Source organism: Diadema setosum, chromosome 13 (genome assembly GCF_964275005.1).
Source record: "Diadema setosum chromosome 13, eeDiaSeto1, whole genome shotgun sequence".
Lineage (NCBI taxonomy): Eukaryota > Metazoa > Echinodermata > Echinoidea > Diadematoida > Diadematidae > Diadema > Diadema setosum.
This window is the reverse complement of record NC_092697.1, coordinates 2,726,089-2,798,177: the sequence shown is the minus strand read 5'-3', so window position 1 is coordinate 2,798,177 and position 72,089 is coordinate 2,726,089. Positions and strand designations below refer to the sequence as shown.

At 39.0% G+C, this 72,089-nt stretch overlaps 3 protein-coding genes across 3 annotated transcripts; all 3 read right to left on the bottom strand.

Annotated features, from left to right (window-relative positions):
• Positions 1-17,224: 17,224 nt before the first annotated feature.
• Positions 17,225-18,184, bottom strand: LOC140237077 (uncharacterized). Its single transcript, XM_072317017.1, has one exon. The coding sequence runs from the start codon at positions 18,182-18,184 to the stop codon at positions 17,225-17,227; it is 960 nt and encodes a 319-aa protein (XP_072173118.1).
• A 27,468-nt stretch (positions 18,185-45,652) lies between these two features.
• LOC140237076 (adhesion G-protein coupled receptor G7-like) lies at positions 45,653-60,290 on the bottom strand. The gene is made up of 12 exons (XM_072317016.1): positions 60,065-60,290; positions 58,580-58,693; positions 57,471-57,592; positions 56,773-56,919; positions 55,294-55,479; positions 54,658-54,798; positions 53,903-54,169; positions 52,877-53,056; positions 51,865-51,974; positions 51,028-51,305; positions 49,230-49,296; positions 45,653-48,025 (listed from the first exon to the last, which is right to left on the bottom strand). The coding sequence occupies exons 1-12, from the start codon at positions 60,288-60,290 to the stop codon at positions 47,524-47,526; spliced, it is 2,340 nt and encodes a 779-aa protein (XP_072173117.1). The 3' UTR covers positions 45,653-47,523.
• A 2,858-nt stretch (positions 60,291-63,148) lies between these two features.
• On the bottom strand, positions 63,149-66,906 carry LOC140237075 (uncharacterized). Its single transcript, XM_072317015.1, has 4 exons — positions 66,846-66,906; positions 65,326-66,413; positions 64,183-64,465; positions 63,149-63,429 (listed from the first exon to the last, which is right to left on the bottom strand). Exons 1-4 carry the CDS (start codon positions 66,904-66,906, stop codon positions 63,149-63,151), a joined length of 1,713 nt encoding a protein of 570 aa, XP_072173116.1.
• Between the last annotated feature and the right edge of the window lie 5,183 nt (positions 66,907-72,089).

Sequence of the window (72,089 nt, the reverse complement as noted above, 5' to 3'; positions counted from 1 at the left end):
ACGGGCAGCGCTGGGCTTAGACGTGTCCCAGTCGTTAGTTGTAAAACTGAAAATTATCGACAAGTGTTTGATTTCGCCGCAAAACGCGTTTGCCTGTGTTTGAGTACGGTGTGTCTGTGTGGGTGTATCGCCGCGAAAATGCCCATCAAAGTCCAATCTGAACTAATGATACACACTTGCATACCCATGGTCACGAAGGGTTAAATTGAGCAATTCACGCAACAACAAAGAAAGTATTGTGGAGGGTGGGGTTGAGTTGCAGTTTAGAAAACAAGCCACATTCTTTTAAGATAACGATCACGAGCGTTCTGCAGCTACACAGCAGAAGGCCAGATCGCTACTGACAGACTGAAATCTCATCATAAACATGACCAGCACCAGTGACCAGCATTGTTGTCAAGAGATACTACACTGTAATCCAAGAGAGAGTAAACATCCAAAGGCGAGTACGAGAATTCAAAAACAGTTTTTATATAATGTAGGTTATTCCAGTCAATTAAACTGCCAGTATTATGGTCGTTGATCATGTGAGCGTTTTACACAAGTTGATAACTTTCTCAATTATGGCAAGCTCATGCACAAATCAAGCTTTGGCACGATGCGATGACGGCTATATGCCTGCATGTATGCATTTGCTGGCACAAACCCTTGTTGGTCATAGAGAAGTCTGTGCCAAGACTACTACATGCAACACTCCCGCGCTGTTCCATAGGCCCTGTGTTGTTGCGGTGCCGTGGTGCCTGTATTAGTCTTGGCGTATGCGGACTCCGTTACGACCAACATGGGTTTGTGCCTGTAAACTATGGATGCGTCCTGTGCAAACCCAACAGTCGTGCAACGATCGTAATGCCAAAGAGCAATAGCTCTTTTGCAATGTATCGTCTCTATTTTGTGCATGATGTACCGAGTATATTAGGGCACATTTCTATTACTATTTTGTCGCTGTTTGCAATACTTCGTAAAGTCGAAAGTATGAAGGATTATTAAAACCGCAGTAGGAAGCGTTTGCACGAAACGAATGCATCGCACTCGTACGTATTATACATGTACGACAGTGTATACGCAACGTACGTACGTACACACACACACACTCACACACACACACACACACACACACACACACACACACACACACACACAAACAATGAAGTATGCATTATGCATTTACAACGGCGAAGTGCCTGTCGTCACAAGTCTAATAACTGCCAATTTCAAAATGTCATGCCTAATTATGTATTCATATGAGTATTTCTCAGAATGACAAGAATGAATTTCTTTTATTTTTCATGTGTGTACACAAAGGATATTCGTCTATACATCAGCCAATTATCTAAGAAATTGAACCTTGTCATTTTCCGTAATATTTTTATACTAACGACTACTACCACATTCATCTTCGTGCTCCATATGTTTAACACGCAAAGCATCGTAATGCATGATGGGACATAAGGTCATGAATAATGCATTTTGGTCAAAATAGGCCTTATTGTGCTATCACAAAAATAGCAGTATATCAATATTTGTCTTCACTGATATACCTTTCGGTGACACCAGATAAAGGCTGGGACAGTAAATCACAGTTTATATCTCCTACCAGGACTGTATCACAACCTAAACTGTCTACATAACTAAGGAAATTTTCATATAAATCAAAGACACCGATATTACAAGAGGGGGGTCGGTACCAAGTAGTGAACACCATTGCCTTTGAACGCTTCAAATAAACCTTTACTGCAAGCACTTCTAACTCATTCAAACTTTCATGTATGAGGTTCTCAAAATGAATCGACTTATGAACATATATCGCTACTCCTCCACCTTGACGAGTTCTATCTTTTCGCACCAGTGAGTAATTTTCTATATTGAGTTCATGATCGAAAATAAATAAATCAATTTTAGTTTCATTTAGAGCGAGTAAATGTATGTCATTTGACGTCACAAACGCTCTAACTTCATCTATATGTCTCAAGAGACTATTGACATTTAAATGTGCAATCCTTAGACCGTTACCTCGTACATCTTGATGCAGTTCCCCTGAAGTAGGCAAATTTCTTTGTGTCATATTGACCTCATGTAAGTCAACATCTGCAGCAGTTTCACAATCAATATAAAAAGGCATCTGCTTAAATAAACAAATATTACACTGCCAGTCGTTAAAAGTTTCTGTCAAATCATCATAAACTCCTTCAGAAATACCAGAACAAGCAATATGAAGCCACTGCTGGCAGTTAGTACATCTCAATCCTTTTTGATTTTTTTTCACCGGTTTCTTACAACAAACACATGGGAATTTATAAATACTAGACTTCATTTAGAAGGGAAAAAGAAACAAAAATGAAACATTGACTGTGCAGAACACAAAAGCATGAGAAAAAAAAATACACAAACAAGTATAATCGCATGTATATCGCGAGTATAGGAACACAGTGTTCCGCAGACAGAATATAAAAGTATTCAGAGTATTCAAAGACTCCTCAAAATAACCATGTCATATTCCAACTGGATGTCAATGTATAGACTTCAATATGCATGAGTGTTCTAAAATTATGGATTTAAAACACAAATCATTCAAAATCTTACATAAATTTTAAAAACACGTGTACTAAGCATGCTAAGTGATCTCTGGTGATCACTATGCATTCATCAGATACGTTGTACGATCTCACAAAAATAGTTTAATTTTTAAATTGTTTAAACTTTAAATATGATTGAAATGGTTACCAACAGTAACCAGCCGACCGCATTACGGAGAACAAAAATCTGATCTGTAAAACAACTGTTCAGCTAGTAGGAAAATACGCGTCCGGGGAGCGATTTTTTTTTCCGTAACCCTAACGCGTCGAAATTGCCAATTGTGGCACTTGAGCAAAGACTATCAGTGTACTACATGTACTGTACAGTAGTTGGTTGCGATACTTGTGTTGCTTTCTTGTATACAGTACCATGGTCGTCTGCTAACCACAGAATCAGATTAGAATGTGAGAATGGCACGCCGCCTTGTGAACTGTCATAACAACGGCTTTGTGTGTGTGTGTGTGTGTGTGTGTGTGTGTGTGTGTGTGTGTGTTGTGTGTGTGTGCGTGTTTCCACTTCGCCATCGGCATTGCGTTCTGCTTTGCCGTCTGCTTACACTACTGGTATTCCTGTGGTTTTGTTCGCCGTCTGCTGACACTTTTCCTTTGTCTCGCAAGACTTAATTGCGCTGTTAATGATAATAATAAATATCATTTATAAAGCGCTTATTACAATGTTTCTAATCGCTGAGTGTCTCGATGAAAACATTAGAAAAGAGAAATTCAGTCATGGAGTACAAATTGTTGTTAAGATGCAAACTCGAAGTTTTCATCAATATCTTGCAAAAGTAAATTGGAAATCTAATCTTGGAATGAATTATGATATAAGTATTATATAGGCCTATATAGGCGTACAACTGCAGCAATTGCTATCAACATTGATCATGTTTATTAAGCCACGCAGAATCAGATTCGAAGTGGGTATTAAGTCTAATTGGGTAACATGAATACACTACCTGATCCTTGGTTAATTTGGGTTTATACTTCTCCAACCTCACGATGATTGTGCTTTAAAAAAATGATTCAGAAAGGCGTAGTAGGCTCCTTTTTAGTTCAGGTTCATGTAGATCAAGATATAATTATGATTAAATTCTCATGCACTAACATCCACGATGAAGATGGGGAGGGAAGAGAAGCTGGGGGAGAGTAATCATCGATTTCGATCCATAAAATCTCTATATTAATATATTAATTCAATCAGCTTTATAAAGGCATTTTGAAACAGCGTTTATAAAGCAAACAGCAACAATTTACTCATTTTCATTCTAATATCACGTACGGTTTGAATTGATCTATCAATATAGATATATAGGTCTATATTTTTTGATGTTCACTTTATCATTGCCAAACCTATAGTTCTCATCAAGTGCCTCGTTACCTCTACCAAAACGACCATCAGTCAAGGAAACCCAAACCCAAAGAGAAATGTGGATTGAGTGAAAGCAGCAACATTAGTAAAACACATCAGTGACAGTTAAAGGAAAATCGCACAATTTTTTGTAAAAGATGCAAAAGTTATGCATTTTTAACGTTTTGATGTTGGTACAACTGGATAAGGGGATACTATAAAAACCGCTTTCAGAAAGTAGGGGGAATGATTACTTCCTTTAACATAACTTATGTCAGTATCAATTAAGTTGATGGAATGTGTAATTTTCATGAAAAATGATTTCTTTGTGGAATTCTCTTCATGTTTTCTTTACATTGTTGTCCACACATGACGTCATAGACTCTAGTAGTCTCCTTATCCAGTGATTACAACACCAAAACTATAAAAATGAATAATTTTTGCATCGATTGTCGGATTTTCCTCAAACTTTCACTAATGTTGCTGCGTTCACTCAATCCATATTGCTCATTTGGGTTCTGGTTTCCGTTAATATCAAGCAATCATCACTACCATCATTGCTTCAATTAGATTATAAAACTGAGGGATCGATCACAGAAAAGAGTTCTGTGGGATCGACCATAAACATCATTACTATCATTTCACAACTGGATATCATCTTATCATCATCATCATCACCATGATTGCTACTCGTATTACCATCGTATACAAATTACCACAAGCAATCTTCCTCCACCATATTGCACTTATCAATACTTTTTTTTTCATGTCACCAATCCATCAACAACTTCACGAAATCTCTTGCATATTTTCACCTTCATCATTTTCATCAGTCTAAATAAGCATTGCGACTATCAATATATTCCTACTCTATCCCTCCCTTCAATGCCCACATGGCCTAGCACCCTTATTGTTAGTCGATTCAATGGATGATGAAGATAAATGATTGAATATTAATACACTGATTTGTTTGTTTGTTTGTTTATAAGAACACTAGCCGCATTCACACGTGTTAGCTGGTTACCGAGCGCGCTCCAAAACTCGAGTTCATGTTATACTCGTAACTTTTTATGAAACTTCATGATCGATACATTAGATATAGAAACAATCACCTGGCATTAACTGGTATCAGATTCCCAGGTGTGTTCATGAGTATATGAGTAATACACATTTGTGGAAGCGACTTGAAACGATCGTTTTATAATGTGTTGTTATTTGGCACAAATTAATTTCATTTATTCTAATGGTGAAGGATAACCAAAAGAAAATTAATCTACCCGATATTAGCCAAATTTAAGGTCTTTTCATTAAGTTGGAACATCAAGCATCTGTTCAGAGTCACAGACGCTTCTTACGCGTTTTTATGATATGCATTTATAGGAAACTGATATACGTTTAAACGATGTTAGCCATCATATTATGGTGTCCTATATAGCTCCATACCAAGCCTGGACAAAAGTACGGAATCTATCAGCAATGTTGCAATGTGTGTGTGTGTGTGCGTGTGTGTGTGTGTGTTTTCTTTGCACCGAAAACTCGAGGGCGGGCGCCTGAAAGTGCAATGATTGCACCTTCCATACACTTTGTGTGTGTGTCTTTGTGTGTATGTGCGAGTGCGTGCAATGTGTGTTGTGTGTTTGTGTGTTTATGTGTTTGTGTGGGTGTGGTAGGTGTGCAGTATATCGTTACTTGCAAAGTTTTGTGTATGCTAACGTAAAAATCGTAATCAAGAGTTATTCTGAAAGAAAATGAAAGCGAGGTCACAGCTGGTCGTTGTTCACGTCTGAAAAAGTAAACATTCTGGTTATAATCATAAAAGTGTCAGAAATTGTGCACTCTATTGTTAAAAAAATGTTTGTTATTCAAACTTCAGCGTGTTTTATGAACACATATGTATATATTTCAAGATTGAGCCTGCTGTGACCTATTTTAGTAACCATGTCATAAAGCATTACAAATTTTTCTGATACAACAATGCTAGCAACTATATATGAATAGGTGGTAGACATAGATATAAGGCTTAGGACATTTGCAGGAGTAGGGTAGGTTAGATTTTTATCATGATTTGTACCTTGAGGTGCTCACAAGCGCTTTATTAGATCTTAAACTGAAATACTGATAAACCAACTGGCCACGACTTCAAAATGACGTCAAAATCACGTCCATTTCCCTTGTTCTTGAAGAAAAGGCGTCTTTCAGATGTATTCCTTGTTAGTTTTCCAATATACGTTAAAAAGTCATGAATTGACGTGTAAACGACGTGCTCATGACGTTCTGACGTACATCTTGTCTTTAGAATTGTGATTTACATGTCATTAAGACGACTCTTGTATGACGTCTTTTGGACAACTTCCTTTTGAGCAAAAATACGACATATTGACGTCAGTTTGAAACGTTAATATGGCGTCCAGTATCTCTGTTTATTTTCGTCTAAAAGATTTTTTTTTGACGTCAGTCTCGTCTTTAAATTAGTAATTTACACGTCTTTATGACGTCTTTGTATAACAACCCAGACGTCAGAAAGACGTCACAAATATGTCGTCTTTTAGACGTCATCCATTTGAGCAGAAATACGACTTTCTGGCGTCAGTTTAAGACGTCTAAATGATGTCTGCTTTCTTTGCTTATTTATGTTAAACAAACGACAATTATTGCGCCTTTCTGAAGTCTAAATAATGACGTCATTTTTATATCTTCCATTTGAACAAAAATTCCTCTTATTGTTGATAGTTTCGACGTCTTTCTGAAGACAGTAATGACGTGATAATGTCGTCATTCTGACGACAGTATGTCGCAAAGCAAACTGATATAACTCTATAATTAGTAGGCCTAATTATATGACGTTATAAAGACGTCGAAAAACTTACGTAAACGTAACGTTAATATGTCGCTAATATAACGTCATAAATACGTCGCAAAACAACGTAAATTTAACGTCATAATACGTCATTGATATGACGTGATAAATACGTTGCAAAGCAAACTGATATAACTCTACAAAACTATAATTCGTAGGCCTAATTATATGACCTCATGAAGACGTCGCAAAACTGACGTGAACATAACGTTCATATGTTGTTAATATAACGTTATAAATAAGTCGCAAAACAACATAAATTTAACGTTATAATGCGTCATTAATATGACGTGATAAATACGTTGCAAAGCAAACCAATATAACTCTATAAAACTATCGTAGGCCTAATAAAATGACGTCATAAAGACGTCGCAAAACTGACGTGAACATAACGTTCATATTTCGCTAATATAACATCATAAACACGTCCCAAAACAATGTAGCCTAAATTTCACGTTATAATACGTCATAAATACGTTGCAAAACAAGCTGCTATAACTCTACAAAACTATAATTCGTAGGCCTAATTATATGACGTCATAAAGACGTCACAAAACTGACGTGAACATAACGTTCACATGTCGTTAATATAACGTCATAAATACGTCGCAAATCAACGTAAATTTAACGTTATGATACGTCATTAATATGACGTGATAAACACGTCGCAAAAAAAAACTGATACAACTATAAAACTCTATAATTCGTAGGCCTAATTATATGACGTCACAAAGACGTCGCAAAACTGACGGGAACATAACGTTCACATGTCGCTAATATAACGTCATAAATACGTCCCAAAACAATGTAGCCTAAATTTCACGTTATAATACGTCATTAATATGACGTGATAAATGCATTGCAAAGCAACAGTAATTTAACTTCACTTATGCGTCGTAAATACGACGTAAATAATACGTCACAAAATTGACTTGAATTTTACGTCTTTAGTTCGTCGCTAATATGACGTCATAAATACGTCGCAAAACTGAAGAAAATTTCACGTTAATACGTCGCTCATATGACGTCATAAATGCGTTGTAAAACAAAGTATATATTACGGTATTAAGACGTCATTTAAATAACGCTATGAATACGTTGCAAACCAACGTAGATTGCGTCATTAATACGTGTTTATGACGTAAAAATTACGTCGCAAAATTGACGTAAATTTTACGTCATCAATATGTCACCAATATTAGGTAATAAACACGTCGCAAAACTGACGTAACACATCAGGAGGTCCATAACATGACGTGATAAATTCGTTTCAAAGAGACGTTGAAATCACGTCATTTTCTGATCATTTTCAGACTTGCGACAACTTTGACCATGTAATTGCGACCAAATTGAGACGTCTTTTTGACCTCCGTCTGCTAGCTAGGATGTTCATAAAGTTTGTTCCATCCCTTTCTGCCAATTCAACCGCTCATATGACTACTTTAGTACTAGTGATATATGTTTTTCCTAACCAATTTCTGTGCATTTTCTGCATGCATCCTAGTGCATCCAGGCTGTAGAAATCGACAACTTTTGCTGATCTGAGATACGTCAAACGTTGAAATAGATGAATTTACAGGTCTGAAACCTAAAGTAAGGGGAAGTCCAAACTAAAGATAACTTCTTTAAAAAAAAAAAAAAAAAAAAAAAAAAAAAAAAAAAAAAAACCTTGGCAAATAGGAAAATATTGTTGGTTAAAGATTGAGGAAAACTTTCTTAAGAAAGGTATCATTCTAATTTTCAACAAATTATAATCGATCAAGAAAATCAGGCAATCTATGACGTCTCCAGCGACTTCCTATACAAGAGAATAGAAAAGAAAGTACATGTATGCAAAATTTCATATTCTAACGTAAAGGCATCATTTACCTTTTGCATATGAAACAAAAACCCAGCATCGGTGCTTCAAAGTAGTTCTTAAATGTGCGTTAGGGATAGAAACAACCAATGTAAATATTTGAACCATTATCATCGATGTTATGTATTTTTAGACATACAAAATGCGTACAATAGTTATAATAAAAATGTTTCCAGATTAAACCGTGTACAGTTATGGTTTAGTGAGAAAAATAGTGATATCTCCTTATATTTCATGCTTTATTGAAAACGTTTTATATGGTGGGATGTGGAATGACCTACACATGCATCAAAAGTGATATCTTGAACATTTTTTAAATCACTGTTCTCAACGGTAAACAGGACCTTTAAAATACATGTTTGTATTCCATTTTAAATTCATCCTCTTTAGTAATCACTCCAAATATTTTACAAATAACCTCTGTGACATCAGTTCTATTACTTCATCAAAACATCATGGAAAATACATTTCAAATAAATTTCTCAATTATATCTTTACAAATGCCTACGAAGGAGAAAATTATCAAAATACTCTTCATAAATTAAGTGACGAGCACATCAAAACACCACTTTTCTGCGGGGGAGGGGGGCAGAATGAATTTTTGAACACTGTGTAGGTGATTAATTCCTAGTGGAGCACATCTTGGTTTCGAACCAATGTTGGCTCAACCTTATACATGCACGTAGTTATGTCGTGCCACGCTGGACTAACCATTCATGTAAACGTCACATGGATGTTGGCACAATGTTTCATTGAATACTGTCATTTCTTTTAACATCTTTAAACCGTAGATTTTTTATGTTATAATATGCGATCCTATACAATAACCCTTCACAGACAGCTGTTAACGCCATCCTAACAGTTGACTAGCAAATTACTATATCATACACTATCTCAGCTGTTGTAAAACAAAAACAAAAGAACAATCGTATGGATGTAATTTATACGGTTTTGTCAAAAAACATAGACTTACATTTTTGTACGTTCACACACGTATACACATATACACGCACACACACGCAAGTAAATAGCCTTCGAGATTTTTATATATACAATCACTTATTTAGACGTAAATATGTATTAATTAATATTGTTTAAAAGTTTTATATAGTTATTAAAAATCTGATACATATTTACACACTTGTGTATGTTAATGCACACCACACCCAACACAACGTTGATTTATACAGATTAATATTCCTTTAATGTTATATATTTCTCACAATGACATTGACATATTGCTGTATATCTCTTGTGTGTTTATCATGTCCATGTATCCATGTTAAATGTGTGCTCTGTATATTGTATGTATTTTATCGATGTAAACTGTATGCATGCTAACAAAACAAATTTCCAGAAACGGACAATAAAATCGAATTGAATTGAATTGAAATGAAATTTCTTTTACCTCACGGCCTATGTATACATCATTATATCAATCAGCACTATTATCCTACCCCCCCCCCCCAAAAAAAAAAAAAAAATCATTCGTGGCTTGTCAACGGACACCACCTGACGCTCACTCCACTTTTGAGGCTGCCGCGTAAGGCAGCCCATAAATAATCTGAACACAAGTGATCGCTGTCAGTGAAAGTGACCAGTGATTTGTAACTTAGCTTGAAAAAGGCACCCTCCCGTGTACCAGGGAGGTGAGAGAATTTTAGTCTCACCTCCCTGCTAATATACCAGGAAGGTGAGTCACCTCCCTGCTTATGTTGTACACGATATACCGAGTGCCGAGTTTTGTAAAATGATATACTGTACTTGCTAAATGGCTTGCTCATGTGAAACGTCTTCGAATAAAGCTCCAATTTACCAGGGAGGTGGAAGACCCCACCTCCCTGAATTTACCATGTACGACTTGTGTCCTCACTTCTCATTTTCCTCTGGAACTTCGATTAATGGGAACGTGTTACTGTTGAGTGTGTACTTGCAGTGCGAACAGAATGATACACACACAAAAAAAAAAAACTTAAAAAAATGATATTCTTCATTAGAATTTCATCGATATCAGGCCCATGTTTACAATGAAATTAATTTGAACAAAAATAAGCAGCTGAATTCTTATCTCTTGTGCTTCTAAATCGTATTTTTCTTACACACAGTACAATATAGGCCTACAGTGTATATAACCATGCGTACTGTAGCGTATTACTTGACATAGAATTCTGCATGAATATCTCAGAAAAGGCTTTCTGATTACTTAGTAACTTCAAGCCAATCCATATCTGCCTTACGCACACACTTGTGCTGCTGAATCACCTTCTTTTTTAAACACACACACATATACACACACACACACACACACACATACGCACACACACACACACACACACCTTCACACAAACCCGTTGTTATGTTTGAAGGGCGTGCCATTCACATTCGAATCTGATTCTGTGTTAGCAGACGACCATACCACTTGTGTACATACTGTACAGCAGTACAGTAAGAAGTCCAAACGCATGCGTACAAAACCAGCCAAGTAGTCTTTGCTCAAGTGACACAATTGGCAATTTCGACGCGTTAGGGTTACGGAAAAAAAAATCGCGTCCGGGGAAGGGTGAGGTAAAGCAGCAACTGCTGCTATACATCGACGAGTGATGGCGCTCTTCATCTATGAAATTCGTGAAGGTAGGGGTGTGGGGGCGGAAATGCAGTGGTAACCCTTGGCCAGAACATAAAGTGCTACAGTCAAGGGTTAATCCTAGAACAGATAATGCGATGGCTGAAATCACACAATATTTGAGTTATCATAAGCGGAGACATAGCGGCCGAAAATCAGAGGGCAAGCCAAAAGAGCACGATTCGGAGCAGGGTGGGGTAATGTGTCTACAGGTGATGGCGCTATTCTTCGATTACACTCATACATATGGGGACAATACACTACTCGGCGTCTGGCAATCATGAATACCGTGGCCTACGGCGTAATGTACTGTAATCAGGGTGTATCCTATTCAGATATTGCGAGAGGGTGTCAGCTGGAACCATTTGCACCGCAACCAGTAGAGCAAGGCTAGCACACACAATTAGAACACAATTAAAAGCAGAGCGAAAGGGAAGTGGGGTATTGTTGCCGACAGGTGATGGCGCTATTTTTCGGTGGAATTTGTGAAAGGGGTGGGGCGACGTTGCAGTGAACAGCTTCCGGTAGTCATGGTAACCACGAGCTAGAACGTGGGGGTCCTGCAGGCAGGGGTGTTTCCAATTCAGACGATATGTGTGCTTCACACAACTGTATAGAGTTAAACACAAAAGACTTTACCGAAAGAAGATTCCCTCAAGTTGGCTCAATTGACAGCAGAATACCAGGCGATTTATCTTGAAGTGAAAGAGGCGCGTATAGACATGGTTCAACAAAAGGCAAGCCACGGCTATCGAACTTGTCCATAAAAGATGTATTTATTCAGTGGAAGTTAGTTGACTCCATCCTTTGTGCCGGAGGGATTATGCGGAGGCAGTTTGTGCAGATCTCTTTCTTTCGTGAACGCAATTCGTTTCTTTGTGTCTTTCAAAATGGCGAGAATTCGGCCATCTTGGGTCCACAGGGCTTCGATATGATTGCTGTACTTGGTTTTGATTTTCCAAAAGAGTTCTGTCCTAGTCTTTGTGAGACTTTCGTGAACGTAGATACCTCCCCCTTGAAGATTTCGCAGCTTTTTGCGATTTCTGTAGATTTCGTTTCGGATACGGTAGTTTGTGAATTTTGCAATCACTCCTCTGGTTTTGTTTTCCTTACTTGGCCCCAATCTGTGACTCCTGTCAATGTCTGTTGAATCGACGACAATATTGAGCTTGTCAGCACACAACTTTATCACAGTTTCGTCTGTGTTTTCATTCACATTCTCATTAATCCCGTGAAATATTAGGCAGTTTCTTCGAGAATACTGGTCCGACTCGTCCTGCTGGTCGAGTAGAGACTCAATGTGTTTCTCGAGAGAAGCTATACGAGTATCTCTCGTCTGCATCTCAAAATCAATATATTCCCGCAAACTTTCAGTCACCTTTTCCGTAATGATTGGCGTCACTTCATCAATTAAAGTTTGTTTTATGGCACTCACCAGTTTGCAAGCAACAGCATTACTTTCCAAAACTTTGTCGATTTCTGTGCGGATGGTATTGTGCAGCTCCTCGGCTTGAAGCTTTGAGTTCCGAGTGTTTGCCATTGTGGGAACAAAATCCAAAATCCAAAATCCAAAATCCAAAATGTCCTCAAAATATCTCAGAAACGTTAGTTTGCGGGTATAAATTGGTAAGTCATCCTGCCAACATGACTAACACCACAGACACCACAGAACCATGGAAGAATACAGATTTCACATGCACTCTGGTGACAAGGAATGAATGACAAGTTACGTTTGAGCGGAGCTCTTCAAAAAACACGTCCGATCATGACGCTGGCTCTATGCTCTATATGATGTGTGCTCATGTAGAGTGTAATTCCGTTTGGGATTGAAAAAAGATTGAAAAAGGATTGAAAAAAGATTGAAAAAGGAGTGAAAAACCTCCGGAGTTAAAGAAGAGTGAAATAAATAGGAGTGAATTGAGAGTGAGAAAGGAGTGAAAACGACTGACAAAAGAATGAAATACGTCAGGAGTGAATTTAGAGTTAGAAAGGAGTGAACATCCCACCAAAAACATTTCCGTCTTTTTTCACTCTCTTTTGGAGTGAAATTTCTGTTCACTCGAAATTCACTCCACTTCTAGTGATCCTTGACGTCACTACCAAGGGGAGTGAAAATCGAGTGAAAATTCACTCTTTCTTTTTTAGAGAGTATCTACCCCCAGAATAGGCATGCTACAGCCTTTATTCTCTCTTGCACCATAATGAAAACTAGTGGACATTTGCTACCTTTCCGCGCGTGTGCATACGCGTACGTCGCTATAACACGTAATTTGCAAGGGCAAAATATGACGGTGTCTCGCTTTTCTAATAAAATCTCTTTGTTCCAGTTAACATTTTCAGTTGGGGCGAGTATCATTTGAAAGCGGAAATTGTCTGCTATGTGATGACATTCAAAAGTTTATGACAGGGGCAATAGTCATATTGCACTTTTTGTTTCAAAGTTGTTACGCATTCACTTTTTAAGGCAAGAGTCTATGGGAAATGATTCCAAATCCAGCAAGTTCACGTGCACCTGCCACACGCCAAAGGCCATAACTCGAGAATGCAGGCACGTATCGACTTGGGGCGAACGGTTTTAGAAAGAGCATATACTAAGCTTGACCACCATGTAAAACTTATTACGATTGGTCAAAAGATCTCGTTGCACTTTTGTCCTGAAAAGTTTTGCATAAAATGTAAAATGCCTCCAAATGGAAGAAAATCGTCCATGACGTAATGCGACTATTCCATTCGCAGTTCGGGGGAGTAGTAACTCTTGGGCATTACCGCGCAAAGAGGCTGACAATGACCATTGCTTCGACTCGGTGAATCGACGGATTTGTTTCCAGTTTCTTTCTTTAGCAGAATATTAATGACAATGAAGATAAGATATATGATTTCATGGTTCTTATAACGACGAAATTTTGTCATTTATGAGGGATAGTATAGTTAACTGGTGAAATAAAATCCCGAAATCGTTTTGTTCTGCAGTGGGAAAGTAGCGTAAAGGCTTAGCTGCGTATAGTCCCACACGTACAAAACTATGTACTTTATTTATCATCAGTGTGAAGACTGCATTGGTAACCGGTAAGATTGTGTACTTTTGTAGCGTCAAACTTCAACTTTACGTACATGTTTTATTATATTTTACATATATGTGGAATGTGTGTTGTGTGTGTGTGTGTGTGTGCTCGTATTGTCTACGGGAGAGACGGGTGACAAAGGTGCGCTGCATGTGATGATACGGTTACCCCTATTTCCAACAATGGAGCAATCCCGTCTCGCTCTTACGAGGAGCCCGTGGCCAGTCGGGCGTTTAGGAAAGTGAACAAAGCGGAGCGGTGAACGGAGCGGACACGCATGGACTTTTTGTCCAAATCTAGTCAAAAGTTTTCACTATGGTCACCTGCACACACGACGCACTGTCACTCGCACACACCTACACTTTTATTGTCTACTATACCATGCAGTAGTCAATGGTGCAGCGTGCTGGTGTTTTTTTTTTCTTGTTTTAAAGCGCCAAGTCACTATTTTTCTTTTGTTTTTTTTTTCTCTAGCAAAATGTGTTTCGTGTATTAAGATTAAGAGTTTTATGAGTACATATATGATTGGTGTTGTATTATATTGGTATCACATATTCAGATAGGGCCTCATCCACGTCAAGCTCTGCTTATGATGATGGTCCCCTGTATTGATTTCTCCTTTGTTAATATATACAGTATGCCTTAATATGTTTTTTTAATTCATATGTCACTTCAGACTAATGTTGTTACGCAAATGATATTTTTTTTTTGTATTGATTTGTATGTTATCTGTATCATTCTGTTTTCATTTGCAATTGTATTCGGAGAAAGAAAATGCAAGAATAAACCAAACAAACAAACAAACAACATAAATTGATATGTCAGATTAGCGTACAATCACGTACATTTGAGTAATTTTGATATCTATTTCAGCAATATTTGAGCAATTTCTATTCGCGCACCCCCGTGCCTTTACCATTGTCTACCGCCCATCGTTTGTAAGTAGGGATAGCGAAAAGTAATTACCATCACAAAGGCATATTTTCCTTGGAAAGTGGATGGTGATTATGCAATGAGACACGAGTCAATGTCTTCGCATCTGAGCGGCAGATCCAGTTTGACACATACTCCAAATATTTTTGAGTAGATTAGAGAACAGTGTTGGGATTTCTGTATGCAAATAAAGCGAAAAAAATGAAGCACAATAATAAGTATAACGCATAACAGTATTAAAGTTTACGTACATTCTGATCAAATATCACAATGTGTATACCTTGTATTTTGTTATTTATACGTTTACTAGGATGGAAATAAATTATCCATAAACTTGAGCTAGAAGTTATATGTCCCTACAAATAAAGAAATGGCAAAGACAACTTCAAATTAATGTTTCATTAAAAAAAACAGTTGTGCATTCGCAACTCTAGGAAAGAATCCTTCCTAAACCTTAGGTTTCATTTATAACCATACCGTGTGATTTTGTTTCCTTTCTCAACAATAATTGGAGCAATAGTGCTGCCTATTATGCAATATGCAGGTGAGTAATATACCCCAACAATAATACAAATCAGCTTAATTATTGGGTTTTTTTTTTGCAATTTTCTACTCAAATATAACAGGTACGAATTTCTTACTCCTTTGTGCATTAACTGTAAGCTGTACATGGATTTTTCCCTATACTATTCCCACTAGTTTACACTCTAACTCTCATTACATTATACATACACGTATCAACAGACCACAACTCTGTATGGACTCTTGTATGGACAACCTGTCTACGATAATGAGCAACCATATAGCCCTACAGAGGATTAATGAGAAAGTGTTCGAACACACAGAGCCTTATCACACTACTCATACTTGAATATCCATCCGCCTGTAACTTTTACACGCACCAATGTGTGGCCCCAACCTTTGCACACAATATTCATACGCTACACTAAAAACAAATTCGTTAAATCGTCTGACAATTCAGTCACTTTCAGAACTATAACAACCATTCTAACTATATCATCATTTTCCTCAAACATTTCTACACATTTTTTCCTTTTTTGTTAAACAAAGGAATACCTTGAATTAATGTCGATACAAATCATGAAACTCATGCGAAAACAAACCACTCTCAATCATTTTCACATACGCAAACTGTGTGACACGAACTGTAAGAATACAAACTTGTTATGTGAATACCAGTTTAGGAATGAATGTCTTCAATACTACACACATTTCTACAATACCAGCCAACTTACATATTCTACATCTAACAAAGCTTAAATAACACAAATCTCAACATACCTTCATAGGTGTAAAGGTCAAAAAAGAATAAATCTGGGTTTACTCTTGGCGAACTGCCAAACTTCCCGAACACGTTCTTTTGCTGGTTAGTCTCTGCACCAGCCGTTTCATTTGTATCAAAAAATATAGAAAGGTAATTTCATGACATCCCATCCCCCCAAAGGTGACGGAATGTCACCATCCAAGCAACATACAGCGGCAATGGGAAATTGCCTGTTGTTCAAGTCTGTGTCCGTTAATCTTTTCTAAACATAATGAGATATACGTGGGTGAAATCAGGCTAGCATTCCAGCAGGTTACTTCAACAGTAAAAAAAAAAAAAAATGGTCAGTCACTTATTCAAAATACACCACATGGTCCTGAGAAGCACTGTAAAGCTTTAAATTTTCTATACATCTAAACGCTCTGACTTCTTTATCAGGAGAATGAGTTTCGTTACAGGCCTCTTTGCGACTACACCATCTGCAGATTTAATGTCAACAACCCTCACCAGATCGTCTTTCCCTGGATAGAGTTGCACAACTTCAGCCATTTTCCAGGAGCCACGCGCTTTGTCCTCACCGATGACAAGTACCACGTCGTGCACTGCGAGGTTTTCGGCAGACTGTTGCCACTTGGGCCGCGGGGAGAGTTTGTGGATGCAAGCTAACCAGCGCTGCCAGAAGCCGTCAACATATGGCGTTACAAATTTCTCTTCGCTTCCTGGAGTCGCCTTTGAACTCTTCGCAAGGAACCTCTGGGAAAGGCAAGTCACCTCTTCCGATCAGGAAGTGATTTGGAGTCAGTGGCGGGTGGTCTAATAGCGATGATGACATGGCAGTGAGGGGACGACTATTGATGACACCAGATATCTGCGTAAAGACGGTCTCCCACTCAGCAAATGTCAGACGATCAGACGTGGCGAGATGCCGCATTCCCTTCTTCACCTCCCTGACCATTCGTTCTACGGCTCCTTGATGATGAGGCCCAGCAGGTGGTCCGAATCTCCACTCAGCGTTGTATTTGTGACAGCGTTGTCTCACTTGGTCCTGGTTCAGTTTCAGGTTGAGTTGATTAATGACATCCGCTCCCCTGAAACATGTACCGTTGTCACTGATAAGCATGAATGTGATGCTGACAAAACGTTCAAGAGCCTGCAGAAACGCCTGAGTGGATAAGTCTTGTACGCATGTCAGGTGCACGGCCCTAGTCACCGCACAGGTACAGACCGCACAGTAACCCTTTGTGGTAGTGTTCCTGCTCAACTTTACGTTCACTGGTCCGAGGTCTACCAATATTGTCTGGAACGGCGGTGTGCAAGGTTTGACTCTGTAGTCCGGTAAGTCCGACATCTTCTGCTGGACTGGCTTTCCTCTGTGTTTCCTGCAGACAACACATTCTTGAACAACATGTTTTGAGATGCTCGTATCTCCAACAATCCAGTACTTCTTCCGAACGTCCGTTGCTGTTCGGAGATGACCCCCATGGAGAGCGTGAATGTGCCTGTCACGTACAATCAGCAGACTGATATGATTCTTCCGAGGGAGAAGGTACGGGTGACGAACATCAAAGGACAGTGGTGCACGATCAATACGCCCTCCAACACGGTACACCTGGTCATCCTCATCATAGAACGGGTCCAACTTCATGATGTTGGGATCACGAAAGTCAATGTCTCTTTAATTGCGCTTCTCGGATCCAGTACAGCTCCGCTTCCTTGATGTGTTTCAAAGAAGGCCCCTGAGAGATCTGGTGAGTAAGCAGCTCCAACCATAGCTAGGACTCTGGCTGTAGTCATCAACAACTTTTGCCAGCTGGAGTACTTAGTGGCATCGATCATTGGAGGAGGCCTGGATGCAGTGTTGATTGTGACTGCTAAGGTCTTAGCATTCCTGGCATGAAATTTCTTCTGTTCTGGATCCTTAGCGTTTACAGGAACGTTCTCTGGTGTCTTGGGGCAGGATGCAGGAGACAACTTCAGATACTCCGGCCCCTCGATGACTCTCTTCATCTCTGCTGCAGTGCCTCCCCTGGAAACCAGGTCGATGACGTTCTGGTCTGTAGGAACGTACGCAATATCCCTGTAGGGGTCAAACTCAGAGGTAATCGCACCAACACGGTAGGCAACGTATGAACGAAAGGACTTGGACTGTCCCCGGAGCCAGCAGTCATACTATCAGTCTAGATCCTGGAGTACGTAATGTTGAAGCGCAGGACATTCTTCAGGGTGACCATCAGTCTCGACAGCAACAGGATTGCTTGTAGTTTTTTTTTCGTGGAATACTGGACTGCTTGAGTGGAGTGAGGCGGGCTCTTGCAGTCTTGCTGCAACAAATGACAGCTGCGCTTCAGAGTCCCCAGAGTGTGACCATCTCAACCACACGCCGATGCCCATTGCATCCTCTGAGGCATCACTCGCGCCGTGCATGAACACTTCCGGTAGAGGCCGCCTCCCTCTGTACATATCGGGAATTAAGCACCGTGGGATGTCAATGGTGGCTGCGAGAAGTCCAGACAACATACCAAAAACGTCGTAGTATGATGCTGTTTGAGATAGGATCTTGCGTTTAGTTGGTATCGCATTGTCAGATGTCTTCACTTCCTTAACACTAAAGGTGTCTGTTGCGAGATTCCAGCGAGTACCCAGAACAGTTGTGACACTGGTGTCTTAAGTCTGATCACACACTTCTTTGACGTTCGACTGCCACTTTCTTATGGAAAAATGTCCCTTTTTCAACGTCTCCGTCAGCTTTGATTTTAGTTCAAGTGCCTCTGCAGGGTTGACGACGGACTCATTGAGGTTATCCATATAGAACTGTTCTGCAGCCACCCGCTTCAATCTCTCATCATTAGGTGCGTGCTCATGGATTATGTGTCTCAGGGTGACGATGGCGGCGGTGGGGGAGGGCTTGTCCCCGAATGTGACTGTTGTGAGTTCGTAGATTTGGATACGGTGATTTGGGTTTTCCCTAAATACAAATCAGTGGAACCGCGCATCCTCTGGCTGTATTTTGATCGCCTGAAACATTTTGCTGACGTCTGCAATGACGCCGACTTCGTTTTCACGGAATCGTAGCGCTACGTCAAAAAGGTTGGAATTGACATCTTCTCCTTTAGCAAGATAGTCGTTGAGTGAATGTCCCTGGTACTTCGCTTTGCCATCATACACTACACGTACTGGAGTGGTTTTTGATTCCTTGACAACTGCAAAGTGAGGAAGAAACCACATTTTCTGCTTGCTTCTCGGTCACGCGGCAGTTCTTCGGTAGTCACATGCCGTGAAACTCCTCTGTTGAGTTGGTCTCTCATCTGTTGACAGTAGATCTCCCAGTCTTCAGGCCTTTCAGCATGTTGTTTTTCCAGACACATTTGTCGCTTGGGGATCTGAGGATCTTTTCCAAGGAAGTCCGACCTCATACGAACCATCAGGAAGACGAGTGACACTCTCTTCCATTTTGACTGTTGCACTCTTTTCTTCAAAGTCGGCAGTGCAACGACATCTCCTTGGTTCTAGACCAACTGTTTTCAATCCAATGTACTCTTCGAGAGACCCTACGGCTGAAACATTTACATAGTTCAATAACGATGTTGATCTTGCTGATTTCCCCCCTTGGATAAACCATCCAAGCGGGCATCTGACAGCTACCGGTTCGTCCGATCTCTCACCACGGATGTACTCCTCCAAGATCATAAGTTGAGTATTGTCGACGCCGAGGAGGACGTCGATCATCTCTGAATGGGCAATATGAACGTTGACATCTTTCAAATAGTCATATTGCTGTAATTGGTCTGGTTGTATGACGGGGGCATCATCACAAGTTTTTTTCAATCTCTGTGGCGGTAATAGGGCAAGACCAATTACCCTCTAGGTCCTCGATATGGCAGTCTAGGACTCTTGGCTTCTTGCTGATTTTGCTGCCACCAACAAGGATCAAAACATGGTCTTGAAATGAGTCTTGGGGAAAACACCTTCCCTCAGAAGTGTGGCCTGATTCCCCCATCCAGTAGTATGCGCACCAGACGTTTCTGGTTACCGTAACGCAGGTAACCCATGACCGTTGGCAGGGTAATCTGAAGGTGCTCGTTGGAGGTCACTGTCGACACCTTTGCTGTGGTGCTGGTCGGGCGACTCTCTGGGTTCCCTTGCTGGCTCTTTGCATTACCTCCGTAAACTACAGGGCAAATCGAGGCAAAGTGCTGGTCACTGCCGCAAGTCGGTATACGGCATGGAGCGATGTACTGGCAACGGCTGTGATCATATGGGGGCTTGCCAGCAACACAGTTATTATGCCCACATCGAGAACAGAATCCATTCCCCTTCAAGATCTCGTTTCTCTCCTAGTGTTAAAGTCCGAAACTTGTTGCAGTTCTTGAGGAAATGTGACGTTGTCTTAGCATGAAGAGGGCACTTGAGAGGCTGCACTTTTCTGTCTGTGTGGTGCTGTCCACCGTCCACGGCCGCGTTTGATGATTTGGTCATCCTCTGCGATGACCCAGTATATTCGGTGTCCGCCGGCGTAGCTTTCTGAATGACGATGTGTTCTCTAAAAGCCATCTGGTGAGTCCAGACAGTGAATCAGCAGTTCCGTCATCTCTGACACTCTTGAAGAACCCCATGCGATGTTCCTCTGGTAACTTACGCTTTACGGAACAAAGCATCATCATCCTGTTCATTTCGCCTGACAGTCCGACTGATTCAGCTTGGGTTTCGAAATTCTGCAGTGTTTGGATAAATCGGCCCATAGCAGGAATGTCGATTTTGCCTCTCCTCTCATACGTTTTGAGGTTCTCCAGGTCCTTCATCAGACTGTCAACTATACGGTCTCTGTCCCCAAAGAACTCGTCGAGGATCTCCCATGCCCCCTCAACGTTAAGGCAGCCTCTGATCATATTGCGTTCCTTTGGGTTCACCGTGGCTTCAGTCAGCTGGTAGAAGCATTCAATCTCATTGAGCCCCGCAGAGCAGTGATTGAACAGAGCTTTGAATCTCTCGTAATCTCTGATGTTTCCGTTGAAAGTTGGGTATTTCATCCTCGCCATTTTTGGCATACTCCCGGTGCCGGAAGTAGAAGGACGCGGTGTGAGGAGTGGTGTTGCAGGAGAGGCATTTGAAGGCGGACTTTGCTGAGGGTCAGGTGCAGCTGTGGCTGTGTGTTTCCGTGGGGTCATTGGTGTTAAGGGCATGGACGCTCCATGCATATCTGACGCAGAAGACTGAGTACAACAGTCAACGGTCCGTCTTGCTTGTACCAACGTCTGAATCTGGATTCACAGTCACTCATCCATTTTTCCTCTGTCTCAAACTCTGCATCATCCTCATTGACTTGCGTCAGCTCGTCATGTTTCTTTTCAATGCCTTCAAACTGTTCCTCTGCTTTGCTGATGTACTTCTGCAGCATGCTGACATTACGTCTGTCATCCTTTATGAGGCTATCTAAAATTGTCAGCGTTCTGGTAAGCTGTCCCGTCAAAATTCGTCGTGACAACCTCAGGCCTTTTGGATTGTCAGCCATGGTAAATTCCGCAGGTCAACCAGATTGTTGTTGAAGATGTGTGATCGGGAGTGTAATTAATTTCCACGTTGCAGCAATAGACCGAACGCACCGTTGAAACACAGGAGAAGGAAGCGTATCTAAGTTTGATTATTTCCTTTATAACCATACCGTGTGATTTTGTTTCCTTTCTCAACAATAATTGCAGTAATAGTGCTCCATACAATGCAATACATGCAGGTGAGTAATAAACCCCAACAATAATAAAAATCAGCTTAATTATTGTATTTTTTTTCAATTTTTACTCAATTCAGTCACTTTCAGAACTAATAACAACTATTCTAACTATATCATTATTTTCCTCAAACATTTCTACACAATTCTTTTTATTTTTTTAACAAAAAAATACATTGAATTAATGTCGATACAAATCATGAAAGCCATGTTAAAACAAACCACTCTCAATCATTTTCACATACACAAACTGTGTGACACGAACTGTAACAAATCAAACTTGTTATGTGAATACCAGTTTAGGAATGAATGTCTTGAATACTACACACATTTATACAATACCAGCCATCTTACATATTCTACATCTAACAAAGCTTAGATAATACAAATCTCAACATACCTTCATAGGTGTAAAGGTAAAAAAAGAAGAAATCTGGGTTCACTCTTGGCGAACTGCCAAACTTCCCGAACACGTTCTTTTGCTGGTTAGTCTCTGCACCAGTCGTTTCATTTGTAACAAAAAATATAGAAAGGTAATTTCATGACAACACGTGTGCGCATATGTGTGACTGTGTGTATTGAGGTCAAGTGCATAGAACCTTTGAAATTACTGTTTAAATGCCCATCTTATCTTTCACTCCTATTATCGTAGACTTATAGCAATTGTTTATCTGTAGTCTAAAATTCATCATCATCATCATAACAATTCAGGAGAGGCATGTTCACTATGAAAAGGGGATGCCAGCGTACTCAAACTCTCTTTTGACACATAAACACATACGCGCGCGCGCACACACACACACACACACACATGCAAACAGGCAATCACAAACACACGCGATTCCATACAAACTTTTTTCAACGATATAAAATGCCGTCGAAATTTGTAATTTCATTTGTACATGTATACTGATGATGAAAGTAGAGGTATTTTCTCCTCCGGATGATGAGCTCGTCCCCTCCGACTCCTTCTTCACTCCTTCATCATTGTCAGTAAAATACATTCATTATTTGAAATGATTACCATATTCCGCCATTCTAACATGTCTCAAGCAGGAAAAAAACCACACACACACATGCGTGGTCTTGAGAATAAAGGCTATTAAACAAATAAACAATGAAATATACTCAACAAACAGATTTCAAATGCTACATCGCTTTTAATAAGCTTCACTGTGAAGAGTGAAATGTAATTGAACTTGTCCTACCGATCAGTCAATAGGTAGGAAATTATTAATTTTGCATAAATTCAATGAGAAGTGAGATGCAGTTCTTCACTTTTTTGTGTGACATGGTAACACATGGAATTCATGTCGGTATGTAAATGCCAAAATGTAAGCCAGTGTATGTATAATTGCTAACTCTCGTAAAGTTAAGTAAATTGCGTTTTAGTACTCCATAATGATAGCCTTTGCCATCATGACACTATAGTCGTATTATATTCGCAGGATTCTAGAAAAGTTACATAGACATGTTTGCATTCAGTTCAAGCCCAGGATAATAATTGCAATCTACGCTCTTGTGTTATTACATCCACCAGAAACAGTAAATCTCTTGTAAAGGGTGAAATTAAACGTAGGCCCACATTGTATTTCAGCTTGTTCCCCGTCATTTCTTGCTACAGCAAGTGCATTTCTTTCATTTCTCATCTCTTTCAATTTCTATTGCATACCCTTGATTCTAGTAGCTCGACGTCTTTTACATGTGCGTTAAATTATTCATTTTCTAAGAAGAAATGCATGTGTAGGCCTACCTGTATGTATATAACTTCATGTGTACGAGAAGAAACTACCACTTTTCTGTATAAAACCCGATTTTGGACACATAGTTAGGTGTACTGTTTGGATATTCAAGTTAGGATACCCATTGTTAGAAGTACATTAAAAAAACCCAGAGCTGTCAGTTTGCATCATTTCACTTTCTTTAAACATAAGATTTTGTTTTTTGGTTGGGGGGGGGGGGGGTGGCCGCGGTCACCATCTTAAAAAAGGGAAGGCATTCAAAATTAAAGGAATCGTATAGTATTGGCTGAGATGGGGCTTCAAGTTTCCAACTTTCTTTTGTGAGATAATGAAAAACTTCTCATGAAATATGAAAGAACACGTAATTCTATGAGGAATTCAAAGTTTATTCGATGAAAATTTGTTTTGAAATGGCTGAGATATCCAAAGCAAACGGATCCTAATGAAACGTTGGACCCACCTTTTGTTTAGCCCAATGTGTTTTGCATTTTTGTTTGTATATATTGGCCATTTCAAAAACCAATTTTGATATAACACACTTTGAATCTATTTTACATGATTGTATCCTTTTTGAATTTCTCAGGTGATTCGTAATTGTCTTGCAAAAAGTTAAAATTTGAATCTCCCATCTCAACCAAAACTATATTATCCCTATAGAATACCTTGCCTGTATGAAATAAATTTCTGTATGAGACATTAATACCCCAGAAGATCGATACAAGCCCCAACACCATTACACACAGACACAAAATAAAAAGGGGACTAAGTGCAAGCACCTTACGAAAACAAGACACACCGCGTCATTTAGTGATATTGGTACAATTATTTAAAAAAAATGTACGTATAGATGTTGCCGATTATATTGGTCGTTATCATACGACCAATCATAATAATGATTTTGAGTGCTAAAAAAAAACCATTATGAAGGTGGACGATGTGATCTCATAATGAACTGCTGCATGTCGAAGATCCCGACTACAGAAGGTGGGGCATGGAATGGAGCACTTAATTTCAAACTTACAAAATGATGTCCTCAATGACTCAAAAACAGTAAAATTAACAGTTTGAGATACACGTTGTATGAACTTCATTATGTAAACGAAAAAACGACAAACCACCGTAAAATTTCAGGGAAACTCGAAGCAAATTTTACAAAAGTAATATCAAACATGCCCCATCTCTGGGGATAATGACACTTAAAGGGCTTACTCGCTATTTTTTACTCGTGAATGCCGTGGCAGTGGAGCCCATCGGCGGCCATTATAGTATGTAAATCGCTGTGAAGGAAATTCTTCCTCCCTTTCATTTTTTTTTTCAGTTTAAAGGTGAAAAAAGGGATGTGTTGAAAACCTCATGATGTCATATGTAAGTTTTATTTCTGCTTGTTACTATAAAAAATGAAGAATACCTTTATTTTCCCACTTTTAGTCCCTCATAATTCGTGCTAACGAGAACGCGCTCTCCCCCCCCCCTCTCTCTCTCTCTCTCCTGCCAACATAATGAACTAATTGTTCAATCTGTGTAAAAGCACCACATTCGGCTTATAATATTCAAACAGTTTTTGCTAATGAGCCTTTCTGAAATCTGGCGTCTTCTCCCGTTGCCATGACAACATTAAACAAATCGCTTGTTTCCAATGATATGATACTATTGTTCAAGAAAAGTGGCTCCCTTCATAGTATTGGAATTAATTGTTCTATTGCAATAAAAGTCCAAATTATTCCCTTATTTCTTCTCATGTTGCCATGGTAACACATTGTTTTTGAAAAAAAAAATACACCTTTACTCACTTTACAGTAGCAAAGGTGCCAAAAGTGACTAAAAATTTATGGACTTACAGCCACTTGTTCAAATGCAATCGAAATGGGGATGATAAACAATCTCTGTTGCCATGGTAACACTTAAAAATTCCGGAAACTACCATGCATTTATAATGAAATAATGTAAAAACTTGAAATAAGTGTCTGAAAATATCTCTTTCAGTTTAAAGGGAGGCAGTCCTAAGATTTTTACTGTAATGATAATTAAGAAGAGTAAAAAACAACATGAAAAACATAACCTTTCACCCAGTTTATACGCGTGGAAATGAAAAACTGTCTCCGTACGTGATTTTTGAAAAATAATTCCTGCAAGCGATCGTGTCAGAGCCGGCAAAAAAATACTACGTTATGCATGCCCTACTCACCAAGTTGACAGCCGTGCCTCTAAAAACCAATTTAAGTGTTCAAATGATCAGTTGTAATGTTATCATAAAATGTGAAAATATGTGATTTTATTATTTCAAACAAAATATTTCAAGCTTAGTTTTATATAATGCATGAAAAATTAATATTGTTAACATAAATTTATATGTATTTTTAAATCAAATGTACCATGAACTTCACATCAAATAGGCACGGTCCTTTTCTAGCTTCCGTCCGTGTTGCATACTTCTTAGCGTACAAACCACTCTCGCGCGCGAATTCTTGCCATAATGTACTTCCGTCCGTACACAGTACTCCGTCTAGGTGAGTTTGGCGTTCAAACCGAAGATAACCTGTGCATAAGAGAGTCGAATTCTTCAAAAAAAAATATTGTTTGTATCTCGATATTTCTGTAAGTACTCAGATATCGCCTTTCCTCGAAAAAAAAAAAAAATATGACGTCAGCCGGGCAGGGTAAACACAGGGGGTCGTAGGGATATGATTTCGCTCCACTTTGCTCTGCATGTCCAGTCGGCACTGGCAGCAGCTAGCTCAGTGGCACTGTACTGCAGTCCAACCCCGGCTGCAGCCCCACCGTAATTGAAACATAGCTAGCCACTTTTCTTACCTCTCTACGATTCTCTTCGAAGTCGATGCTCGAGGTGTTTCTGTTTCATAACTCATGTGAGCAAATGGTCGGGATTGCATCTGGCTTCAAGAGTTTTCTCGGTTTATAACCGAGGGCCACAGCCTGCCGGTCCACGTAAAAACATTGCTTCTCAAAATGGTCCACGCACAGGTAGGTCACAACACGGTATCGAGATTTTGTAGGCCCCCATACAGCTCACCTTTCAAGATACATTGTACTTTTGTGGGTCTGGGACGGAAAAAAGCATTTTCCTGGGAAATTTTCTGCATGATTCGAGCAAAACTACGGATGTAAGATAGCCTGACCAGACGACGCTGAATGCGGTCGCCCCTCAGTGTACTAGTAGGTCTGTGTACGTAGAACCGTTTCTACCTACAATCTGTACGTACTAGAACATGCATGCGCGGCGACAGGGCTGCAGCTGCGCTTGTGCAAGACTGGAAAAGTGCGAAGGGCAAACCGCGTACGGGGTATCTACCGTAGATCTAGTTGTACCGTGTGTACTGTGCGAATATACAATACACGATACACACACACGCACACACACACACACACACACACACACACACACACACAGTACGTAGAAACAGTGTCAAATACTAGTAGCCACCGACTTCTTCATGCATCCGGGTAACTAGGGAGCGTACGGATAAAGAGCAGAACACGGCTGGGCAGAGTTGTGCCTCGGTGACGTCTGAATCTCCGACAGGATTTGCTCATTAGCATATTCACCATGCAGATTCACACTTTTTCAACTAAAATTTACGAGCTTATTTGGTGATTTGAAAGTTTGTTTTTGGTGAAAGTAGTTCATTGGACTTACCAACAACAACATCTTTTTTTAAATTCGTGAGGACTGCCTCACTTTAAAGCTTTGTTTGCCATTAGCATCTTGGTTGTACAAAGTCGCATTTCCCCTAGGGCATGGTGATTGCGATAGCAACGACTTTGCAGAAATATTGATAGAACAAGAGCACTGGCATCAACCATAGCTTATATCACTAAATACACAATGCTCCAACTATGGCTCACTAAAACTAAAACTTAGTGATCTAGCGTTGCCTGTTTAGCAACCACGAAGCTCGAAATATTTTTCCATACTCATTTGAACGTTCCTACTCGCTTGAACATCCACTGAACGTTCAAACGATGTATATACAATAACTAATATAAGAACAATAATTTCTGTATGAAAGGAAACTATTGTCATAGGCCTAGGAGTAGGCTGGGACGTCGTCCTAGCCCCGAACCCCAAGCTGTAATGCGCTTGCATGACGGTTAAAATGATTGTGCATCTTATTTGATGGAATGACCTATAAGTCGAACTTCCATCTTCAAATATAAAGAATATCAACCTGAGAATCAACCTTTCTTAGTTATAATAATTATGGACAAATACAATGTGCAGCGTCATATACATCCCTTTGAAAAGAATGCTGCAGCGCCCATGGTTAAAAGGGCATTGTACCGGTTTTTTATTTTTTTATATGTTGTTCTTTTAATTCTAAAAGACCCAGCGGTGCAAACAGAATCAAAATTTCATAACGATTTAGCCCGTAATTTCATGTTGAAAATTGAACTTTTTTGGTGGGAATTATGCTAATGAGATGACGAGCCCGGATGTCGTGACGTCACAGGTGCCAACTATATCACTGATTACTAGCTCTCGCATACGCGTGCGTTAAATCGTACCGAGTAGCAGACGACGCTTAGGCCCAATTAGCTAGCAGGCGGCACTTGTGTAATGTTCTATTCACGCAGCTGTCTCAAATTTCGCTAAACCAAATCGCACCAAAATTACAGGATATACTTCTAAGCATAATCTATTTCAAAATACTGTCTTATATTTGAACGAAATCGGTAATCGAGAAGTATAAATATTGACGCCGACTTTCAAGTCGTCACTAAAAAAAAAAAAAAAAAAAAAAAAACTCGCTCTTCGCGAGAGATCATGGTAAACGCGACATGCACAATCTAGAACTGAAGTTAGCCGACTAGTACTTTGCGAACGGGGAATTTACGCGGGAACTAAACTAAAAAATGTCATGATTTTGGCGATTTGTGTGATTTACCAACTATATTTTTTCATTCGACTTAGCTCAAATAATTCATAAATTGATTTTTTTCTCCCGATTACTTGAAAGATTTGTCTCAGCATATTACATGGCTAACTTCAGTCTGTGCGTGCGCAGGCAGGCAGGTAGGGCCTATGCCGCGATCACTCTTGTTTAGTCGTACAGCTAGAGCAGCTTATTTTTAGCTGCGACAGGAAAGTCGACAACTTCACTTACGCTTCCCGACTTGCGATTTGGTTCCAATTAGCGTGAGCAAGTGGACATGAGTCATAAAGTATTTCCTGTGATTTTGGTGCAATTTGGTTATGTGAATTTTGAGATATCTACATGGATGTGGAAGTACGCTAGCACGATACCTACACTCTTATTAACATGTTCTGCCGAGTCAAAATTTCAACTCTGAATCCGAGTCAAAAATTTTTCACTCCGATCCGTGTAAATTGATACCAACCGTGTACTTCTGACTCAAATCCGTGTTATCATTTTGGTTATCGGACTTTTTACACCTGCGCAGAGTCACATCAGAAATACCCAGCGCGGTGTACATGACATACGCGCTACAATTGGACAAAACATGTCATGTGTCCTATGTGACGTAGTACCCCCGCGAAAAAACAAGCGTCATTTCTCGACGATCCGCCGCGGCCGCGAGATGTCTTGTAACTTTTTGTCTTCAAGATGGACAATTTTGTGTGCACTTTTCTAGAGGAATGCGGAATGGAGGAATACATAGGAGTTTTCATCGGTGAGTACCCACCTCATTCACAACTCTCAGATAAATAATTGCCGGAAACATGGTCTAAACAGTCAGTTTTATTTAGGGCAAAATGAACTTTCGACACGGACCCATTGACTGGTACAATGGCGTAGCCGTAGGCGGCCGTACGGTAGCTCGTTTCTTTTGTACGTAGCCCAGGGTTATATGCTGTACGTTATAGAACCAGTCTACAATAGATGTGAACCCACCTAGCTACACCTCCACTGTACATGCATAAAATACACATACGATCTTGATCGCTAATTCGAGCTACCGTACAGCCGCCTACGGCTACGCCATTACCAGTCAATGTGTCCGTGTCGAAAGTTCATTTTGCCCTAAATAAAACTGACTATTTAGACCATGTTTCAGGCAATTATTTATATGGGTGTTGTGAATGAGACTCACCGATGAAAACTCCTATGTATTCCTCCATTCCGCATTCCTCTAGAAAAGTGCACACCAAATCCGAGTCATTACTACACCAAAATGGGTTACTTACAATGCGGGAAACGACACCGTATCAGAGTGAAATTGTGATCTTTTGATTCGGAAATTCGTGTCATTTTGCTGGAATAGATTGCACCTAACTGACCCCATTTCCGAGTCAAATTTGACACTTTCCGAGTTAATTTGACGCCACAGAAATGACTCGGAAAGTGACTCGGAATCCGAGTGAAATCATTTGACTCGGAAGTCCGAGTAGCTTTCACTCGGAAGGGGTTGACTCCCAGCTGGCGCCATTTCCGAGTCACATTTCACACTTTCCGAGTTATTTTTGACGCCGCAGAAATAAGAGTGTACACCAGCGCTTGGATCGCGAAGCGGCGGCACTGTTAGTATCTACGTGGTCAGGCCACACTTCCGAGGTATGGGTCCTACTAAAACTAAACTAGATCTAGATCTAGTCCTTGGTGTTAATACGACCACCATGAGATTTATCTCGACTACAAAAACATTGAAAATCCATAAAGCAGATACCTTACCTGCAAAATTCAGCACAGAAACAACAGGGCCTGCAGCACAAGGGCCTAGATCTAACGGCAAAGCTAGACCTTGGAGTCTGGACTTTCGTCTGGACTTTCTTCAAGTTCTGGCAGCAGGGGTACTAGTATGTAAACGTTTATGCACGCTGTGCCGTTGACTATCACTCAGTCCTCATCTTCGTTAGATAAGTTTAAACTGTCGAACCATTATCGCTCATCATCAATGCATTGTATAGTTAGTGTAACGTTACTTAATTACACACAGTTTTCCATGGGGAGCACGTTCGGACAGTGATGCCAACTTCATTTTGCGTATCTGGATTATTCCCCACAAATTTTGTCTAAATAAAAAGCTTTTGAAGGGATTCCCTTTAAGAATTAATTAATATTGTTTAACATGTTTATTTCAGCTCCATAATGCAATTTTATTAAATAACAGTTTTTGCAGTACTTCATGTGAGATTTCATCAGTAAATTGACATGTGTAGTTCGTTTTGCTGAAGTCGGAGGGTGGCACCTGTGACGTATGCCAAATTGTGTGGATCGTTCCTTGGCTTGCTCGTTTTAATTTTTTTTTCAAAAAATCATTACAGGCTTATCCTGGGTTTTAGAATCCTCTCTTTCCAGTTGTAGGCATCAAAAAATGTAGATTAGAATTATCACACAATTAGAAAATGTCAGTACAGTTTTCTTTTAAAGGGATGGTATAGTATTGGTTGACGTGAGGATTCAGCATTTAACATTTTCGAGATATTTAGAAACTGCTTTATGAAATGATAAAGAGCATACAATTCCAAGAAGAGTTAAAAGTTTATCTGATAAAAATCGGTTTTGAAATGGCTGAGATATCGCAAAACAAAGTAAAACAAAGCGATTTTAATCAGGATTGCCTGATTCTTGGATATCTCAGCCATTTCAAAGCCAATGTTTTATGAAATAAACTTTGAATTCCTCCTACAATTATATGCTCTTCCATATTTCATAAGACGTTTCTCATCACACACACACACACACACACACAGACACAAACATATCATCATCATCATCATCATTAACATCATCATCATCGAAAACACGTTGGAAACTTGGAGCCCCATCTCAACCAAAACTGTACCATCCTTACAAGATCACGTTTCTTTCCATTTCCCCTCCCCCTTCCCCTGCCAGTTCCTCTTGGCTCTGCCGCAGTGTATATCAGGGCAATCCCCCTCCCCCTGCCGACAATAACCCCCGGCTAGTTACTTGTTAGTGATAAGGTTAGAGTAAAGGTTAGGGTTAGGGTTGGGTTCAGGGTTATAGGATTACGGTCAGAATTAGGATGAGGGTTAAGGGAAGGGGAAGGGTCCGGGGTAATTGCCCTAGACCCCCTGCCGCAGGTCATTTCATTATCGGATTGATATGAAATGCTGATACCGCGGCAACAAGACTTTTCACTGTGAATCCAGTAATAATTAAAGTTGCCCTGCGTTATCATCATTGTTACCATCAATTATTATAGCCATTACTACTACTAATGATACTTTTAGTCTTGTCAATACGTATTAATCATTATCTGTATTAGTCTTATCGTCGTTACTGTTATTATCATTAAAAATGTGAAGGTGTCTGAAGGTAGGATATAGAAAAATCACACAACCCCCTATGCCCTGGATCGTTGCTAAGGTAAACAATCGATTGCTCAGACTGATTTAAAATCAAGATTCTTGTTTACGCCACTTCTTCAAGCAACACGACGTGCTTTAATTAGCTGAAAATATACACGTGCATCATCCTCCCCGAGACAACATCGAATTTTCATTGCGTAATATCCAAGCAGTTGTTTTTTTCCTGATTACAACTTATTTTATTATCACAGTGAGTTTATTTCATTTTCGGAATTAGGAGCCTCATTTCGTTTTCGGATTAACGAGCCTTATTTCAGTTTCAGATTAACGAGCCTCATTTCATTTTCGGATTAACGAGCCTTATTTCATTTTCGGATTAACGTGCCTTATTTCATTTTCGGGTTAACGAACCTTCGGAATAACGAACCTTATGATATATTCGGATAAACGAACCTTCGGAATAACGGACCCTATTTTATTTTCGAATAAGCGAACTTTCAGAATAACGAACCTTCGAAATAGCGACCCTTACTTCATTTTCGGATTAACGAACCTTCGGAATACCGAACCTTATTTCATTTTCGCATTAACGAATCTTCGGAATACCGAACCCTATTTCATGTTCGGATTTACGGGCCTTCGGAATAGCGAACCCTATTAGATTTTCGGATCAACGAACCTTCGGAATAATGAACCTGGGAATAACGCCACAAATGTTCGAATTAACGAACCCTTTTTCATTTTCGGATTAACGAACCTCTAGGTATAGGAAATTTGTGTGTTTCGGATCAAAGAACCTTCGGAATAACGAACCTTCAGAATAACGAACAACATCCCACGTGAACACCGTAAGACTTGAAACAATGCATACACGACCTTCACCTTGTTGGACAGTCGGTTATACTGTACGTTTAAAGATAATATAAAATTTTGGTATTACCTCAAAAGTTTCCCTGAATTTCCTTGTCTTAGTTTGTGTTTCAGGTTAAAGTACCTTTCATATAACTAACACTGTGAGACTTACTCGCCCCAAAATGCTCTCATGTCTTAGTAATCATGCAATAATGGTTTCGTACCAGAGCCGCCGCCGTACGGCGGCGAGGTAGTACACGTATTGTACGAAACCCTTATTGCATGATAACTGCGACCAGCAGCGTGCAGCCCGCATACTGAGTAGCTAACTGCGACCAGCAGCCCCATACGCATAGCTACATAAATGGGGCTTCGCATTGTAGCTTACAGGATCATGACAGATTTAGTATCGTGGGTAAATATCAACTTAAAATCCAAAAATTTCTTCAATTTGAAGACTTACCAGTTAAGTTGAAGTATTGAAAACAGGCTTCGGGCAACGTTTGGTTTTGCCACTTCCGGAATAGTCCCTTTGATGACTGAATGTGACTCAGTCGAGAGGACCTTTCGAGAGCTACACTGAATTGACGGCCAGCGCATGTGCACACAAACATCTTATCCGTTCATGGATTTGAAATTTGTTCGCATGTGATGTGTGCGTATGCGCTGGCCGTAGTAATCAGTGTATTTAGCTCTCCCAAGGGTCCTCTCGACAGAGTCACATTCAGTCATCAATTCGAACAGAAAGGGACTATTGGCAGAACCAAACGTTGCCCGAAGCCTGTTTTCAAGACTTCAACTTAATTGGTAAGTCTTCAAATTGAAGAATTTTTTGGATTTTAAGTTGATATTTACCCGCGATACTGAATCTGTCATGATCCTGAATGCTACAATGCGAAGCCCCATTACGCTATGCGTATGGGGCTGCTGGTCGCTATGCGTATGGGGCTGCTGGTCGCAGTTAATTGCATGATTACTAAGAAATGAGAGCACTTTGGGGCGAGTAAGTCTCACAGTGTTAGTTATAAATGAAAGGTACTTTAACCTGAAACACGGAAATTCAGGGAAATTTTTGAGGTACCAAAACTTTTTATCATCTTTAAACGCCATGTCAATGAATACTGTTATAACGTTAGATTTACTGAGATCCTAGATCCTACGTAATATACTATGTGCGGGATCTTTACGGTACGCGCATACGCAGATTTTCGTTGAGCTCGAGATGTGATAGATCTATCGACCTAGTACTTTCTTCAATACAACGCAAAACGGCGTATTTTGCGGTTCTGTTGCAAACATACTTCTAATTCAGCGGCTGTAGCGCTAATAATACTGCGTCGCACTAGCAGACTACGCTTCCGTGGCCATGGCAAACAATCATGTTTTTGTTGTTTGTTTTGCTTAATGTATTGTATTGTTTTTAAGCAGACAGTACCGGAAACCAGCCTCGTCCTGTGTTTTTTGTTTTTACTAAATCAATAATCAAGTCATGGTGATGAGCTATAACTATAATCGCCTATTAAGTCTCTTCGTAAAACGGAAACTTACAGTTGATTTAAAGTTATAGCGGACTTCAAGTTGGATAAAGTTAGCGTTGATTTCACAATCAACGCTAACTTTTTTGATAAGACGGGGCCGAGCATGAGAGGCAGCATTCCACTCTTTAAGATGTGTGTGTGTGTGTGTGTGTGTGTGTGTGTATGTATGTGTGCGTGTGTGTGTGTGTGTGTAAACGCACATAAACCTAATATGCTTGATTACATCTCATCCTCCAGAAACTCACCATCAAAATTGCGAAATTTGTGAGATGGTTGCAGGAGCAGTTGTGGAACTCCGGTTTGCTTGGCTGAATAGGGCCGCTTGAATTTCCGCGATCGATGAAGGGTTCTGAAGATGGGCCCTGGGTCACAGCGTCAAAATCTGTTGTCTGTTGTACATACTCACAGCCTTTGGATGACCAGTCACTGATGGTGAAATTCCAAAACACGCACGTCTGGTTCTTTCTTCACGGCACTTTATACTCTGTGTTGTTCTCACTCGACAAAACAAGAATCTCGAAAATTAATTGCAATTTATTTTCATACTTTTCTACATAGTATAAGATAGGAAATTGCAAATGATCTTGGGTGTACATTAGTTGACATTGAGAGGAAATGTAGAATAGTGACAATTAACAATTTAAATGCACGTTCACAAAGTCTCACACTAAATTTGGCATGACAAAGATGTATTTACGCTCTGGGGGCAAAACAAAAAATGACTGGTCCACTAATGTGTCTTGTATATTGTGTAGATCGTAAGCAATCTATGTAAAAACATGGTCAAGTTTTAGAATTTAATACTCAATCATGAATGTGCTTTCCTATACCTCTAGAGCGGTAAACGTTAGATTTATGGGCTGGGCAAGGTTCTCCAATTTGACATCGCCAACACTCAATGAAATCACGGGCGTATTCGCAGTACGATTCACCATGGCGTTTTGCTCGCTGAAGGCAATGATCGAATTGGAAATGAACATCCGCGGGGGTTAGAGAACACATTCATGATTATTTTGATGTTCTCTCCGCTGGAATTGCCTTGACTGGTATTTGATGGAGAGGAGGCTGTAATACTCGAGATTTCCGGAGGGAGGGCCACCTGCAAACAAAGCAATAAAAGTGCATAGTCTAGTATTTATTTAATATTTCCGCTTTGTTTATTTTGTTTTCAGAAAAAAAATAGGGGGTGCGCGCCCGGGGTGCCCCCATCTGGATCCGCTTACGAATGTATAACGTATGCTCTTACGTATCACTTGCTGATCGCTCTTTGCATCCACTTATTATCCATCAGCAAGATCACATGAAATAATAACAGACACCGTGACAAAAATGTACCCACTTGGTGTAACATCAAGTCATGTCACCTAGAACGTCTGACATCATACAGGTACTAATAGCTTTGGCAGTAGGAAGAGGGCAGTAGGGGCATCTACTTCTTGAGAAATATTCAGAACATTCTGCGATAGATGTGAGACATAATTGTTTTACAGTGATAGGAAAATAAGTACTTTGACTACAAAGCATGGAGATACTACTTACGTTACTCCCTACCCCTACTGAGCTTTGAGAAGAATGAAAATCAAGAATTTTAGCCCACTGATTATGTTGAGGGTGGGGTAAAACGCATTTCAGTACAAAAACCAGTTATTTCAGACCCTCAGAAGTGGCGATATGCAGTACCAAACGTGTAACATGTCGTCTGCTGGTGCATCACACTGGAAGTCGCCATTTTGACGGCCGAATTCACGCACCCCTGCGAAGGTGTGACGTTTTTGCGAAACGAAGTTCCCGGATGTGCGCGACTGAATGCAATGCAATACACACGTAAAATAAAGAAAGAGCCGGAGCAGACAGCCGACACGATAGTCTACTGCCAAGCATTCGGCTGCCAGAATGTCTCCGGCAGAGGCCTTGGCAAGACTTTTCACACGTTTCGAAACGAGGAAAAATATCCTGAATTATTCAGCTAGTGGACTGCTGCAATTAAAGTCGGAAAAATTTCTAAATGCAAAATATAAATGGAGTCGACACGACGCAATTTGTTGCGACAACTTCGTGGAAAGTGATTGGAAGCTCGACATGAGAGCGAAGCTGACGGAGTAGAAGGAGGGAAAGAAGTTAAAAGAAAGTGCTGTCCCGTCAGTTTTTAAGCACATATCATCTATAGCTTCACGAGAATCAACGTTGTTAAAGGCTACAAAGCGAGACTGGTTGCGGTGCTGAAAATAGACCATTTTAGACCTTGATTTCGGTCTTATATCCCACCCTGATTCAGTCATTATTGGGATATGACGATGCACTAATATCTCGCTGACATTGAAACATCGTTTGGTGTTATGAGCTGGATTATAGATGACCTGGAGGGCATTTTTATCAGGCCTTCGTCACAAGCAAATGCTAACTGAATGCTGTCTATTGTAGTCCCTCAGTCCCATACGCACCTTCCGGATCAATTGACTAGTGATATTGCCAAACATGACGGCTCGTACTCTCTACCACGTATACGGTGAAACAGTACAAAACTGAGATATCGAAAGGAATGTGATTCTTTCGCCATGATATGAATATAGGTCGACTCTTGCTCAGCCAGCGCATCAGTTTGAGAGTGTGAGTACAATCATCAATCGATATGATTTTGTGTTGATTATCACCTATATGAACCATCGATATGCTTAATATGACAGCCAACTGTGAATCGTAGAATGTCATGATGTCTGCCTTCTTCCAACCTTAAATCGACAACATTAGCGATTGTGAGAATAACAATGCTTGCCGCAACCTAGATATATGTGAATGAGTGCTTCATTCATCAAATTTTCAGAAGGTTGCATCATTCTAAAACTGCCAATACTGCAAACGAAACAACATGGCCATCAACATCGAAAATGCCCTCAACGCCTTCATCAAAAGCGATAAATTCCTCGATGCAATTCGAAAGGCTGTATGTGAAGGCATTCAAAAGGAGCTAGCAGAGCTAATCGATCGCAATGAAAGAAGTGAGGCGAAAATAATGGAACTAGAAACCACAATAGCCCACAAGTCCAAAGAAATAGACCACCTGAAAAAGGAAGTCGACACTCAACACCATGCCTTAACAGCCCTACAGAGGACAATGAACGCACAAGAACAATACTCGAGGAGAAACTGTTTAAGAGTTTTTGGTGTTGAGGAATCTGCCAACGAGGACACCGATGAACTCATCTGCAGACTTGTAAATGACCGGCTTGATGTCCCACTCCAGAAGCTTGACATAGAGCGCTCGCACCGGATTGGAAGAAGGCAGACCGCGCTTAACGCCGGAAACAACAGCGTCACAAGGAGCTCAAAAGGAAAAGAACAGAAGCCACGCCCCATAATTGTTAAGTTCGCGTCGTATCGCATGAGGAAGCAGGTGATTGGTCAACGCCGTCGGCTGAAGGGATCTAGAATCGCAATCGAGGAAGATCTAACAAAAGCAAACGCGAAACTTCTGCAAGAAACAAAACAATGCTCCAAGGTTCTCGCAGCATGGCCGTCTGATGGCAGAATCATAGCATTAATACCAGCCTCGGGAAACAAGACGATCAAACGTGTTATCACGTACGAAAATGACCTAAACTTGATATGATTACTGCCAGTTTCTTAGTTATATGAGTGCATCATTATACCACAGTCTTAAATTTGATGCAGCTAAATATTGCTGTATTTTTAGTCGTATTCCACTGTTTATGACTTTTTGGTAACCCCTGTTCAATATTGTACAACATAGTTATACCATACTTGCTGAGTGTGTGTGTGTGTGTTTTTTTTCTCTCTTTTTTTCCTCTTCTTATAATTTGTAGCTAATGGGCAAGAAATATCCATGTACCTTGTGCTCTAAATGTGTCAAAAGTAATCAAAAGGGTCTTTTATGTACACATTGTGAAAAATGGGTGCATATTTCATGTGCAAGCATCCCTTTAAATGTTTACAATGATTTATCAGAACGGTTTTTCGACTGGAAGTGTCCAAAATGCTTGATGAAGCAATTACCTTTTTATGATGAGAAATGCATCAATGATTCAAATAGTAATACAAATAAATATAATAAACCTCCAAGAGTAACAGGTGGAAACGGTTTATATGGATGTGAATTTAAATTCAAGTCATTGTGTGAGAAAGGTTTGAAATGTATACAACTGAATGTTGTTAGTATAATGAAAAATTTTGATGAGTTGAAATCTATCATCCTGCAAAATGATGTTTTTGTTTGCGCTCTCAATGAAACCAGGTTGGAGGAAGGGATTCGAGACAGTGAAATAGACATCCCTGGTTACTCGATTATAAGAAAAGATCGAAACCGAAATGGTGGAGGTGTAGCCATTTATATTCGGAATAGTATTTGTTACAAAGTCTTGGAACACCGGTCTTTATTTGAGTTGGAAGCTATCTTAATTTCGATCGAATTGAGAAATTCTCAACCCATTCTTTTTTTGAATTGGTACAGACCGCCTAATTCTGGACGTGCAGTCTTAGATAAGTACGAAGACTTACTAACATTCATGGGAAATTTCAACTGTCACTCAATTATCATGGGTGATACAAATTTTGATATTTATAAAGGACCCTTTTCTTCACATATCAGCAAATATAATCAGATAAATAGTATTTATGGATTTTATCAATTAAATAGTACCAAATGCACCAGAGTTACTGAAGAGACAGCCACTCTAATTGATCATATGTTGACAAATAATACTGACTGTATAAAGACCTCAGGTGTTCTCGAGGTAAGCATGGGCGATGATTTCATGAATTATCTGATCTGGAAAACAAATAGTTTAACCACCCATGACCACAATTATGTAACCTTTAGAAAGTCAAAAAATATTGACTGGAATATATTTCGTAAAGATCTCATGGAACAAGACTGGAATGAAATTGAAACTTGTTATAATTTGGAGGATGCTGTTAAGAAATGGGAAGAAAAGGTATTACTGGTCACCAACAAGCACATGCCTATAAAGACAAAGCGTATGCGTAACAAATACTCTCCTTGGTTGAATGAATCGATTTTTGAATTGATGAGAGAAAGAGACAAGGTTAAGAAGAAAGCAATTACACAAAATAGTGAACAGTTGTGGAAGGAGTATCGACGGCTGAGAAATAAAGTTACTAATGTTATAAGGAAAATGAAAAAACAGTATTACATCAATAAATTGTCTGAATGTTCCGGAAGAAATGAATCCTGGAATGTTTTAAAATCTTTTCTGCCAAATAACGACACATCGTCTCATCATCTCTCTTGTGACGATGCATACAGTAAAGCCTCCGAATTTAATGAACACTTTGCCAGTGCTGCTTTGAATTTGTTAAATGAACATCAGATGGAGAAAACGGACGTCAACGAAGTAGATATCATTACAGGATCCGTATGTTATGATAATATGGACACATTTGCAATTGTATCTGAAGCTCAGGTTATGAACGAAATCAACAAACTGAAAAATAAAAAATCGACTGGAATTGATGGTATATCGGTTGAGATTTTGAAAGTATGTGCTGATATATTGAATAAGTCTATAACGTACTTGATAAATAAATCAATTATTGAAGGAGTTGTCCCACAGTCATGGAAAATAGCCAAAATAATTCCGATATACAAAAAAGGAGATAAGTCGAACCCTGATAACTACAGGCCAATTTCCCTGCTGCCTTGTATCTCGAAATTACTGGAGCGCATAGTCTCGTTACAATTATCACACTATCTTAATGCGAACAATGTTTTAACACCGGTTCAGTCTGGATTCAGGGCAAATCATTCCACTGTAACTGCCCTTGTAAAGGTTACTGATGAATGGCTTTTGGCCATGGATGAAGGTGAATATACTGGGGCGATATTCGTCGACCTACGGAAAGCGTTCGACACTGTCGACCACAATGTAATGTTAGACAAGTTGTCGAGAATTGGTATAAATGGAGGTACACTTGAGTGGTTTAAGAGTTATCTGACGGGCAGGAGGATAGTAACTAAGGTCAACAACGCGTTGTCTGATGAAATGTACTTAACTCATGGTGTGCCCCAGGGCTCTCTTCTTGGCCCTCTACTGTTTTGTGTTTTCATTAATGACCTGCCTCGCATTTTTCAGTCATGTCGTGTTCATCTTTATGCGGATGATACAGTCATTTACTACTCAAACAAAGATGCTAAAGTCTTGGAGTCCATTTTAAACAAAGAAATGCAAGTTTTTGATCAGTGGATGTCACAGAACAAACTCTTGGTGAATTATTCAAAGACCGTCAGTATGCTTTTTGGTACGAAATGTATGCTCTCAAGGTGTAATTCACTAGATGTAAAAATAAAAGACACCCAGATTCGAAATGTTGAAACGGTAAAATATCTTGGAATTCATATCGACGCTGAGTTGAAATGGAATATTCATGTAGATAAAATGTGCCAAAAAATCAGTAGATTGATTGGTTTTCTTGGAAGACTAAGACATGTTGTAAATGAATCAAATTTGAATTTGATATATAAATCTGTGATTCTTCCACATTTTGAATATGCAAACGTTATCTGGTATTCCGCTCCACAAGGTTCTCTGTCAGCCCTTCAAAAGCTACAGAATAGAGCGGGTCGTATGATTATGAGAGTAAATCCATATTCTTTTGTATCTACTCAACATATTCATGATATTTTGGGCTGGGAATCTCTTGAATACCGATATAAAAAGAATATGAGTATGATGATTTATAAGATATTGCAGAACTTTCTCCCCAATTACATGTCTGATAATATTTCTAGAAGACTTCTTAATTATTCACTCCATTCAAACCAGAATTTGAATCTTCCAAAGCCAAATTCGAATAACTGTAAAAGGACTTTCTTTTACAGGGGAGTATCAATGTACAATCAATTGCCCAATGAAATTCGTAACGCATCAACGTTAAGATCTTTTCAAATGTTATTATCTGATTATTTAGATAGAGTATTATAGTAAAAAAAAAAAAAGACTCAATAGAGTAACAAATGTAACAGCCATTTTTGTGTTTTTTTTAGGGGGAGGGGGGGGGTATATGAGTCTTGCCTTTTCTTTTGTAAGTTTGTTCTCCTCCTCTTTTCTTTTCCTTGCTCTGCTCTTCTCTACCTATCTCTGATTATTGCTGACTCTCACTGTACCAGTTCGGTAAATGATTTTCGTTATTTTTTTTTCTTATGTTTTGTATATACAGTGTTTATTATTCTTGTATTGTACTGTAAATTAGGGACCCTGTGGAAGAACAGACATATTTTGATAATATGACTGAACAGGCAATCCCCCGTTTCTTCTGTAAGCATATGCAATGTATATGCAACTTGTAATGTGTGTATTTTTTATATGAAGACGGAAATAAAAACAAACAACAACAACAAACAAACGTTGACACGTATGTCTACGTTGGAATCGAAAAGAGTGAGTGAATTAATGAATATGTTGCATTATTTGATTACTTTTTGTCAGCCCCTGTCCGACTGAAATCACGTTGTCTTGTTGTTGTATTGTTGGTTAGATTAGTCTTGAGCGCGCAGCGGCCCCCTTTAAACTATCGTGATGGGTTCCCGATCTTGCAAGTGCATTCACGATTTCGGACACGAGTCGACGTAAGCCTGACAATTAAGTATATGAATATAAAAACGATAAGTCCAATGTTTGGCCAGATTGAGTTAGATGGAAATGGAAATTATGGAATTGTGGAGGCTTAACGTTAGTTCTAGGCCGTGGCAGCGCAGCAGTGCGTGCAGCGCGTAGCGAACGACACCGCTGCACTGTGTAATGCAATAGGCCATATTCGCCGTTGTTGATTCCTCCGAGCGAGCTACACAGCGTAACTACGTTAGAACTGCGAGAGAAGGAGGTCCAAGACTATGAAGTACATCTAAAACGGCTTTGTTATCTAAACATTAGATCATCTTCAAAAACGGTCATAGTTTCTTAAAATAATTCCTAAACCGTACCTGATATGTTGTACTTCTGCTGCAATTTACGAAATTCCTCCGTTACTTGAAGCAGTCACTTTGTCAACTATATGAGGTTGAGCTGAACTGCATTGATTACAGACGTATTTGGCGCGCCATTTGCCCAATAATTCCGATAAACTTAGTTTATCGTCGATAAACTTAGTTTTTCGACCGATGAACTTAGTTTATCTCCGAAAAACTTTGTTTATCAGTCGATAAATTCAGTTTTTTGAGAGAAACTCTGCTTATCGACTGAAAAACTATGTTTATCGCGATAAACCTAGTTTTTCACTCAATAAACTGAGTTTTTCGCTTCATAAGCTGAGTTTTTCACTCCATAAACTAAGTTTATCGAAAAACTATAAGTTTAACGATAAACTCTGTTTATCGAGCGAAAAACTAAGTGTATCGATATTCATGGTTATTTCAGCTTTGGCGAAAGCCGTTTGGTTATTTCAGCTTTGGCAGATAGATATATTTTCTATGTTTTCACGTATCACTGTATACAAGGAGGTGATGGTACTATCGGGTGGTATTATCTTTCGGTGAATGTTATGCACAGAGTCTACAGTGTATTTTTGTCTTTCACTTGTCTCTGGATAGAATGGGCACAATTGTCTTTTTATTCTATTAAATAATAATTTGAAGTTTTTAATACAAGTAGTTTGTGATATCGTAGTCTACATTGATAATTATAAAAGAATCATTGAATAAAATCCAGTAGTATTTGACGAAACGTGTTCTGTCATAGTTTTTATCAAAGTACTTCTAAGGAATAATAAAGACGTGTTGCAACTGCGATTTGAATTTTTTTTTTTTTTATTTTGCATGTAGGGGCCTATCTTAACTTCATGCAGTGGAGTGTATTGATGGTAGAATATGGATTATAAAAATATCAGAGACATTAATTCTTAGACATACATTTATTACATTCGGACCGTCAAACATACAACGGTCAGCTACTGAAATGTAAGTACATGTACAAAATTTCAGCACACTCATTCTGTTTGCAATTCTTGTATGAATAACCCCGTGTTAAAAAAAAAGAGGCTCCGCGTTTGAACTAAAAACAGGTGCATGAATTAATGTACATTTCAGGGTGTTTTAATACATACACAGTGCATTTGAGAGTACTAACACTATGATTCATGATTTTATCTCCGCGCTGTCTACATGATGAATCAAATGATGTTACTGAACTTCCCATATATTGTATATATATACACTATATTTATAAATGTACTGCATATATATATATCTATCTATATATATATATATATATATATATATATATATATATATATATGTATATGTAACCGTGCATCTCAAAACGAACAAAAAGTCGCAACCCTTAATTTTACACGAGGACTCAAAAAAGGTGGAATGGGTCAACCAAGTCAATCTTGAGTTTTTCATATTTTCTGAAAGACCTATCCTTCTTCTACATTATTCTTAAGTTTGGGGTCATAACACGAATGGGAAAGTGTGTTTTGAGCAATTTTTCTTCACTTTCAAGTCTAATAACTTTAAAAAGGATAATGCAACTGCTTCGAAAGTTGGTATCGATGGACAGAATGTGTTAATAGATCATGCTTAATTTCAGCTTAATCTGATAATCCCTTCATTGCTGTTGTTCCAGTTGTTTACATCCTGTGTTTTGTCCCTCTCATTACACAGCTAGCACGGCTTGGTAAAGATTAAGCGCATAAAAAGACCCTGTACTTCAGAGCCTCTTTTTTCAGTTCACACTTTTCCAGAGTGTGTCCTTTCTTTCCAGTATTCAGATAGGTTAGGGAAGTCCTTTTGAATTGAGTTATACATCATTTTAAAGCTTAGAGTCTGCTCTTTCAGAATCTGGCCTGAACTAAAAATCCATGTCTGACGACTTTTTGTTGGTTTTGTGATGCAGGGTCACATATGTATTTATTACTGTATATTACATGTACATTATGTTATATTGTATTATATTTCTACATGTACTAGATTTTATTATATAATCATGCATTAATGATTGCACATGCACGCATTCAAAACAAACATAGTTCGTCTTATGATTTTTTTTTCTTTTTGATGCACTTATCCTTGACGAGCAATTTGGCGTAGGCAACTTCAAGAGAGGGACTAGCAGTCGTAAACGTAATTACACAGTGTATGGATATCAGAACACTTTTTTTAAAACATAACCTAATTCACATTAGATACAAAAACAAAACAGGACAATGCTGTTTTCATTTTCATACAATGCCATTCAATTTTCCATGTAGGAAAGTTTTGTTTTATTTTATTTTTGTGACTCCGCTTTCCAAGAGAGAATAGGACACTAACTTTGATGCCAAAGAATCTTCCAATCCTGATACAGTATGGTATGACCCTATAACGTGTTATTTTCTCAATTCGCTGGCATTTTCAATCTGTCATTATGTCGCACCGTGTTATTGGTATACAGTGATGAGTCTGGGAAAGACGGTGGTTTCATGAGCAGAAGAAATGTCATTTGTACCAACAAGCATGTTGCTTTTTAAATTCATTTTGGTAAGCATCTGTTATGTAACGATTATTCATGTAATTTCTGAACCACTCAAAGGCCTTGCCAAGTGTGCCATAACAATTCAATCTGCAAAGAAGAATTGGTCAATCGTGTCGAAACCCTTGGAAAAAGCCTTGGAGAAATTCATCAGAAAGAAGCTCACTTCTAACGATGGCAGTTTGTATTCCACGCACCGTTTGTGGACTAATTCACACGCAGTTATTTACACACACGCACACACTACACACATACATGCACACACAAGCACACACACAGGTATTCCATTTCGGCACGTTGGATATTATTGAATATAATAAATCAGCCCAATGATCTGTGGAAGCTCAAAAGTTTTATTTGAAAATCATATCAAAATGAAGTATGACACGAACAGTTGTGTTATGCCGACACCACTGAAACCAGGGACAAATAATGTGATAGGAACAAGACAGTTTAGCTAGATTGTATACGATAGTTGTTGCTGTGTCCGTTTGGTCCCCATTCCCCCCCCCCCCCCCCCCATTTGTTGTTGATTGCTTGTTATTCGGAACAATGGACAATGGAGGTTATACAGTACAGAACATGTTGCTCATACTGTGGTGAGTGGTGATACCTTGTGCTAATCACGTTATATAGGTTCACCTATACTGCATTGTACTAGCTTGTAGATCACTGGGTATACAGTCATTGCATACACACCACTTACACTAACCAACTTATCAAAGCACATTAGACGGCAGCCTTCGAAAGATACTTAAATAATTATTAAACCAAATTTACTATTCTTACTAAATTACTAAATTTACTGTGTATGTACATTGTATTTCTTTGTTAGTTCCATCAAGCGCGGGAAAGAAACTCTGCAACAACTCGTGATATCGGAGTAACGGAGCAAAAAGAAAAACGCAGCGATACTAATGTTTACCAATCTACTACCGTCGGATATCCATCTTTATGAGATCTCTTACCAACATCGCAATAACCTGATCTCCGAGTAATGATATCTGGGTTCATACGAGCGTGTGGGTAAGGCAAGGAGGTTAGGAGAAGAAACAAGAGTCTCTCCTTTGTACACATGCTCCGTGCCATTGAGAAGTTATGCGCTCTAACGCAGGTGTAATAATAAATTGCTTTGACAAAAAAAACCCCCAAAACACAACAACAACAAACACACACACATTTCTCAGTGTTAAAATATGCACCGTTCCTTATTCACAACAAACCAAACGAGCTGCAGTACGTTTGCTGTCCCTTTTAGCGTTTTTGGCAGCAATTAATTGTAGTTCTTTGTTACTGTAAAATTCTCAAACATGCATTTAGCCAATTACATATTCCAAAAGATTTCACATTCAGGTACATGTACTTAACTTGGCAAACAAAATTATGCGCAATATTATGTGTGCATAATTTTAACTTTTTCTATATCTATTTTTTTTTTCAGTGGTATAGGTGAAAGTAACAAAAGGATTTGACGAAAAACGTAAAGGATTTATTCCGATTATATTACCAGATAGTTCAGGATTTTAACAATCCCTCTGAAGTACAGCACAAAATTTCTACAATCGAGAACCTCTTATTTGGCCTTCATGTCAAATATCTATGGAAGAGAAGCTTGAATGCCAAGCATTTAATTGCCATACTATAGAAGCTACGCATAAATTTGCACAAATAATTTTGGGAAGAGATTCCACTCCTCTCACCTCCCTGGGTAGGGGGATACAATATAAAGTGCGTCTCCGAATATTTTAGAATGCTTTTAGCTTTCTGAACTACTGTTTTGTAAACTATCCGTTTCATGTTTGCTACTATTTCTCACAACTTAGTCATCTAATTTAAAGACAGTTAAGTAGTTCACAAAATTTATTTTTCGCCTAAGTAATGTAAAGTTATGATTTCTGTGTTAGGCAATATTTAATCACAAAATCATTATGATTACATACTTGTATCTCTTTCTCTCTAGTTATCTATCACATATACACACACGCATGCACAAACACACACTCATATATGCATTTCACATAATACTATACCATCGGAGAACAGCCCTGTGTACCAATAAAGAAGTAGGGCCTATTTATTTTTATACATTCTGCTTTGAATTAAAAAATAACTATTTTATGATGAACCCAAAAGAAAAGAAAAAAAAAATGGTCCTATTAACATGTGAGTCCCATCTTTTATAAGACTACTTTGTTTTGCTTCGTTTTTGGATACCTCATCCATTTAAAACCAATTTTCATCAAATAAACGTTTAATCCCTCTTAGAATAGTGTATATAACTCATATTTCATAATAGTGGTTTCCAATTATCTCGCAAAAAGTGAGAACCTAAATCCCCATCTCAACCAAAACCATACTATCCCTCTATTAAGTACTTTTTCCCAAAGCTGTGTTTTCAACTACTAAAGTTCTGAGAGTCTGCACGAGTGTCAGTTGCTGGTGACATGGAGGAGGTTGAAGCAGGGGTTGGGTTAGATCTGCGTCGCATCTCGGAGCTACTTCCATCATCCGTGGCGCCCCCGCGGGTCGCGCAAGCCAACCCCCACTGTTTGCGCACGATCGGCTTGCGCACGCAGTAGAGTAGGAAGATGAAAAGGCCCTGGAAAGAGTTGAACACGATGAACAGGGTTTGGATGACGTCAACGAAGACATCGAGCAGGAGGAGGTATCCGATGATCCAAGTGAGACCGAGCAGCACCAAAATGGTGATTGCGTTCTGAACGCGTTCGATGGTCTCGCGACGCTCAGCCTGCTTGTCTTTCCTGACCTTTCCGCTCACATTGGCGGAGAGCGCCAACTGGCGGATGACCAGGATGAAGATGATGACGTTGATTAGCAAGATGACCGCCACTGGGATGAGAAGTCCGCCGACTTGCGACCACAGGTCTGGAAAGCACCTTTTGTATAGAAAGACAGGAAAAAATGAGAGACGGTATGTTAGATTTTGGCTGGTTCGGCACAGGACCACTGTTGTTCAGTTAACTGCGCAGTCGACACCTGCTCGATGCTGTGGTGTAGGGCCCAGAGCTGCTGGGGCTCAGGTATAGGACCTACGTATTACAACTGAAAAACTAACAATGGTGTTAAAATGTATAGCAACACGAGATCGACAACAGTTAAAGATTAAATCAGAGAAACAAGAAATTGACGTGCCAACAGATCCAACCTGCAGGTGTACTGTCTACACAAGAAACAGAGAAAAAAAATCCTGTATTTATGTCCATTTAATGTGCCATATTTTGCCATTTTTATGTTCCGCACTCACGGACGCTTCGGTGGACAGTAATGGTTAATATTGTACCTTCGCCGCCAATTCCAGGGCTGTTCTAGCGAGTTAACAAAAACTGAATCATGCGAGATTCAAGGCGCCTTTGAGTGTTTTAATGTCTGAAAATGTTTATTACTTAAAAACAGGAGACACTTGATCAAAGAATTGCAGTAAAGTGTGTACGATGAATGCTAAAGGTCCCTAGCGCTTTTCAGGTGTAGGAACAATAGTAGATCATACAGCGTGTACCGTACTACCCAAAATTTAACGGATGAGAAAGTAGGGAAAGTGAGCTCTTGTTCTGAAAGATTAAGACGGAGGTAGAAACGAAAACATCCTATTGAGACTTTAGCATACAGTCCAATGCCTTCAGCTTAGAAATGCTTCGCTTCCAAAATAGAATACAATCAAATAAAGTGCAATCGACTCTATTCTCAAGTTAGCTCAAAGAAAACCTCCAGAAAAGAGTATGATATCTGACAAACAGGGACAGTTACAGGTCAATCGAATGACACAAAAGAAAATGATCATAGAATATTGTAAAGCTTTCGATTTTGCTTGATCGTTTTTATACTTTGTGTTTTTGTCTTCGCTTTTTTTTGGGGGGGGGGGAGGGGGGGGGGGAGGGGGAGGAGTGAAAACTGAGAACTGAGAAAGGAGATACTCTAGTGAATTATCTGATTATGTTTGAGAGTGTAAAGAAGCTGTTACTGCTCTGCTAACTCGACCTTGCTATTTCGAACAATTGACTTTGACACAAAGAGGAGTACGTGTCACTTCAAGTAACCCACATTTTATTGCTGATAAATACACGACTGTCCAAGCATACTTACAGGTTGTCCCTCACGTAGTCGTTGCGTGCTATACCGCCGGTTACGCCGACTACCACGGCTGGGATCCCTGTAACATCAAAATGGTCAGAAAATAGTGTTCGGCTGAATACAATGTACTATCAACATTTGAATAATATGCCCGATACCACACCAGATACAAGAGTGCAAAACAAGACACCCTATTGCATCATTATTCTGCAAGCGTTGTCCGCAGTGATTGAAAAAAAAAACAATGTCATGTAAGGAAATATATAAATGTGTTTCGCTCAATTATCGTGACATAAAACATCAATATTTTGGAAATAGGCCTATAATACATGTATGACTATAATGGTGGTGGTGGTGATGGTGTGTGATGGGGGGGGGGGGGGGGAGGGGAAGGGCTCCCTGACTCCACATTGATCTCACGAATGGTTGGCTCTCTGTGCCTTAATGATAGATCTTATCCATTCATCATTACATAGTGTAGGACTACTGCCATGTTGTTTGTGATATATCTTAAAATATCGCAAAATAGTAAAATTGACAGTCAATGGCAGACAGTTATGACTAGAATTGCTGTTATTGTGAACATTATATGGCATATCCATCACAATTTTTCAATTCATATAACTATAATGCTTAATCGTCTTACGTATACTTTTGCTCAGAGAATCAATTTTTTAAAATTCTTTTCTTTGTACTGATCGAAAAACATCAAATCTTGTATATCAATAAAAGGATCCACCACATATTTTATGGAAATTGTATTGATTTTATGGAAAATTAGGAAGGAAAAAAAAACTCAAACGAATGCTTGGTACGCACGATTCGACAGACATAATGTGCAATTACTCCTTTCAGTCAAGTACCTGAACTTTAATGTTGGACATAATGTTTATGATAACGAAAGATGAGATCGAAAGATGTCGTTGCATGTCGGCGGAAGGAAATTCGGAAGGAAGGCAATTCAGTTACCGACAACATGAATAAAAGCGTAAGAAAATGCGACGATTAGAGCAAAATGTGAAAACTTGGACGATATCTTAATCTGCAATAGAGTGCACTCCCTTTTATAGCGACCACAGTTATAACGAAGTTCTCGTTTAAAGGGGAAGGCTAGTAACTGATCAGTGGGAATCAGTGGAAATGCTGGGAGGTGATTGTTCCAATCCTTATGGGATTCATTCAAGAGTTCATTGTATATCTATTGTCGTGTGAAAATGATTTGCTTCAGAACGGTCTCATATTCAAGTAATGTGCAGATTAATGCTCCGTCATTGACCAGGGACGCTAACCTGGAAGCATTAAACTGCACATTACTTGAATATGAGACCATTCTGAAGCAAATCATTTTCACACAACAATAGATATACAATGAACTCTTGAATGAATCACATAAGGATTGAAACAATCATCTCCCAGCATTTCCACTGATTCCCACTGATCAGTTACTAGCCTTCCCCTTTAAATACAACGAGGTAAAAAAAACCAAGTAAAAATGTCAGCTATATAGGCCTATATAATATATAAATATATAAAGGCCTTTTTATGTACTTTATTGTTCGACCAAATGAAATTTCGATACACCGAAAGAGAAAAGCCAGCCCCCGAGGACTTCGTTATAATGGGAGTGCGCTGTACTGTGGTCAAGTGGTTATCGTAAGTAGGCCTACAACGAGGCCCATTTCATAAAGCAATTATTATAAATGACCAGAAATAAATCCTAATCACACTGGCGTTTAGACAATTGCCAGTACACTCTGAATATAATGTGACGTTAACACATTAGAGGATAATGATGTTACTTCTAATTTACCCCATGCGACGATAGACGCTTTCAGCAAATAGTACGGCACGTAGGTGTTAAAAACACGGACAACTATGAGGTAGGTGTTGTAGCCCTCTACGCCCATCCACGCAATGGATGACAACATAAAGAATTGAACCAGTGCAGCCAGGACGCTACACGGGATGGGATTTGCCTCGCTCAGTCCCGAGTCCAGTGAGATCATGACGACGTACGTGACGTAGAAGCCGAGCAAAGTGGCGCAGAGACATATGAATATACGATGGGACTGCCTGTTGCGAAGTTTTCTGCACAGTATAGGAAAATTGAACCATATTTGACCGTAGTTGTAACTGACATCATGGACATAGGTGGCAATTGAAAAGATTGGTCGACAGTTTGAGCACAGCCAGGCATAATTACCAAAGCTTAGACAGAGTGATCGAAAATGCCTCGTTCTTTATACTCGGTGCCTTTGAATAACAAGTTGGCCTTTATTTAGGGTCCATGGTATTTCTTTAAATTATATTTTTTTTACTTAGATTCAAATTAAACTATCGAATTGAATTGAAATTTTCATAGATTAACCTCCCGGATCCATGTTCTATGTCAGTACTATTTTATTATCCATCCAAGCTGGATACATGGATTATGCATTATTCTATTTCGTTTTATCTGATATATTTTTTCATTGAGAAACATGAAAATTAATTGAAATGAAATTAATAAGTGTGTCAGAATATCATGTCGGTTGAAGTATCGTAGATGAATTATAACGGATAAAAGTGTCAGTTTCACATTATGTCACACGATCCTCTAACATTTTGCATTCTTTTTCTTTGAATTACTATTTTGTTTTTGTCTTACTTGTTCCAGAGGTACGTGGCCAAGGTTAGCACCAGACCTACAATGGACACAGCACAGCCAATGTAGCTGAGTATGCCAAATGCCCTCGGACTTTCCCGTTGTCGGATGTCCTGTAAGACAGTAAAAATAACGTTGGCAAAGAGTCAGATCATTTCGCATTTAGCTCTTTATATGATAAACATACTTGCAAAATAAAACAATTTTTTGAATTTTCCTTTCACTTACTTTGAGTGTTAGATAACGACTTCATGCCGCGCCCGATGATGAAGTGCTTTAATCACGACGTTTTGATTATGTCGTAAAACTATCGTTAAAGAGTATTCTATATAAAACGCAGGTCATTCCACTCATTTAGAGAAAGTGCTACACTGAGTAAATAAAGTATTGATTGGTGTCTTCAATATATACGAATCATCTACTATCATCTAAATCAAAGGGACATTATGACCCTTTGTGTGTGTGTGTGTGTGTGTGTTCGTAGGTGACCATGGAACTACTTAGCTCCATGGCATGACGATGGATATTGTGAGAGCATTGATACTGCTGGAAAGAACAAGGTGTCCTACAGTGTGAGAAACACAGCGTGAACACAATGTGAACACAGTGAAAACACAGTGTGAAATTTCTACAGTGTGAGCACATTGTGAATCATAAATTCACAGTGTGACACAGAACATTATCATGTGAACACATTGTGAAAACAAACCACAGTGTGAAATCATCTCCACACTGTTAAATTCGAGCGTTTTCACGTAGTCTACTATGTGACCACATACACTGTAAACACACTGTGGGACACTGTGTTCTTTCCAGTATAGGGTGTTCAAGAACCTCTTGTCCTTTATCATTATTCATTTTATCAACAGGACGCTACTAGATCTACTTCCTTCATAAAACTCATCCCCGACTAGGAAAGCAGAAGAGTCAATTATATACCACAAACTATCTGAACTGACTCGACAACTTATCACCATAACAATTAGGTGTCTCTGTGTAACTCCTGTATTCTCACCATGAGGATTGCGAAATTCGTGAGATGATTGCAGGAACACGCATAGTACTCCTCTCCGTTCGTTGCTGGTGCAGAAGGGAGGTTGAATTCTTCAGTCACATTGACTAGGATGCATCCATCCGTCGACCAATCAGAGGTGAGAAAATCCCATGAGACGCATGTTTGGTTGGTTTTTCCGCCCTACAAATTTCCGCGACGTGTTTATGAAAATACGTGTGTTTATTAGTGATTATCTTTTTTTAAATTCTTTATTCGACCTTCGTCCAATACCACAAAACTCACATGCACAAAATAAAAAAAAAAAAACATTATACAAAGACAAAATGCATCATACACAAACATTGTACAGAATGATGTCAATCTTACATTATGACTTTTTTTTGACCGAAGAAACGAAATCCGTTTTTCCTTTTTTAACACACATTATATTCTCGCAAAATGCCCGCAACGGTGATACGATAGTTTGCTCATGGTAATTGGGCATATTCCAAAACTTCTTTCTCAGAAAAAAAAGTTTTCCTTTTATTTTCCTTCTCTGAAAACCGCCCGATTAAAAACTAAAACATCATCAGAAAATAGAGTCAGAATCTAGATTCAGTTTAAGAAATGAAAATAAAAAATAATAGATTATTTTTATTTTTGTGAATCTGTTACCTTTCTTTGTTTTTCATATAACAAACAATATACAAATTAATTCATGACAAGATTACATAAATTTCATCATGACAACATAAACTCCACATTGTAAGCAGAGCATGCAAGAGAGGGAGGTGGGGATGCCAGAGGAAAGATACCATTGCATATCAGAGCACTGAAAAAATGAAACAATATGATAAGCTTGATGGAAACATTTGCTCTCAGAGATAAATATTTTACTTAATCAAAGTCTTTGTCATGACGTCATCCGATAAAATGATCAAAAAAAGTTTACAGCGATGGGTTTCGAACATTCATGTCAAAAAAAAAAAACACGATTACTCGATTCTGAATGAATCTCTTTTGGAAATAAATATAAACCGTATGTACCTTCAAAGCGATGAAAGTCAAAGTGATTGGTTCAGCCAGGTTTTCGAGTTTTGATTCCCCGATGCTCAGCGAAATCACGGGCGTGTTTGCACTGCGGTCCACCAACATGCTCTGTCGGTTAAACCTGAGAACCGATTGGGAGATGAACAGACTTGGTGTGGAATACAAACTCATGATTACCCGCATGTTCTCACTGCTGGAGTTTGTTTGGTTAGTACCAGCTGGAACAGGTGTCACGGTGCCCACAATATCAGGCGGAATGACGCTCTGTCACGGGGAAAATAGGAAGGAAAAATAAACACTTTTAAAGTTAGGCGAAATAATTAAGAGCATCATCAAAAAATATATTATTCCAGTTATTCAACTTTGTACTTCCTTACCTGTACTATACTCAATAATTTTGTGCAATTGAATTTGTGTTTCGCGTATGCATTGAAAAAAATACACATAAATAAATAATCATCAATCAATCAATCAGTTAATCAATCATATTACACGGTATTCGAATTCTATAAAGAACCGAATGATACTACCACGTAATCTTCATGAAAGATGCTACGACAGCAACTCTTGCTATACATACAGAATAGCAACTTTTGTAACGACAGCCAATCAGAAAACAGCATTCTTGTCATTACCTGACACTTTCAGGAGTTGCTATCACAACAACGTTTTATGAAATTGGGCCCTGATTAGGGCCTTATATCTTTCATGGCGTGTAGGAGCTGCATCAGTAGGCCTATTATGCCACGAACCTGGGCAATAACGTCTTCCGAGCCAGAAATTCCACCGGTGGTGTTAAATCTGATTTCCGATTGGCTCAAATCAGACACGTCCTCTCCCTGAACTGTCAAGACCACGCCTCCTTGCAGTCTGTCTGGTGGAACAGACGTCACCTACAGAACAACATTCAATGACAAAGTGGTGTCAAGTGGTGTCAACTGTATACGATGACAATACAGCCTTACTGAACTATGCAGATTGGTAATGGAAGAACAAGTCACCAAATATAATGATTTACAATTTTTAAAGTTCCCGTAGGATATTACAATATAGGCCTATCTAAAATCCTCAATCATCTCATCGCACTTCATTACACATTGGAAATAAAAGTACCTGAATACAGATTATCTTACATCCATTATGAACTATGATCAGAAATAACATGAAATGTAAATGCATGAGTCAAGTAAGATTCTCTCTTTTCCTCATATAAATTAAGTTATTTGTATTTGTTAAAATGAGAATGCATTCTGCACGTACGTGCGTATCATTGCACAGTATACATAATATTGGTAAGTTGGCGTGTCCATCTGTCTGAGCGTTTGTGTAAATAAAAACGTTGAAGGAGATTTTACGTTTCTGACGCTCATGATGAATGCTGATTGTACCTGAACCACAACATTTTCCTCGGCAACGTCCAATGCTGCTCCGTCTTCAACGTCCGTGTTCATCAGCTGCTGCTCGAAGGCGATGACGATGTCGGAGATGGCATTGCTTTCTTCCTCTGCTCTCTCGAGTTGAGAGTTTTCCACCGCTGCCACATTGCTGACGATTGTCACAAAGTTTTCAGTCACCTGAACAGAGATTCAAGAATAAGATTTTGCATTTTATATTCTATTGTTTGTGCTACCTCTCCTCGTGGTATAGTAGTGAACGTGTTGAATTGCTTTATCACAAAGCAGTTTGTAGAATCTCAACTGTGTTAATTTGCTCCCTACATGTATTATCGAATACACTAAGTATCTACCCTAACAACAATGTATACATCAATGCAGCATCACAAACCGCCAACACGCAAAATTAAGCGTTACACTGAGATAACTGTTCCGTCGAACATTGTTATCTGAAATACATCCTTAAACCGATTCTCGCCAGAACTTTCGCGGATGTACTGTGAGAATTTAGTACAGCTACATAGCATTTATTCTTCAACGTATACAATCTATACATACTTCAACAGTATTATTACGAAAGCTAATCCTGAAACATATCCAACAAGATAAAGGACAAGTTCACCTTCATAGATATGTGGGTTGAGTGAATGCAGCAATATTAGTAGAACACATTAGTGAGAGTTTGAGGAAAATCGGACAATCCGTTCAAAAGTTATGAATTTTTGAAGTTTCTGCTCAGTCACGGCTGGATGAAAAGACTAATAAGCTTGTGATGTTACATGATTACAACGATATAAAGAAAGAATAAAGAAAATTCAACATATTTTCATTTTTCTCGCACAACAAAAGGACAATCGACTTTTCTCTTTCAGAAGGCAGGGGGAATGATATTACCCTTAGCATACGTCAGCAGCAAGTCGAAAAAATGTGCACTTTATTAAAAAAGTAAGGTTTTGTGAAATTCTCTTTTTATTTTCCTTATATAGTTGTACGCATATATATGACATTATACACTGTAGTAGTCTTCTCATCCAGCAGTGACTGCATGTCTACTTAAAATATTCATAATTTTTGAACGGATTGTCCAATTTTCCTCAAACTTTCACTGATGTGTTCTACTAATATTGCTGCATTCTCTCAATCCCAATGTAAATGAAGGTGGACTTGTCCTTTAACTGGTGGAAACAAAATCATCTGCGAAGTATATGAATAGGTGTAGCTTACGTCCTAATTCAGTTGAATACCTGAATATAAGAAAGACCCAAGTCCATTGGAGAAAATTTCGAAAAAACTAAGAAACAGCAAATAACTTCAACAACTTCATGGATGTAATTGGGAATGTTATGTATACATGAAAGGTAAAACAGTCATTGGGATTACTATCTGTATTAGAATTACTTCGCAAGGGTTCTTCAAAATTAATAGCCAAATTTGGTCTTGGGCCGTTCTTATATTCAAGTATTTAATTCCTACCTTTGGATTTCCGATGTTCAAGTTGGCAATGACGGTTGTGATATTTGCGATCGTGTTGATGTCTCTAGCCGTTATCAAGGGTGTATCTTTAGTCACATTGGCCACGATACTGCTGGCTTCATCTGCAGTCTCTTCAGAAATGTCACCCTGTTCAATGAAAAGAGCATTTGAGCTTTCTAATCACCACATAGTTTGCCGAGTGCTTTGAAGTTTTCGTCCCCATATAAAAGAGCAACTAATTTCTAGTGTATTGTATGTGAAAGGCGGTCCTATACGAGCTCGCGTATGTACCTCCTGGGAATATGGGGCATCCGAAGAGCTCAACACAAGCGAGTCTTACGGGACACGAGAAAGACATGAAAAAAAGGTCAATGAGTCACACAGCCCACAAGTTATACAATCCACGAGCTAGACACCAAAGTAAAACATGCCCACTAGCTAGACACTATATAAGTAAAAAAAAAAAAAAAATGGCCATAAGCTCATTGCAACGCTACATATAGGCCTACAATAAGCCCCGAGACGAAAATGATGTCGAGCTCGCTGGCCTTATTTGTCTAGTGTCGAGCTCATGGGCCTTATTGACCCATCAGTGCCTAGCTGGACCGTACAGTAGCTTGTGGGCCTGATACTAGTTAACATCGAGTTCATGGGCCTTGTTCACTTGGTGTCTTGCTTGATATCAGCACGTTACCCACCTGGACATCTGCGAGGACTCTCGAAATAGGTCGTGTGATTTCCCCACAGTTTTCCGACGGCTCCCACTGGGCTTGGGATATTCTGTCTCCTGAACACATGGCCGTGGCAATGCGTTGACCAGCTGAAAATATGTGATATTTCTATGTGAGTATGAGCATGAAATTATATGACGTCTCAAATGAAATAGGGAGGTTTAAAGTAGGTATGAACATCAAACATCAAAAACGCATATTCCTTTGCGAAAAAGGCAGTTCTTGCATCGATGCAATTGTGTCGGAGTGTAATGAGGGCCAGCCGGGTGCACGTCACGAGTCCGACACCCACGATCGAGTGATACAGCCCACTATCATACAACCCATGAGTACTGTCTGCGAGGTCGACACTAAGGTACATATTATACACACTAAGTAATGGGCTCGACATCAAATAAAACAGGGCCACGAGCTATATTGTCCACCAGCCCAACAATAGATCCATGAGTACGACACTAGGCAAACAAGGCCCACGGGTCTGGCACTATAGGCAAAAAAGACCCACACGACCAACATTTTTTACGGGGTTCAATGTATTTATACGCAGTGTTGGTATCGTTGGCCTTTTTTGCCAAGTGTCGGTCTTGTTGGTCGTTTTGAGTAGTGTCAAGCTCATGGGCTGTATGTTTCATGGATCCTTTTTTCAATACTCGTGGGCCGTTAGATTTGGGGCTGTGTGACTCGTAGAGTGTATGACTCGTGGGGGTTGGGCTCGTGGGATGACCTCGGGCCAGCTTTGTAGTAAAGGCCCCTTCTGCTCAGTTGTTAAAAAGAGCTCTCTCTGTGTGATACAGAAAGGAAATTCATTCCGATGAGAGAAACCCACTAAAAAATCGCTACTTAAACCATATTATAAAAGGCGCATATCACACAAACACACAAACACACACACACACACACGCACACACACACACACACACACACACACACACACAAATAAATTAATGTCTCTATGCATATTGAAGGGAGGAAAATAGAAAACAAATGAAAATAGACTTGAGAAAGAGAGTGAAAAGTAAACAAAGGAAAATTAAAATCCAAGTTAAGAAACACGTTTTTAAAAGTCTGATAAGTACCATTAGATGTGTAGTATGGACAGATGTTAGTGGACGACATCATGGATCCTAGTTCTCCTTGTCCAAAAGACACTACGCCATATTCGGTCGACCACTTTGATGGGTAACAGATCACTGAGAAAAAAAAATCGTTATCTTTAACTTTTAAAGGACATTATACCTTGATAGCACGATTGCAGCTTTTTATTTAGCTTCCCTTTTGCCCTTTTGTACATTGTGATGTTAAACGTTTGATGGAAATGTAAGGTTTACATTTTCCTGTAATTAATCTGTCATATTATATTCATATTATGGGCCCTAATGTCGTCAGTGTCCATATCAAAGATATTTAAAAGGAAAGGCTGTATTGTCCTTGTTTTCCAATATGTTTGATAGAACATTATGTTAGATATGTGCAAAAAGTGAAACTTGGAAGATTATAAAGCACAGCATTCCGATCAATGGAAGCACACAAGACACATGTGATTCGGGAGTCGCTTTACAGGGTGGCCCAAATAAAACTATACACTTTTAAACTTGCCACTAATTATATCAATGACAAACCCCCCCCCCCCCCCAAAACAAAAAAAAAAACCAAAAAACCAAACAAAAAAAAACAAACAAAAAAAAACAACTGTGAGATGATTTTCATTGTCGTTGATCCATCTCTAGCATTTTCGCTCCACTCCGAAACATTCATTCCATATTTCCTAGACCAAAACTACCATTTTGTTTTGGAGGCACTCGCAGGCACAGGTCTATCCTATCCCACCAGCCAAATAGTGATTTTACAAACGTGGGCAGTGCTCACCCAAACATGAAATGGTTCCAGACTTATTCTTTCCATATGACCGTAAAGACTTCCACCTAATATATTATACAGATTTCCCAAGAATTCAGACCGTTTTTTTTTTTATGGGTGGGGGGGGGGGGTGTTTTAAAATTGTATCATTTTTGGGACACCTTGTATTTCGACCCAAATCTACTTTGTCGGATTATTATTCTGTGGCAATACTATTTTACCTGCAGAGAAAAAATTGAAAAATGTGCCTATAGGGAGATACTTGAATCAAATTGCAGTAAAGTTTAGAAGATCCACGATTCCTGATACGGTTCTCCAGTGGATTCTATTTTCTACTCTTTTATTTTCAAGAAACATTTGGGGTTTTTTACGAATTATGAGCATCTTTTCAACATGACATAACTGCCCTGCCCTTCGAAAATTGGGTTTTCTTCGCAAACTGTCTTGGTACTATTTTGTGGTGTTTTTTTTTGTGTGTGTGTGATATCGAACGAGTAAAAGTTGTTATTACTTTTATTTTCACGCTGGTATTTCAAGGCACCTCATACATAAATATACAACATATGTGGCAGGCATAATATGTACAATCAGTTCTTTGGCACCGTTTCTGGTGAAATGTAATCTTATCATTGATCATCTTATCATTGAATGGTTTATTGGTTTCAGATACATCCTAAATGACTAAGTCGTCGGTGCATACTAACATGGACTTGATACCGTCACTTGTGAGATATTGAGAAGACCGTCGGAAGATTGAGCGATGACGGTGAGAGCGTCGCTTACTTGCTGCTGAAGTTCTGTGGCGGAACGCCCATCACTGCTTACGTAAATGACAACGTCGGCTACGACACTTTCTGGTCGGAGACTGGACACGACCACGAAGGGTAACATATATTTGAACTCATCGGCGAGATCAAGTTTGGTTTCCATCTTATAGCATGATTCAAGAGAGGAGAAAATATAAGGGAATATACTTTATACAGTGCATTCCCCGTTATAATGAACACGGTTCTAACAAAATTCCGGTTATAAAGAAATAAAATTTCAGGTCCCAACATTATACGCTCTATGTTTATTATTATAATAATAATGATAATTATTATCGTTATACTGATTATTATTATTGTTATTATTGTAATTATTATTATGATAATTATTATTATTATTATTATTATTGTAATTATAATTATGATAATTATTATTATTATTATTATCACTATTATTATTATTATTATTATTATTATCATCATCATTATTATTTTGTTTGGTTATAACGAAATTTTGTGCAACGAAAGAAAACTGCCGGTCCCGAGGACTTCGTTATAACAGCAGTCCACTGTAATTGCAATTAGAACAAGCCGTTAAAGGCATAATTTACCATTTGCAGATGAAAGCATTAGTGCTATAAAATAGTTCTAAAATGTGAGTTAGGGATAGAAACAACCACTGTCAAAATTTGAATCCTTATAATCGATGTTAAGTGTTGTTAAATACACAAAATGTGAACAATAGTTATAATAAAAAAATTTCCAGACTAAACCGTATACAGTTACGGTTTATTGAGAAAAACCCTGATATCTCCTTATATTTTAGGTTTTATTGCAAATATTTCATATGGTAGGATGTTTTATGATACAACAGACCTACACATAATGCATCAAATATGATATCTTGAAAATTTTTGAAATCACTGCTCCCAAAGGTAAACTGGACCTTTAACCTGGTAAATGATACCTAGAATTCTATAAATTCAACGAAAGTATAATTTGGCGTTAATTGATAGTTTCATCTTTATGATCTCCTTTATAATAGATACCACATTGTGGACTAGTTGGTCGGTTGTTTTGAATCTTATTTTAGCCCTACCCGACCGTTAGGCGATCTGCCCACGAAATTGGCCTACGCATCATTATGATGATAGTCGGATGACTATCATCAATTATGTCAGATTAGATAAGTACACCTGTAGTGACATGATCAGTTTAATTGAAGGGTGAATTATAGTCTACTCTCCATTCCCAATCTTAGGTATCTTTATGGATGTGTAATAAACGGTTAAATGGATTAAGTGTCAGTTTTAAGTACATTTTTATTATTTTATACATATATATAGATATATAATATATATACAGTGTGTGTATATATATATATATATATATATATATATATATATATATATACAGTGTATATATATTCATCTCTCCCTTAAATAAAATATATGGTAATTCATAACACATGTGCTGCAATTACGTCACAGATGTATATGATTGTAATGATGCATGTCCTTGTTAAAATAGTAGAAACTAGTTATAATGAGTATCATATTTGTTTATATGTTTGACTATATTGATTAAAAAAAAGAATTGTAAATGATGCCATACAGAAAATAAATAAATCAAATTAAATCAAAATCACATAAAAAAGATGAACTGCTTACGAAGTCACGGATGATCCTGCTCTGGTTTCTGTATGTCTCAGAAGACGGGTCAGATAGCTCTTGAGGGCGCCTTACTTGGTAGTTGAACACTAGGTTACTGACAGCCACATTAATTACGTCTGAGGTATGACACAATAAGAATTATAATTATGATTCCAACTTGGCGTGAAATAGTCACAGTACAATACAAAAATATATTGCTACTGAGGACGGGTTCAATTATTGTACAACATGCTTCCCAATTGAAAATAAAATGCAACAATTTCAGTTATGGTGGAGTTAGATGGGGTTGTTGTTGTTGTTCATTTCCATCTGTGAAGATGGCTGGATAGCCCATATTCAGCTACACTAAGCTGGTCTTCCATGGGGTCCAGTTGGATGTGGGGTGGGACCACTTCACCGAGTTAGACACCCTGCTCTTTGCGATGAATGAATGAAGCGGGATCTTTTACGTGCATGAGCTGTGACTCTCATACACGGGACCTCCATTTTATGTCCTATCCGAGGTTATAGATGGGGCTTCACATTAATTACATCTGAGGTATAACACAATGAGAATTATATGATTCCTACTTGGCGTAAAATAGTCGCAGTACAATACAAAGGATGTATAGCTATTGCGGATGAGTTCAAGAGTACAAGACTTGATTCCCAATAGAAAATAAAATGTAACAATTTAAGTTATGGTGGAGTTAGATGGGGTTATCCCACGAGACTGACACCCACGAGTTCGACATTGAACAAAGGTCCTTGAGTCATACAACAATGCGTTCGACTTCAGGCAAACAAGGCCCATGAATGTGACGCTAGGCAAACAAGGCCCACGAGTTTCACATCGACTAAGCAAAAGTGTCCTGCGAGCAGTCCCGCGAGTTCGACACTAAGTAAAAACATTGAATCACGGGTCTTAATAATGTGTCGTTCTCGCGGACCTTTTTTTTTTCTTAGTGTCAAACTCGTGGACCTTGTTTGCTTAGTGTCGGACTCACAGCTCTAGGCCTTATTTGTTTAGTGACGAACTTGGACTCTATGACTCTATGACTCGTGGGCTGTATGATTTGTGGTTGTCAAACTCGTGGCCTTCATCCAGTTATAGATTCTGGGTTTATGTTTGACCAACATAAGTCAATGGTCAGTTGTTGCCATATTATATATGTGTACGTTGAAGTGTGCACTGACAGAATAGATTAAATGAAAGAGAGGATGAAGGCTGGATACGAAAACACTTCGAACTGCGTCAGGCCAACTGGTTTATGAGAATCAAAGAAATCTGATGTCTGACTATAATGAGAATAATTTTGGATTATACGACTTAATCTCCTGCCAGGGACTTTTGGGCACTTTCGTGCACCTAACTGGTGTAAAAGCTACTATTACCTATTATTGCAACCGCCGCCGGGACGGTAGCTGCAGTGTCGTTGAGTATTCCACGTCCAACACATCGGTAGTAGCCGACATCAGCTACCGACACGGCTTCGATCACGTACGTTCTCTGCATCGCCGTCATTTGAATGGGGGCACCGTCCTTTTGCCACTCAAAGTAAAGCGCGTTGTTAAACGCACAAGTCAGCTCCACTCTCTCAGACTTACCCACTTCATGGCTAATAGGATTGATTCGTACTGTGATAGATGCTAGAGAGTAACGAAATGAATACGGTTTATTGATAATTCACTTACTACTTGTTCATGTTTCCTAAATCACGCTTGATAAATGAATGAAGGGAGCATTTGACAAAGACCGACGTTAGAAACAATATAAGGGAAGATGTGATACACACGGGCTTTCTCTAGTGGGCCAGTATTTACGATATTTTGCTTCGTCTAAACCTATCAAAAATATATTTTGCTTTTGAATGAGGGGAAGAGAATTACATTTCTGTTGGATTTGATGAATATTCTGCTTTAATGAATCATATATTTGCATGATTTCATTTTCAGCAAAACAGGGAAAAAATTCTGATTTTATTTTCACGAATGCATAAGGTCTACTATAGCCATATGTTAAAAGTTTTCCATATTTTGTTCTTACCTGTCGGGGAGATACTTTGATAGGGTTCCACAGTATTACTATGTTCACAGTGTATTCAAAGTGTATGCACAGTTGACTCAGTCAACACACTGTGTCGAACATATTAGACCATAATTGTTTCCACAGTGTATTCACACAGTTAACTCTGTGAACACAGTGTTGAACTGTATGGGCCATCTGTTTCACCAGTGTATTCAGACAGTTGACTCTGTACACAATGTGCTGAAGCTTATCAATGCTGCACAAGAGGGCCCAAGATTCCCATTTATACATTTGGGACACGATGGGTAAAAGTTGGCTTTTCCCTCTCAATCCAGCTTTTGCACGGCATGTTATGTCATCGTAGTAAAACTTACGCGATTGGAGACGCTGGCATGGGTGTACTTCTTGCCCGTTCCCGGTTATAGTGTCCCCTGTATCTGAGCAGGTTAATTCGTCAAAAAAGTTGCCTGCAGTATACATGAAACTTATGCGGTGTCCAGTGCCATAAACGAGAGACATGAATGTCGCCACCGGAGAGTTTGCATCTCCGCTGTCACGTGAGCGGAGCACATATCCTCCACCCTCTACGGCCATCCATACCGTGCATATATTCCTGTGATTCCATGTTTCGACGCTGTATTCTTCCAGCCAAGAAATCTACGTACACGACAAAGGGAAAAATGGAATGAAATAGAAGCAGCAACAATACAAGAGTATAAAATGTGGCTGCGCAGCGTGGCGTATCGCACTTGATTTTTGTGTGTGCTTTTGAGAGCCTATTGGCAAAGTAAACACATAGCCTTCTACAAAGTCTCCAAAACCCCTGGTACAGAACGGGTTAAAATTGATACCATGTCAGAACTGCACTTTCCCGCTCCCCAATATTATGCACTTGTAAAACATGTACCTTAATAAATTACTCTAAATTATGTTGCCATTGCTTAGTTTTACTTCTTTGCGTATTTCCTGCTTTATGATATATGTAATGTTATATTAAAGTTGTGCTTTATTTATGGAAAAAAAAAGTTTGGTGTTGCTGCAATGCTTGAGCGAATATTTCAAAAAATTGTTTTTTGAGTGATCTAAAGAACTAAGAGCATCATGAAAATAGGGCCATATCGTCAAGGACAAACAAGTTAAAGGTCCTGTTTACATTTGGGAGCAGTGATTTAAAAGATGTTCAAGATATCACATTTAATGCATATGTGTAGGTCAGTTGTATCTCAAAACATCCTACCATATAAAAATTGTGCAATATAAGAAGATATATTATCAGTATTTTTCTCATTAAACCGTAACTGTAGACCATTTAGTCTGGAAACATTCTTATTATAGCTATTGTTCACATGCAGCGTATCTAACAATATTTAACATCGATTATACGGATTCAAATTTTCACAGTGGTTGTTTCTATCCCTAACTCACATTTTAGAACTATTTTGAAGCACTAAAATTCTGTGTTTTTGTTTCTTCTGCAAATGGCAAATTATGCCTTTAATGTCAACCCTGAGGCCCACCTGACTGATGGTATTATTATTGAGTAGGATTTCACTTGTCGCATTGCAATCCGTGGTGACAGAGAGGTAAACGTTGTTGATTGCTGCAGAGGAGAAATCAATGATTGGGAATTCTGCAAAATACTTGAATTGATCCATATGCGGGACCATGAGGAGTGAGGGATCACCGGGTCTGCGATCATATTCCGTACCCATGCTGTATTGCAAAACCATTATTAGATGATTCGACGTAACCGACGTCATTTCTTGTCGTGTGACGATTCGTGTGTAGTATTCTCCCATATGGAGGATTAGCACATCTCCCCCGATCCACACCCTCGTGTTGTTCCTCCCGGATATCACCTGATACATGTATCCACTCTGCCGGTTAACGAATGGACTCAGTACGAAAGACTGCCCCCATCGATCGAAGGGGGCCAAGTGTTCGGCGATGATATCGCATCCTCCGACTGCGACGCTGGGGACTGTGGCACAGGTGCAGCCAGCAGTCACCGAAACCGATGCGTTTGCAATGATTCGCGTTACCGAGTTTTCGTTCACGAATGGCTCTAGCTGCATTGTCTCAAAGGGACTCAGTGACACCTTTATGATGTCTCCCGACTTGTAATCTTTACCAAGAAAAGTAAGGTGGTATTTCACAGCTACCTCAACCGTTACTGGTTCGGAAGACGCCGAAATCAAGATTGTCCACGAGTTTGGCTGCGGAGTCGTTGCGACAAAGTACTCCTTACCGAGATAAGTGGTTGGAAGAACCACAAACGTATCCATCGACCGGGTTTCAAAGTTCGCAGCCACCAAGATGATGTCTTGGTCTGTTTGTACGACAACAGTCGAGTTCGTCAAACCGGAAATCTTTGTAAGGGCGAGGTCAGAGGGCAGCGACACAACATATGGAGGCGAGAAGAGGTCTAATAATAGGGAATTGGAGGTACCTCGAAATGTTACGGTCACATTCATTAGCGTCTGTGTTGTCTGTTCTGTTGGGTGTATAAGAAGTCTGAGGTTGTTCGGTTCCTGCAACTCGGTGTTTGGTGGAAACGCGAAAACAAACTCCCGGCCGGCATTGTCGGCTGCAAAAGTGCTGGTGCCTAAAATTGAAATAAAAACAGACTGTCTCTGAACGTCCAAAAAAATTGCGTTAAGTGCAATCAAGATTATTCATTCATATCTGAATCCATATAGCATAATGTACAGCAATACGATCATTAACGCACACATCTCGTCTACGGAGTGCATAAACAGCTTTCACGTCATATAAATCCCTTCTTCAGGACTGTGCGTAAGAGAATAAAAGAAGATGATGGAAAGATATCAACAATTTAATTACCGCCTGAATATTGAAGTGATATACACAAACAGTCAAACCTCAATGAACATGCGATTTAGACTCGACGGAGAAGCCAACAAGGAGCCGTGAAGATTCGAAGTCGACAGAGGTGTGTACTAGGTCTATGAAAACGACATACCTTTGTTAAGTCAGAAATACGAATGTTATCATAGAAATTAAAAAGGTGACTTACTTTTCATCACGATGCAGAAGCTGAATAGGCCGACAAATCTAGTCAACAGGGTGATCTCCATGCTAGCGGATCTCTGTGTGTTTACTTGTACTGTAGCGTGGAACCAAACAAGACGTGGGATACATCTGAGTATAATCTGAAGGAAAAAATGGTAGAAAAAGTATCATAGAATATGTGGATTTTCCATCATATATTATGTAAATGATGCCTACACCCGTTCAGGATATAGAGATGTCAGCTGATGTTTCTGATGTTTTGTCTGATACTGAAACAAAGAGCATTTTCAAACTTTAATCGTTGAATTACTAGAACTAGTAAAGTCCACCTTCATAGTATGTAAATGTTCAGCGACGCTTAGCAACATGCTGGCAACTTATTTGACATAGTACCATGGTATGTACGGTGATGATGAGATGCGATATCATAAAAAGCAAGACGCATAACCCTGATAAGTGGTCCACCTCCAGATCACTGTCATCCAACTGGATCTCTTGGATGACCATCTATAGCCGGGGGGGGGGGGGGGGTGGGGGTGGCATTTCTCGAAGCGCTTCGGTCGGATATTTTTCTGACAAGCTGTTATAAGCTACTGAAATCACTGAATCAGATTGGCTGAGAGCAAATTTGTCCAACCAATATGCCAGACAAAACGGTTCATGAAAATGCCCCCTGATCTTAGGGCTATCCAGCCATCTTCTCAAATGGAGGTTGAAACACACAAAGATATAATTATAAACAAACAAAAAACAAACAAACAAACAAACAAACAAACAAACAAAAAAGACCAAGTGGATCAAGGAGGGGTAATGTTTTCTGAATTGTCACTCGAACTATCACCCATGATATATATATATATATATATATATATATATATATATATTATATATATATATATATATATATATATATATACATATATATACATTCTCGAGGAGCTTGTGAAAGTGTCGGAGGGCCATGGTGGGTGAAATCGTCTGCCGTCAGCTGTAGATGCCTGAACCAGACTAGTGGCTCTTCAAGAGTCGTACTGCTGCTAACCTTCCCGTATTTAACCAAGATTGTCAACTCTTCATTATTCCTATTCAAATGATTTTATTTCCATATAAAGTAGTACAGAGTAATATACATAACGCTTACAAGGATAAAGATATATTCTTTAAAGAATTCGAATAACGCAACTTAAACAATACATTGTGCAACTATAGTAATATCATCGTTGTATTTCGATAATGAACAATGTAAGTTTTTCACCGTATGGAAAAGAGAAATTCGCAAGAGAAGCATAGCTTGTAAATCTTGTGAATTACTCCAGAAGATAAAGGCATCTCAAGATCGGTCAAGGAATCCACGTATAAAAAATGTTGACATCATGACGTCAGGCGAAACGAAAAGAAATAAAGGACAATAACAAGGACAAGAACGAAAAGATGAAACAGACAGGCATAACAAAGAACCTCTAGTATGTCTGGGTGTCTTTCCAGAACCGCTCTCCATGCAATTTTCCGCCAATTAAGAAGCCTTCACCTACAATAGCAAGTATCTGAGCTCAACCAATTGGGTCATATTGCTATAAAATCATTTAAAAATCATCTCTGATTACAACTGACAGATTATTTCGACTGTCTCAGCACAACTGCAGTCTCAGCTGCAGACAGGACAAACAACTTTTTCCAGAAGCTTCAGAGTAACTTTTTATTACAGCTTGATATTCTCATAGATAGCTGGTGTGCTATAAGTAGGCTACTCTTGGATCTCAGAGCGGCTATTGATACCGTTACGTGGGGGTTATTACCCTGGGCATAAAAGACCTTATTATGATTATGATTATGATAATGATTATGATTATGATTATGATTGTAAACGTTATGATCATGATATTCTTATAAGACGTTTGGAATGGTCTAGAGACACGTTTTCGTATTCATGGTCTCGCCCTTGAATGGCTAAGTTCACGTATTTGTGAGGACGGACGTCTTGTGTTAGTATCGATAGCAAGCTTTCGATCACGGAAGGCTATTATGAATATCTACATGTAATGTGAAAAGAGGAAGGAGACAGTGTACATAGCGATGCTTATACGGCTTATATGATTGAACTTTCGGTCTGTTTTACACACCTTCATCAGTGTTGCACGAAAACGATACATATACAATGACTCACTGATAATTGTGTACATGATAATGTTGAAGAAACATGATAATTGACTCATTTCTAACAAAAATATAATGTACGCACAAAATACAGAGTTTAACAAATGATACAAAAGATATTATTTCCATTTCCATTACTCTTATTTGAGATTCAACCTGCTGAAAAACAATGAAATGTCTCAAAGCATATGTGATGATCTTGAAAGATAATCTTAAAAATTCTTGCAGTATCAATGAAAAGATATTTCTCTAATGAAATTACTTTCAAGAAATATTGAGCATAGCGATTATCTGTTTTTGCATTGAAACTCCTCACATAAATATGATATACTGCATGCTAAGCTGTGAGAATTTGTCATCAATAATTACACCAGGTGCCCATCCTGATGCTTACTTTTATGTATGTGAATGCATTTATTTAAAGGGAAGGTTCAATGTTGGTTGAGATAGGCGATTCATTTTTTAACTTTTTTACGAGATAATTAGAAACCAGGACAATAATAATAATGATGATGATAATAATTAACATTAATATCGCGCTCTATACACAGTTTCTAGTATAAGCGCCTTACATATATCATAATTATACAAAAATTATGATTATACAAAAATTATAATTATACAAACAAGGAAAAGTAGAAATTACGCGGTGCGTAAAATATGTCCCCGCCGGAAGTAGCATTTAGTAGCAAAATGTACAATATAGGTAAAAAGATCAAGGTCAAAGGTGAAAGAAGTCAAGGGTCAAAATTCTATGTAGAAGTTTTGAAGCCCTCACCTAGTGCCATCACACAAAGCAAACGGAATCGAAATCGGGTTAGAAATGACGAAGGAGTAGCATTTTGTAGCGAATGTACAATATAGGTAAAAAAATCAAGGTCAAAGGTCAAAGAAGTCAAAGGTCAAAATTCTGTGTAGAAGTTTTGAAGCCCTCACCTAGTGCCATCACATAAAGCAAACGGAATCGAAATCGGGTTAGAAATGGCGAAGGAGTAGCATTTGGTAGCAAAATGTACAATACAGGTCAAAAATCAAGGTCAAAGGTCAAAGAAGTCAAAGGTCAAAATTCTGTGTAGAAGTTTTGAAGCCCTCACCTAGTGCCATCACTTAAAGCAAACGGAATCGAAATTGGGTTACAAATGGCGAAGGAGTAGCATTTGGTAGCAAAAAAGTACAATATAGGTAAAAAATCAAGGTCAAAGGTCAAAGAAGTCAAAGGTCAAAATTCCGTGTAGAAGTTTTGAAGCCCTCACCTAGTGCCATCACATGAAGCAAACGGAATTGAAATCGGGTTACAAATGGCGAAGGAGTAGCATTTTGTAGCAAAAAAGTACAATATAGGTCAAAAATCAAGGTCAAAGGTCAAAGAAGTCAAAGGTCAAAATTCTGTGTAGAAGTTTTGAAGCCCTCACCTAGTGCCATCATATAAAGCAAATGGAATCGAAATCGGGTTACAAATGGCGAAGGAGTAGCATTTTGAAGCAAAATGTACAATATAGGTCAAAGGTCAAGGTCAAAGGTCACAACTGAAATTCTGTATAGAAGTTTCAAAGCTCCTATGTAGTGCTATCATATAAAGCAAACAGAATCAAAATCGGGTTAGAAATGGCGAAGGAGTAGCATTTTGAACATTTTGATCACACACGGACGCACGGACACACGGACGCACGGACGGACACACGGACACACGGACGCACGGACGGACACACGGACACACACACGTACGGAGCCCGTTTCATAGTCCCCTGCTCGAACTCGTTCGGCGGGGACAAAAATACATGTTTTAAGAGGAATTCGAAGTTTATACTAACATATTGATGAAAATAGGTTCTGAAATGACTGAGATATCTGAAAACAAGGTAAAACAAAGTGGTCCTAACAAATGCAGGGTCCCATGTTTTATTAAGACAGTCTACGAATGTGGCGCTTTCATTGCGCTCGTGAGGCGATGGTGATACGCTCTAAAACCCCGGCGATCGGTCGCGACCTCGCTAAGGAAGTTTTGGACATGTTCAAAACTTCCGTAGCGAGGTCGCCGACCATGGCGATGTTCAAGTTCAAGTTCAATCATAGTTTATTTCCAATCAAAGAAAATCAAAACGTAATGCAAAGTATACATATCATAAAATGATATTGTCTACACTTTTACAAAAGGTTCATGTAATATACGAAATAAATTATATACATCAACATATTATGTACAATAATCAGAAGGAACGATGCGTATACATGTATACTTCGCGAGCTTTCAGAAAATAACTTCAATTTTGGAAAATAGCGATCCACAAAAAAGCAAAGCTTGTAGGACGTGGATCCCTAGATAATTGATGAGTAAGCAATATATTGTTCAAGTTTGTTTTATTATTTTCTTACAGCATTTATATTAAATATAGATTACTTAAGTCGTTTTTGCGATGGTGGCGATCCTCCGCGCTTCTGAACCGCTCAAGGTACGATGGAGAAGATTTAAAGCGATCAAGCCACGATCCGCCGCGCTTTGTCGATTTTGATGATCGTAGCGGAATCGCCGTCTAGTGAGATGGGGGTATTGGTGTCGAACTCCTGGGCTGTATGACTCGTGAGCTGTATAACTCGTATGGGCTGTATGACTCATGGGCTGTATGACTCGTGGGCTGTATGACATGTGGGTGTCGGTCTCGTGACGTGCACCCATTCTGAAGCGTGAGAGTGCTGTTTCAGTGGTATACAGTTAGCCCTGTATGGAGACTGCGTAGGACCATTGCCATGATTGCGCTTATCACCGTCAGTTGTACCAAATAGGCCTAGTACGTGTGTAGTATTTGAGGACTCACTCGCCATTCACGATCAGTGCGTACAAATGACAACAAGGTCTTTAACTCTTTATGCACCACAGTGTAAATCATCATTCTGAGACAGCAAATTAGTCATTCTTTGGAAAAAAAAGTTCAATTTTTCAAATCTATATATGTAACTTTAATAGGTTTTTGTTACCTTGGATATGTAATAAGCAAAGTTGTAGAGAAAATGCAGGCCCGTAGCCAGGGGGGGGGGGGGGGGGGGGGGTTGCGTCGGGTGCGTACGCACCCCCCCCCCCCCAAATTCTGAAAGGTCC

Bases quoted from the DNA above. Each gene is read 5' to 3' on its own strand.
- LOC140237076 (XM_072317016.1), bottom strand. From the start codon at position 60,290: ATGGAAACCAAACTTGATCTCGCCGATGAGTTCAAATATATGTTACCC. The intron at 56,920-57,470 runs GTGGGTAACGTG...TTCATTGAACAG, and splicing joins GAGTCCTCGCAGATGTCCAG to GGTGACATTTCTGAAGAGAC. The intron at 49,297-51,027 runs GTAAATTAGAAG...TTGATGTTACAG, and splicing joins AGCGTCTATCGTCGCATGGG to GGATCCCAGCCGTGGTAGTC.
- LOC140237077 (XM_072317017.1), bottom strand. From the start codon at position 18,184: ATGAAGTTGGACCCGTTCTATGATGAGGATGACCAGGTGTACCGTGTT.
- LOC140237075 (XM_072317015.1), bottom strand. From the start codon at position 66,906: ATGGAGATCACCCTGTTGACTAGATTTGTCGGCCTATTCAGCTTCTGC. The intron at 66,414-66,845 runs GTAAGTCACCTT...TTTCAATTTTAG, and splicing joins CTTCTGCATCGTGATGAAAA to GCACCAGCACTTTTGCAGCC. The intron at 64,466-65,325 runs GTGGGCCTCAGG...TCGTGTACGTAG, and splicing joins ATAATAATACCATCAGTCAG to ATTTCTTGGCTGGAAGAATA.